Below are 72,089 nucleotides of genomic sequence, written 5' to 3' on the forward strand. Positions count from 1 at the left end.
AGGATATTTAGCAATGCACGTTTGAGGGGGTGTAAAGCATGACTCTCTATGCTCAAATACCTCCTCTGTGAGATAATGTGGCACTCTTGTGCACATGTATCTGCTTCCTCTATTGAGGCACTGGCCAAAAGAGCTGCATTCCTTTGGTACTGGAAGAATTTTAAATTCCAAAATTCACTGCTTCCATCCCCACCATAAAAATTAATTTGTCATCTACCAATGCTTCACTGAGCAATTAATTCCCAAGTGACACTGGCTGAGGGTCACCTAAAGGAAGAACCCTTTGGAAAACTGGGATTTAGGAGGCACCATGGAGGGGCATCTTGAAAAAAGAGAAGCAAAACTCCTGCACTAAGTTCTACCAAGCCCTGGTCTCCCTGGTACCCTTCCACCCCTGCATCAGGCTCCTACTGCTGCCTGCCTGGGCAGCATCAGCCTGACTTCACAAAGACATGACACTTCCCCTCCTCCATTCCTCCTGTCTCTATCCCAACACACTCAATGCCAGGCCCAGTTCAAATCTCCAGACTTCCCAATCCCTACCTCAGAGTCCACCTGCAGCCACAGTTCTGAGCTTCATACATCTTTGCATCCTTATGCAGATAGTCTTTGTTTTCAGTTACAATTGTATCCCTGTTACCTCTGTCCCCAGGGTCATCTCTGCAAGCCCGGCCTCTGTCTCAGCTCCCAAGGCATGCAATGACAACTGCTTAGTCATCCAGCTCATCACTACCCTCCGAGACCCCCCACCCCCTGTGGCTTCACCAACCTGCCTCAGACTTCTTCAGTGCCTCTCCTCTGTTCACCTCCACCATCTGCTCTCCACCCTTTGCCTCCTGGGGACTAGTTTCACCACATGTAACATGCCAGGAAAAGTCCACTTTATATTGTCTTCTATTTTCTGTTATTTATTTATGACTGCCCTTGTTCCAGAAAAGACTGCTGACTGTTACCATACTTTGATCTAATTATGTTTTCTTAGATGGGGTTCTTAATCCATGTCACTTCTTGATCTGCCATAAGAAACACAATGGGATTCAAAGACAGTGTTTCTCTGTGACTTCCATTTCCTACCCCATTTAAGACAGGGCAACAGTAGTGACAGATACCACTCTCCTACCAAAAGGAAAACAAAGGCAACACACAGGTCTTGAACGACAAGTCAGAGGGCAAGTAACATACTAAGGCAGCAAAGGCATTAGTTAAGTGTCAGGAGCTTAGACCTTCTCACCAGACACATGATATTCTCCCACTCCCCCTGCTGGACACCAAGGTCCCACTCAGACTCTTGCAAAGTCCATAGGCCCACCTGACCCCCACATGTGCCTCAAAATGCATAGCCTACACATTGAAGAGAAGCCATATTTGCTAACCAAATTCCAGTATCTTCAATACAATAATACAGAAAGGGAGTGCCCCTAGCAGAAAAAGGCATGAGCCACACATTGGATGCGTGTCTTAATATTAGGAAATTTATTGAGTGTCACCAGGTGCTATGGTTTAGATATTGTTTGTCCCCCAAAGGCTCTGATGTAGGGAGACTGGTCCCTGGTATGGTGATATGGGAGTTGTAGAGACCTTTAAGAGGTAGGACCTAGTGGGAGGTCCTTGTCAGTGAGGGCTCTGCCCTTGAAAGGGATTAAGGTATTTCTCATGGAACCCTGGTTAGTTCTTAAAAGATAGTTGTTTTAAAAGCCTGAACCTGGCCCCACCCAGTCTCTTTAGCTTCCAGTTTTGCCATGTGGTCTTTCCTCATGCATGTATTCACCATTATGTGAAGCAGTGAAGAAGACTCTCAGCAGAGCTGAGCCAATGCCAGCATCATGCCCTTAAGAAAGGGGGTTTATTGGGCTGGGGAGATAGCTCAGCTGGTAGACTGCTTGCCTTGCAAGCACAAGGCCCTGGGTTTGATCCCCAGCACCGCAAAAAAAAGGGGGGGTGTTATTTAGCTCACAGTTTTGGAGGTTTAACTATGAGCTAAATAAACCTCTTCTCTTTAGAAAATTAGCCTGTATCGGGTATTTTGTTATAGTAATACAAAATCGAATAACAAGCTAGGTCTGTTTCCCCAACTATAAAATGCAGATGATAATCCCTACCCCAGAGGGTTGTTGTGAGAATTTTTTTCTCTTTTAATTTTTTTGTAGTTGTAGATGGACAGAGTACCTCTATTTTATTTGTCTATTTTTATGTGGTGCTGAGAATTGAACCCAGTGCCTCACACATGTCACGCAAGCACTCTACCACTGAGCTATAGCCCCACTCCATAAGGACTGTTCCTTGCAGTGGTGCCTGGCCAGTGCAGGAATCCAATTATTATATCTCTTCTGTCTCCACCAACTGGCACCTAACCTCTTAGGACTCCAGTGATTTCACCCTGCTTGTGAGAATTGACTGGGTCAAATGAGACAACCAATAAAGCACTTTGTAAGCCATAAATACCATGCTAATTAAATTCATCAATGACAATAACACCTGCCTGGCACCTTGGAAAAACAATGATGATACAATAGTAGTTTTGATCCTTGTAAAGATTTATAGATTTGTAAATGAAATATGCATGAGACTAAGAGACATTACAGAAAAAGAGCAAGGAACATAGAGAAAAGAAAAAATCATTAGTCTGAGGCAGACAGTTGTACAGGAATCACAGATGGCTTCATGATCAGGTCCTAGAGACAAGATTTAAGTCAGTAAGAAGAGGAGAGGGCATTCCAGATCCGGAAGAAATGATAGAAAAGATGCTCAGTGGATGATTCTGGAGGAACCAAGAACTCCCCTTTGCCTGCAGCCTGGAATGAGGTGCCACAGGGGAGAATGGAGTTAGAAAGGCAGGCTGGGACACTGCAGTGTTCTGTGAGACTCAACTTTACAGCCAGACAATAAAGAGCATCTGAGGTCTGTGAGCAGCATGCCTGACAAAATTTACCAGAGACAATGTGAAGGACAGCCTAAGATGGAGCATTAGGACAAATACAGGAAGGAAATGTGATTGCTTGAAGTGATTCAAGGCACAGGAAGAAAGAAAGGACTAAAAGGAAGGAATAAATAAAAATGTAAGGTATTACAAACACAGAAGACAAAGAGTAATCACCTATTATCACTCAGTTCCACATGTACCAAAGAAAAGTATCAGAAGAATATCATGAGCTCAAATTAATCTACTTTATTAGTAATATACAAAAAGACAGAAGTTGTGAGATGAAGTTATACAAAGTGCCTCTCCTGAGTACTTGTAGAATTAATAGGGCACAAGTAGGTGTGTAGAATTACTTAGTATCTGAATAGGTAAGTTTCAGGGAAGAAAAAAATCCTCAGCAGTTTGCATTCAGTCAAAATATACTTAGCTATCTGCTTATGACTAAAAGTTCAGTATCTTACAAATCATTTTATGTTAAAAACAAGTATACCTGAGAGCAGCCACATATTAAGTTCTGCTTGTGACTCACAATCATCCTCACATCATTTGCTGGTATCTCTAGGTAGATAAGAAAATAGCCAATGCAAAATACAACTTCTTGCTTTATGTTACTGACTCCACTAACTTGAGAAAACAAAGACATACAATGTGGACTTGTCAGTTTATAACAAGGATGAGGCTCTTATTCTTCAGCACATTACTGAACAAGTTAGCAATAATTAACAGATATTAAAATAAGCCACCTCATTTTGCATGTGTCCCTCCATTAACATATCTGGTTGCTTATTTCATGGTAATTCACAGGAAAGCATATTTTTCGATATTTTGCAAATTTTTAAAAGTCATACATGCTCAATGGATTATTAAAAATGTCAATAGATTGGGGCTGGGGATATAGCTCAGTTGGTAGAGTGCTTGCCTTGCAAGCACAAGGCCCTGGGTTTGATCCCCAGCACTGCAAAAAAAAAAAAAAAAAAGTCAATAGATACCTCCCAAAATCAAGTTAAAGAATCAAATGGAACAGAATGTCTGAGGACTGTGGAATATTACAAAAGGCATAATGTGGAGGGGTCTGAAGTCGGTCACATGAATACTCAATAAAAGCCATGGATACCACCCCTTGGATGAGCTTTACTTGCAGGCAACCCTTCACACACACTGCCGCACAACTTTGCTGGGAGAATCAAGCATGTGTGGTACCCTTGGGAGAGGACAACTAAAATCTTGCCAGGTGCCTTTTTCCCTTGCTGATTTTAAACTGTACCCTTTTATAGTAATAAACCATAAGCAAGAGTATAATAGCTTTTTGAATTCTGTGATTCCTTTCAATAAGTTACAGAACATGAGGGTGATCTTGGGAACCCCCAAAGCACTTTCCCATCACATTTCCTTCAACACTTTAAATATTTCACTCCACTCTCTTCTTGCATGTTTATTTAAGTATACTGTAATTCTTACCCTTCTCTATAGTAAGGTGCTTTTCTTTCTGGTTTCTTTCTCTTTGATTTCTACAGTTTGAATATGATATGCCTAGGTATAGATTTTGTTTGTTTGTTTGGGGACATTTTTTGGTATTAATCCTATTGGTATTATTCTCTAGAGAGTTTCCCAGGTCTGAGATTTGATGAGTTATTTTGAAAGAAAAAAAAAAAAAAACTTAAGTTTTTCTTAATCCAAATATTCTTGTGCCCATTCTCTCTTTCTTTTGACACAGAATGATCCAGGTTCCAAGGTGGAATAAAAAATAAAACAGGTGTTCTTTTAGAATCACATTAGTATAACTATCTGGCATGGCTCAAGACCCAGGTATACAAATACACTCTTATCAAGTAGAATATTCCAAGGGCATAGAGGTTATCTCCCAACAGATGGTCAGGGACCAGTCCTAAAACATTTGCAGAATGGGGGATTTAGACACCTGGGCCTGCTATATTAGGCCTTTACTACACAAGAAGCCATCAGGGAAGGCATTTTCTAAATAGGATGAGACTTGCCAGATGGTATTCAAATTGGGTACCCCAGAGCTCCTTGATGCTGTGTGCCCCTTTCTCATATAGTTGACATGCTTCCATAGAATATATACTAGAAGGTGGTCATTCAAGCAGGAAGGGCCCCATGCTTCTATCAACCTGTCTGAAGAGTCCATCAGTGAGAAGAGGACCTCACAGTAGCTTCAAGCCCAGGTGAAGAGTTAGGTGGAATCTAAGTTTACTGCCCTCAAAAGGCAGAGCTGTAGAAAAAAATTGCTGGCTCTGAATAAGGGCACCTGTTCCTAACCTCCGTTTTGTCTAACTAGCTGTAGGGTCCTGGTGAAATATTTTCCTACTTAAGGTTGGAAGGCAATATTGCACAGCAAGTCAGAGTGGCAGTCAGGGCAAGCTTGATGGGCAAGCAACAAATGCAGTCACACAGAGCACTGAACTAAAAATACCCTAACTTCGGTCTATATCCTGTCACCATCTTGAAACTCTTAACAGACTTTAAATAAGGAGTCCATATTTTTGTTTTTCATGGACCCCACAAATTATGCAGCCTGTTTTGATGCCAGAGTTGAAGTTGGCCTGTGGGTTCAGATCCCTGCCCATCACTCTAGATGTATGACCTAGGGCATATTGTCCAACTTCTTTTAAGCCTATTTCCTTTTTTGTATACTCAGAATTTTTAAAAAGGATTATTATGCATTGAAGGAATTAATATACGAAAAATACCACTGTACTACACATAGTTATAAATGGTAACTATTATTTGTTCTTAACAATAATAAAATGAGGGTGTGTTAGTTATCTACTGCCACGTAAAAAATTATCACAAAACTCCATGGCTTAAAACAACACTTATTTTCTCACAGTTCCTGTGGGTTGCAAATACAGGTATAGCTTAGCTGGATCCTCTGGTTCAGAATCTCTTGCCAGACTACAATCAGGATATCTGCAACCAAAGCTCAAATGGGGAAGAATCTGATTTCAAGCTCATTCATGTGACTGTTGGCAGAATTCAGTTCCTAGTGGGATGTTAGACTGAGGACCTCAGTTTCTTGCTGGTTGCTGCCTGAAAGGCACTCTGTTCTTCCCATGTGGGCCTCTCTCCAGAGCAATTCACGACATTACAGTCTGCCTGCCTCAGAATGGGAAAGAGTCAGAGAGAGGGATATTGAACAAGACAGAAGTCAGTCTTTTGTATGCTGATACCAAAAGTTGTATACTAGAATTTTTACATCTGATTTATTAGAAGCAATGTACTAGGTCTATTCCACATTTAAGAAATTACAAAAGAACACTATTATGGAGCAAATTGAGTCACCCTAAATTTCATGTTGAAGTCCTAGTCCCAGGACCTTAGAATGTAACTATATTTGGAGATAAACCCTTTAAAAAGATAATAAGGTTAAACGAGGTCATATGGGTAGGTCTTTCTCAAATATGAGTAGTGTCCTCATAAGAAGAGAAAGAAATGCCAGGGATGTGTGTGCACAGAGGAAAGATCATGTGAGGACACAGTGAGAAGACAGTTATCTATAAGCTGAGAGAAGCCTCAGGAGGAATCAAAACCGTCAACTCTTTGATCTTGAACTTCTAGCCATCACAACTGTGAAAAAATACATTAATGTGGTTTAAGATAGCTGGTCTGTGATTTTTTTTATGGTGGTCCTAGCAAACTATTAATACAGGCACAAATATCAGGAGACAGAGATCAATGGAAACCATCTCAGATGCTACCACAGAGGGTTGGACTAGTCTATTATCAGATTATTTTATACAAAATCTCCTATGAGGTTCTCATGCTTTTGCAAAAAGGGACACATCTGGCACTCTCCAATATGCCATAATAGCCTGAGGACCATTAAACTATCTTTAAAGAACCTATATTCAGGAAATCGGAAGCTCTATGACTTCACAGTCACCTCAGTTGGTGAAATAAACAAACTGAAGAATTCTAACTTACATAGTCTTATAGCAGAGCACTGAAAAGATGTTTAGATTCATTAGCATGTGTCCTACTTTGTTGTATTTCAAAACATTATATTACTTAAGGTTAGATCTATTTTATTTGCCATCATATTTACATCTATGCATACCCTAGGCATTCTCTGACTTAAGCAGATAGCAAAAGCACTGCAATGCACTCTTTCCCCTGAAGTATAAAAAAGAAAACTAAAAGGATTGACATATGCTGTTTCCTACAGCTGCAGTCTTTCAGAGAGGGAGTCTTGCAAAAGAAAGAAAGAAAGAAAGAGAGAGAGAGAGAGAGAGAGAGAGAGAGAGAGAGAGAGAAAGAGAAAGAAAGAAAGAAAGAGAAAGAAAGAAAGAAAGAAAGAAAGAAAGAAGAAAGAAAGAAAGAAAGAAAGAAAGAAAGAAAGAAAGAAAGAAATTAAACTAATTGTTCTATGGAGAACTTTTCATTGTAAAATAACTCATGGGAGTTCTCTTCAAAGAAAGCATTTGGAAATTTTAATAATCTAGCTACCCACCCACATCAACACTGTTAATTAGAGCCTCATTTTCACTTAAAAAGAAGTAAAATGTGAAAAAAATCAAAAGAAAAATAAGATTAAGCCAAGCCAACTCTATCTCTCATTGATAACCATGTCAATTTAAAAAATGAAGTTGTCTTGAACTTCCAATTCCAGCCATGATACAATAGTTGGTATTAGACTCAGCCTTCTGCCATAAATTGGACAAAATAGATTAAACAACAATTTTCAGGGATTAGACAGTAATCAAAACAGTCAGGATCATTCAGTGGGGTAGAGTGGCAAACACCTCTAATCCCAACAACTCAGGAGGCTGAGGCAGGAAGAATGCAAGTTTGAGACCAGCCTCAGTAACTTAGCAAGACCCTGCCTCAAAACAAAATTTCAAAAGGGCTGGGGATGTAGATCATTGGTTAAGTGCCCCTGGGTTAAATCCCTAGTACCACAAAAACAAAAAGCTAGGATCCTTGAAAGAAAAGAAGCAAATAAAGTGAGCTTCATCCTCACCCTGCGTGAGAAGTCGAATCTGAACAGAGTTGCGTTCTCTCATAGGGCAGAGGAAATAGGCTAGAGCTTGAGACTACCACCATGGCTTCAATTCTTATGTCAGTTTTTGAAGAGGGAACTGCACAGAAAAGAACTGCAAAGAATGAACCCCTGCCATTTTACTTAACCCTAGGCCATGTTACCCTTTATAGGATGAGACCCCCCAAAGATCCAACAGAGAATAGCTGCTCACAGACTAGAGAGCTGAGCAAAAATTTCAGAGGCTTCACAGTGTGAGTAAAGGGTTGTTGGTGAGGTCCTAGACCTTCAGGTAAATTTTACACACACATACACACACACACACAGAGAGAGAGAGAGAGAGAGAGAGAGAGAGAGAGAGAAAGTGTGTGTGCATGTCATGTCCTAGGACTATAAATTACTGTCTAGTAGAAAGGGCTACATCCTAGTAGTAAGGTCAAGACTGAAATAAATCTACCATAATAAAATCTAAATCCAATTTTCACCAGAATCATGGTGACTTGCCAATAATTTAACTGCTAGTATGAACAAAATTCAAAACTCTTTGGGGAAAGATACCATAAACCAGAGCTTCTACAGAGTATTATCCCCAATATTTATGAAAACTGTGTGAGAACTTGGTTAATATGATTTATTGTCAGGTGATAGAAGCAGATAGACAACCCAAATGTTGAAGTTTTAGCAGAGAAGACATCAAAATAACCACAATGTTAAGAAAAATAGAGGTAAAGATTTAAAAAAAATGAGGTTGAGGAAATGAAGTACAGTAGAGAATTAGAATCTTTTTCTTAAATAATCGAACATTCAATAATTGTAAAATACAATATCAGAAAGTAATAACTTATCAGATGGGCTCAAGTACAAAAGAAAACAAGATTAATGGATTTGAAGACAGGTCAATGGAATATATCCAAACTGAAGCACAGAGAGAAAAAATAACAGTCATCTTAAATCCATTATTAGGGAGGTACTCCCCTATTTATCTTTGTTTCTTCCAAGCAAATAATTTTCTAACAAGAGAAAAATAAACTGGGTGGAAGTGGAATTTAAAACATTTACCTGAAAAACTTCTGTACAATATTTAAGGATTAACCTTAGGCACAATTATTAAACAGAAAGAATTTCTAGACAATTCTAATCTCACCCTTTCCAAGTCCTCATTCTTGCCATATTCAGTCCATAGTGAAATCCGTGGGGTTCCACCTTAGTTATCTTTGTCTAACTATAGCTTCCCACATATACTTCTTACATCAGAGCAGTGCCTGCTTCTTGCATATAACCCTCATTCTTTTAAAAAATGCACCAGCTGGACATAATAATGGCACACACCTAGAATCCAAGCAGCTCTAGAGGCCGAGGTAGGAGGATAAACTTAGTGAGCCCTGTTGCAAAATAAAAAAATAAAAGAACTGGGGATAGAGTTAAGTGGTAAAGTGTCTGTGGGCTCAATCACAAGTACAAATATATATATATATATATATATATATATATATATATATATATATATATATCTCCAATGATAAATCTTTGTAGAAATTCTTCTCAAATCCTTTGCCCTAGCTGTAGAAGAGTGCAGGTTTTCTGGAGGTCTAGCAGAGAGTTTCTGGGAGACTAGGGAGCAGAGTAGAAATTTCACAAACCTTACAAAAATGGGGTTTTGGTAGAAAACATTCTATGCCATGTCCTCTTTGCCTACCAAATACAGGGCCCCAACTACATACCAGGTACCATTCTAGGTGTTAGGAATATAGCAATGAACAAAGTAACTAGGTTATAACCCCTATGGTGAAAAAGATAGGTAAATGGAAAGGTTTGGAGGAGGGAACTAGGATAGTAAGGAAGAAGGAATGGGTGCCAGAATCCTATAATTCATTCACTCCTTATTAAAAACCTATCATGGCAGAATGTGGGCTTTGCTTTAAAAACATGGCAGCAAACACTGTAATCAATCTATGAAGCTTACATCCTAGAAACACACACACACAATCACACAAATATGTACACACAAAAAACAAGTTAAAATATAATTTGTGTTTATGTATATACACAATCAAGTTGGCAGAAGCACTTTGAAGAAGAGCTTAAGGGAGAGAATGATGGGTAGGCAAAATAGGTATAAAGTTTCTAATTTCACATAAGGATCAGGGAAGTCCTAACAAGATGACATTTGTACAGATTAGAGAAAGGAAGCCAATCATATAGATATTTAGGGGAAGAGAATTCTAATAGAGAATACATAGTGCAGACTACAATGTGAGAACACAACTGGCCATCTTGTGGGACAGAAAGAGACCAAAACAGCAAGAGTTGTAGTCAACAAACAGATACAGGCATATAAGGCCTGATTACATAGGGTCTCTTAGGTCACAGAAAGTGATATTCACACTGGATGTTATGGGGAAGCAAAAGGGTGCTGTAAATTTAGGCAGTTCTTAAGCCAGAGTTAAATCAGAAACATCTGGATTTGGTTTAAGATACAGATCGATCACACAAAAACCTGTACCTTTTTAAGAATTAAAAATTGGGAACCCATGTAAATCTATAACATTCCCATTCTTATCTGTACCAAGACCTGCTACTCAAATTAACTTTTGATACACACAACCCAGAGGAATGTAAAGAACTAGGCTAAGTGGAAAAGGCCAATGCCAAAAGGTTACTTAGTGATTCAATTGATACAAATTTACTTGAAATGACAAAATTACAAACAGACAACAAATTACTGGCTGTCTGGGATTAGGGAGAGGAGTCCGGTAGATCAGTTGGCTATAAAAGGACATGAGGAATCCTGTCTTCACTATATCAGTGTCAATAACCTGGTATTGTACTGTAGTTTTGCAAGATGTAACCAGTGTGGCAAACTGGGTAAAGGGTACAGAGATCTTCTGTATCATCTTATACTACATATAACTCTACAACTTTCTCAAAATAGTTTAATTTTTTAAATAATGACTGAAAAAGTAAAACACACTTCACCCAAGGTCTCACCACCTATTTCTGATGCAGGTCTGGGATGGGACCTGAATATGTGCATTTCTAATGTATCTGTGGTTAATGTTAATTTGGGACCAGCTATGAAAACCACCTGTTTAGACAGTAACTTGGGGGCAACGGTTACTGCTTTTGTTTTGGAAGAAGCCTAAAGATCATGTGAACTTCTTCACCAAGGGTTCTATGTACTAAATGGCAGCACCAGGACTCAAATCAAGTCCTATCAGGTTGGCCGTTTTCCCTGAGTAAATTAAGGTAAGGAATAATCTTAAGTACTTTTTAGTACCTAGCACAAAACACAGACTACAAATGTTTGTCAAACTGGATTGCACTGCCCTAAAACCTGATACAATAGAATGTAGGAGCTTAGTTTCAAACATTTCATACACTTTAATATACATACACTTTAGAGTATATGCTATCTCAACTCACATCCTGTGCCTTTTGAACAAGGCTTAAACTTTTTTCCTTAGCTTCCTCACCTAGGAGATTCTGAATTCCTCACTTTAAAATCTTCTGTAGACGGTTAAGAGGTAACTACTAAAACACCACAATACCAGTTATATTTACTATCCATATTACTGTTTTATCAAAATAGATACTTGCTGCAGTCTTGTTTTTTTTTGTTGTTTTTGTTTGTGTGCTGGGGATTGAACCCAGGGCCTTGTGCTTGCAAGGCAAGCACTCTACCGACTGAGCTATCTCCCCAGCCCTGCAGTCTTGTTTTAATTTCTAGAAACCCTAGGTGACAAAGGGAAGAAAACCAAACACCAAAAGACTAACCAAACAAGAATTCACTGACAACATGCTTAGCAGAAAAGAATGGGTGGGGAAACAAACTTAAGCAATTATATGGGATTTAACAACTGTGTTCATTTTTAGCAAAATCATACGTGCCTGGATTCATAAAGATGATGAAGCAATTACTGAAGGGCTTACCAAAAATGGTTTCCTGCAGTTCTCAAGAATTCCTTTTAAAACAAAACCCCCTTATGCAATAAGCCTCCAGTCTTCTCCATCTCCATGGCAAAGTAACAAAACTTGAGGAAATAGGATTAAATAATAGAAGCTTTTACATTAGAATTAAGGGGGGAAAAAATTCTGTAATGACAGATCCAGACACCTGAAAGAGATTACATTCACAAATGATCATTCTATACTTAAACACTGGATGTTTAAAACATTCTAACACTGGGCCCCTCCCATACTGTCTTATCTTGTTTCAGGTTCTACTTTCCTTTATTCATTATGTATCTCTAACTAAGTAAATAGCTATTTTGTTAGAACAGAAAAAAATTAAAGTAGGGTTAAAATACAGGTAAAGATCCCAACAAACCAGCATCTCTAGAACTAAAAACTAGTTCCCATTAACTGCTTTTCTTCTACCAGAAGAGGAAGTGCCACCATACTGTGTAATCCACAGGGTCAATTGACTGACCACTCTAGTTAGCTACCACAAGGAAAATCTTCGACTCACTACAAATAAGTCAAAATTCTCCAATGCCATTCCTATCCCTAGCAACAGAGATGCCAAAACTCCTATTTGCTGTAGTCAGAATTTAATTTCAGTGCAATGGAAAAGCCCAGTTTGTCACAAGCTGAAACTTGTCTCCACTCTTACTACCTGAGAACATCACTGAGGGAGTTAATTTACTGCAAAGGAAAACCAGAAATCATTTCTTAAATGATGGGCCAGGAATTATCTTAAAATTTTTTTATTTTTTAAAATGGCATCTTAGCAAATAAATTCCATTTTGAAAAAGCAACAAAAGGCTTAATTTTTAGCTGATAGTCCTAGTATGCTCAATTTAAAAAAGACTCAATATAGAACATTGTTAAAAATATTTATTTGTATACAGTCCATCATAAATAAGTCAGTAGAGGTTCCATTCTGCCACAGATGCATCTGAGAAGTAAGAGCCCTGTGCCATCCAACTGGTGACTGTCTGAACGATGTCCCACTGCTTATCCCAGCCAGAGCATACACCTTCCATGTTGTCCCTGTTCGATGACTGCTTCCAAATCCAGATGACCAAACAGTTCATCCCCAAAGTAGGCTAAAATGTTTGTGAAGAGGAGAAATAAATTAAATCCCTAAACAAAACTTTCTACACACAGTTTAAGAACTAGATTTTAGACTTTTTGTTTGCTCATTTCTCGAATTCAGAGTTAACAGAAGGAGCAACCTCGTGAAGCAAAAAAATAAAAAACTAAACATACAGAACCATAATGAAATACAATGTTACATTTGAATGTGGTTACTTATTATAAACAAAAATGAAAATGTAAGTTAATACGTCAAGTCAGTCAAAAGATAAATGAAATCTTAGAGTTGTTTTAATTTGCATTTCTCTAATTACTAGAGCTGTCGAACACTTTTTTCATATATTTATTAATCACCTGTATGTTTTCTTCTGTAAAGTGTCTGTCCAGTTCCTTGGCCCATTTATTGATTGGGTTCTTTGTATTTTTGGTGTAAAGTTTTGTAAGTTCTTTATAAATTTTGGAGATAAGTGCTCTATCTGAGGTACACGTGGACAAGATTTTCTCCCACTCTGTGGGCTCTCTCTTCACATTACTGATTGTATCCTTTGCTGAGAAAAAGCTTTTTAGTTTGAGTTCATCCCATTTATTGATTCTCACTTTGAAATGAGACAGACATCATTACCCTATGTACATGTATTATTACCCGAATGGTATGAATCTACATCGTGCACAACCATAGAAATGAAATGATATACCCCATTTGTGTACAATGAATCAAAATGCAGTCTGTAAAAAATAAAAAAAAAAAATTTTTAAAGATAAAAGATTAATGCTTTGCATTAACTAGAAAAACTGATGAACCCAAATAATAAAGTAGTGTCATTATTAGATGTAATAACAATGATACTGAAATCACATTTTTACTGAATGCTTTCTGTGAGTCCCATTTACAATCCCTATTTTAAAGATGAGGCTTGAGATAGTTACATGTCCTAAGTAGAAGGGTGAGATGTGACCTAGGTGCTCTTAACTTAGCCTACCCCTCATCCCTAGGTAATTTGCCTCCATTTCCACTTCAACTTATTCTGACCCCAAACATTTCATCCACTAAGCAGCTCAAACTCACAAATAATTTGCTAACTTGAAGCAACAGAAACCATAAAGGAGAAAAGAGGTTTTTCAAGCTTAAATCCTGCAGTCCTGATTGGAAGTGTGATTTCTAATGACTCTAGATATCCAGCAGAGCGCTCTCCAGTACAAAGGTTTGATTCTAGTATTATAAAAACAAAGTGAGGTTTTTATTTTAAAAAATTTCTCTATGCCTAGAAAAATCCATCATGCATCTACTTTATCAAATGTGTACTAAAATCTGATTTAACCCAAGTATTTTTGTTTACAGTTAAAATATGAAAATAAATTCTTCATCTATTAAGGTCTCTTCCTCAATGTATTACACACCCAAAATAAAAAGAAATATTGGCTCACACAGGTAATGGGAATAATGACTGTTGGTCAATTTATTTGTCTTAATGTTTTACCAAGATATTACCCCTTATTCATTAAAATACTGCATTCTGAATAAATGTCCCTATCAACTAACAATTGCTGACCATGTACAATGTACCAATCTGGGTGAAAAAGGAGTACATTAAGATATATGTGATTCTCATTCTCAAAAATCCAACAACTGGACAAAGGAAACAAATCAGTAAAGCATTAATTATAATATTTACATAAGTATTATACAAATAATAAATTTATATATAAAACACTTTATATTAATTTTAAACATATACAATTCTGTTTCTTCAGTGTACAAAGTAGGCAACCCAGAAAGACTTCTTATAGTGTTCCCAGAACGGTCAGTACAAAATATGAAATTCCATAAATGGACAACATTTTGCAGGTAATTGATTTTTTCCTAAAACACAATTACATCTGAAAAGGAAACCAGAAGATGTTCCTAATGACAGAAAAGATTGAGAAAGCACAAGAAAGGAAAGGAGCACTAAAAAAACGATAAGGTGAAAAAAATGAAAAATTAGGTGGGGCTTGCTTCATCTAGCCTGGAACTTTGAAGGATCAAAACTTGCTGGGCTCAATTCACAATAGCTAAGCTATGGAACCAACCTAGATGCCCTTCAATAAATGAATGGATAAAGAAACTGTGGTATGTATACACAAGGGAATATTACTCAGCCTTAAAGGAGAATAAAACTATAGCATTTGCAGGTAAATGGATGAAGTTGGTGAAATAAGCCAACCCCAAAAAACCAAAGGCGAAGTGTTTTCTCTGATATGAGAATGCTGATCCATAATGGGGGGAGCCAAGGGAAGAATGGAGTAACTCTCAACTGCAGAGGACTGAGGGAAGGGGGCATGGGAATGGGAAAGAAGGCAGAATGACATTATTACCCTAGGTATTTGTATGATCGCATGAATGGTGTGACTCAACATTATGTACAACCAGAGAAATAAAAAGTTGTGCTCCATTCATGTACAATGAATCGAAATGCATTCTCCTGTCATGTGTAACTAATTAGAACAAATTTTAAAAAAAAGAAAGAAAAAAAAAAAAAAAACTTGCTGGGATAACTGAAGCCAAAATAGGAGGATACATTCCAGCCCTACCTCTGTATCCTACATCACCTAAGGTACAAGGACCATTTAATTAATTCCACACTTGTTGAGCAGTTACTTTATATTCTCACAGGATAAAACATGTAATATAAATAAGCAACAAACATAATACAAGGCAGGGAATGCCAGTCACCAAAGAATACTATGGGAACACAAAAATCTAATCAATTTCAGTCAGGAGAAAAGTTTGGGCAGAGGCAACATTTAAGACTGAGGTACTCTAGAAGCAAATTTTCATCATGTCAAAACTTAGGGGAAAAAGCATTCTAGACTGAGGGATCACAAGCAAATAGACAATCGCATGAAAATATAGTTTATTCCAAGATTAGCATGCAGTATCATGTGGCTAGAGCATTGTTATCATAGGAGGTAAAAATAAAGAAAACCACCAAAGATTTAAAATTACTATTAATAGTTTATTGATCACATTACTTAACAAGTACTATTAACAATTTACAAGCAGTATTCTTATTCAATCCTCATGGCAATTTTGTGAAATAGGTATTACTATGCCCAATGTAGGAAAGAGGAACTGAGAAAGATTAGTGGCCTCAGGGAAAGGCATTTAATAATTTGAAACACATTCATCAGTACTTGGAAAATATTCATACAGTAGTCCCATCTATGATCATGGTGACCTAGAGTAGTTTCCCTAGGGAAATAATTGGTCTATGGTCACTGGGTTACTCAGGAGCAGAATGATCTCAATGTCCATTTTACAGAAAAGGAAATTAATAATTCAAAGAACAAGAGCTAAGAAAAAAGGAACTTAGTGGGGTTCTGAAAGCAGTTTTAAGCAGCCATGTCACAAAGGGTTAAAGGGAGAAAGGGAAGTGAAGAATAGAAGCAGTGAGTGAAGACCATTTGTTGAAGAAGGTTATTGGGGAAAACAGTGACCATGGAAGTGGACAAGTTGAGGAAGACATTATAAGGTAGAATTTTTTGGAAAGAAAAATTACCTCTGAGGTACCAGTAAGGCAGAGGAGGTGGAGGAAATTCCTATCAGATGGCACTGTGCTGAGTACCAGGTAAGATCACCTGTAGGAGTCCCAGTATCCCAGTGGAAAGCCTTTCGAGATAGACACTCCACCACCTACCAACTGTGTGACCTGTTATAAAGGACTACAATGACAACTACAGATACTGTTTTTATAAAGCACCTAAAACAAGAGCTGACAGAGTACAGGTGACCATGATTAATATTACTACAGGGTAAACATCCCTAATTCAAAAATCTGAACTCTAGAACACTCTGGTCTCAAATTTTTTTTAAAATACTCAATCTGTATTATTATTTTCTGTCACTCTGGAAAGTGACTTAAGAGGAGGATTTGGAATAAACTGAGGACATCAAATATACAATGAAGTCTATTATGGCAAACTACAAGAGATGTCTGTGAAACAATTTCAAACTGAAATCCCATAGCACCAGTATGCAGTGGTCTGGTCATCATAGTGCCAAAAGTATCAGTTATTTCTCCAGAACAGACCTACCTATTTGCTACATATAAAGTAGCTTCAGTTTAGATTTTTAATGTCCTTCAAAAGCCCATGTGTTAAAGGCTTGGATACATATATAAAATATGTATGCATGTGTGTGTGTGTGTGTTGTGTAGTTTTCACAAGTGTTTATACAACATTAGCAAGGTTGTTTCTGAGAAAGGAATACACATGCATTTTGAGTCCCATAAATGTTCATATATTTGGATTAACTAAACCCATAAGAATGTATCATAGGAAAATTAATTAAAAAATCTGTAATTTGTAAGCATAAAAAGGTTAAGTAAAGTGTTATGTATAATACTAAAAAACCTAAGTAATCCACAATTGGAAAATACACTGGACATCAACTTTAATTTTAGGTGAAAAAAACAAAAACCTATGTATCTTCGTCAGAAAGACATAAAAGGTTATATTCATGGGAAAACAGCTAAGATGGGAATATAGAAAAATAGTTCACTATTTAATGGGGTAGGATGGTAAGTTAGTTCTTTTCCTTTAAAATATGCTTCATTATGATTATAGCATGGTATAGTAAATAAAAATTCAGAAGGGGACAAAGGGACCAAAAGACTGGTTTATAAACTGTTACAGTTTGTAATGACTGGTAAAGGTTCACATCAGCATCTATCAGTTACTCTTCTGCTTCTCAATATTTCAATACTAACATACAAGCATTTGCCCTGGAATGTTTATTTGTAAGAACAGTACCTCAAAACTGTTGGTTCAGGCATTCCAGGATCTGCACCCCTTTTAAATCCTGAAAGGAATGGGGAGGGTGGAGAAGAAAAAAAAGACTAATTAAAACCCCAGCAGACAAAAAAATCTACAATCAAGACTTTTTTTATAATCCAACCTAGGCCAGTTAGAATGATATCCAGATCTATCAACTCTATCTAGATATATCAATGCTACAGAATAGTTTCCAACCTTCACTAGAATATGAAATTATGTACAGGATTAATCACCAGGAATAACAAGCTTCTAGCATATACATAATTAGCACAGTAGCTCTTAGCATGCTCTACTTTTCATTATTAGTAATGGCCCGGAAATAAGTTATCGCAATTCCCAAATCATACTGAATGAAAGACTAAAAAGAGCACAAGATAAAAAGAAACTGCTAATCTTTTTCAAAAACACAAATGAGGATTATCGTATTTTATTCCCCACAAACCTCTCTTTTTATAAAGCGAAGACCAGTGATAGAAAAGAAGGGGGAAAAAAAAAAAAAAAGAAGGGAGGCAGGGTGCAGAGGCACTTGCCTATAATCCCAATGGCTTGGGAGGCTGAGGAAGGACTGCAAATTCAAAGCCAGCCTCAGCAACTCAGCAAAGCCCTGTCTCAGAAACAAAAAATAAAAAAGATAGGGATTTGGCTCTGTGGTTAAGTGTCCCTGGGTTCAATCCCTGGTACCCACCCCCCCATAAAATAATTCATTTGATGATATATGCTAATTTGCTTAAATAACTGATTAAAATTAGAATATGAAGAACTGTGGAGAGTGAAATTTTACCCTATTTTCAAGACAACAAACTAGCCTTCCTGTTTCACAATGGTTGAAGACACAGGTTCCAAGTCAGTCACAGAGTTTATTATTCCCAGCAATAACTGTAGTCGGAGTATCATATTATCTTCAATAACGTAAGACCTGATGCAAAGTCCTAGGTAGAGGGCCAGCTGACAACTGGAGATATTAATCCTAAATTTAGAGAACCATAAACTTTTGTAATGAACTGAAAGTATGTCTCCCCTTGGTTCTGGAGTGAGGGATTATTCCAAGGCTGGTTGTTCTATAAACACCCTCAAAAGATAACATGGAACCAAGGATCATCAGAGCCTCTGCACACACGATTGTGCAGATTCCACAGAGAATTTCAACTGGTGGCTCATTAAAACCTTTTTGTTACTAAATGTCCAGACAGATTGTTTATCACCATGTCACTTTCTGACACATCTTATAGCACTATACGCAATGAAGCCTTAAAAAGTATTTTTGAACTTGAATTACTACATTAATCTGCAGTTGCAAGTTTTAGTGAGCATTAAAATTAGAAATGGTTTAAACGTAAAATTAAATTTTATATATTGTGTAAAGAAAAAGACAACAATATATGAGGAATAAGTACTAGAAAGATAACTTTAGTATAAATCTCAACCTGAGTTGGATGCTAGGGAGAAAAATTAACATAATGGTAGTTCTAGGAAAGGGAATCATATTGTGCATAAAAGGAAAATAAACTCTAGTATGCTAAAGGAAAGCACTATCCACTCTTCAGATGAAAGTCATTGATATATGGATTGTGGCAACCAGTTATAGCTTTCTAGCAGTAGAAAAGGAATCCCAAAAAGAGGGAAAGATAAGGAAGACTCACAGAGAAGCAAAGAAACCACAGGAGCAAAGAAAACAAGAACACTAAACTAGAACTATACATTTTCAACAAAAAATGTGACACAAAGAGGAACAATCAAGCCCCCAAGCCCCTAAACCTTTCTTAGCTAAAAACACTGGGTCCTTTGATCATTAAGAGAAAAATGGAAGGGGACTATAAGAAATACAGGATACAACATAGCTTGTAAAAGGACACTGTCATAATTACTTGCTCTAATCTTTGAGATCTATACAAAGTCACTAAAATCTAAGAAAGCAATGCTTTTTTTTTTTTCCCCCCTCTTTGGTACTGGGGATTGAACCCAGGGGCATCAACCACGGAGCCACATCCCCAGCCCTTTTCTGTATTTTATTTAGAGACAGGGTCTCATTGCTTAGGGCCTGCTAAGTTGCTGAGGCTGGCTTTGAACTCACAATTCTCCTGAATCAGTCTCCTGAGCCGCTGGGATTACAGGCATGTTCTACCACACCCAGATAAAGTAATGCTTTTTTAAAAATTGTGCATTCAAGTTGGGCATGGTGGCATACACCTGAAATCCCAGTGACTCTGGAGGCTAAAGCAGGAGGATCGCAAAGTTCAAGGCCAGTCTTGCAAGCTGGCAAGCCTTAGCCATACCCCGTCTCAAGTTTTTTTAAAAAGACTGGGAATAGTCAAAATACACTCTACTGTCATGTATACCTAAAGAACAAATTAAAAAAAAAAAAAAAAACTTTTTAAAGAGGCTCCAGAGAGCTACCTTGCCCTTTTACCATGGGAGGACACATCAACAAAGCATAATCTGAGGAATGGGCTCTCACCAGACACTGAATATGCTGGTGCCCTCATCTAGGGCTTCTCAGCCTTCAGACTGCAAGAAATAAATTAAGTTAAAAAAAAAAAAAAAAAAAAGATAGGGGATGTAGCTCAGTGGTAAAGTGACCCTGGGTTCAATCCCCAGCAACAAAACATAAAATTAAATTAAATTAAATTAAATTAAATAAGATAAATAAAAATTCAAAATAAGGGAGGAAAAAGGTCTTTTAGTTCTATATACCAGAGCATCCCCAGGTTACAACAGTTAGCTTGACACTCATGGGAAAATTGGAACCACAGCTGCCTGGAGAATATCCAGGCTAATCGAAGACTATGTATGTCAAAAGTAAAAGTGAATGTACTTTCTCTTATACAATGCATGCCATCTAAAACGAAGAGGAAGCAGCATCTTGTGAGAGTCCTATTTTAAAATGCAAAACTGAGTTTTAGAAACATTAAACTACATGCTCACTTTTAGGTGGAGCTAAAAATCTCCCTCTCACCACCTTGCCAGAATTGGGCAGTAAGATTAAAAAGAAAAACTACCCAGAGATAGATACTGATAAGTATGCAGCCCCAGAAGAAAATACGTGACTAGGCACTTATAAATCTTTGCAGTACAGCTAATGGTCAAGAGAATGGGCCCTGATGACCCAATGCCTGAGCCCACAGACCCCTCACTTAGCACAGATGTGTGACCTTCTACTGCTCAGTTTCCTCCTCTGGGTGAAATGGAACCAATAATAAAAGCCTTCATCCAAGCCCTTCTTTGTAGAGATAAGGAAGCAGAGGCATCCAACTATAGTCATAATCATACTTCAAAGCTGCGACATACCTACAAGGTGTCTACAGATTTCCAATCCTGGCTTCTTTCCACTTAGACCCACCTGAAGATAGGGATAAACTCCCTGAAAACCCACTTAGTGCCAAATAGCTTATCAGTCGCTTTCACAGACAGCAGATCATCTAGCTAACCCTCACAACAATCCTGAAAGGAAGGTCTTGCCTCCGTTTTACAGAATGGGGGAAATTACGCGACTTGTTAAACACCACACAACTAGTAGGAGGGAATTCGAATTAAATCGACCCCACTTGGCCGGACAGCCTCAGAGGGCTTGCACAGTGGAGACCGGTTTCCTTTTCCCGCCCGCGAAGGCCAAAGATGGAGTCGCAGACTCCATCAACCCCTTCCCTCCGGTCTCCTCCCAGGCTCTTCTCCCACTGACCCAGGTAAATCACGAGAGGAATAAAGCCCCAGCGGATGGCAAATTGGCCGCCCTTGAAGAGCTGCTGCAGCCTCTGTTTAGCCTCTTTGCTCAGCTTCACCATGGCGACTGACGGGGCGGTGCAGCGCGGATCCCCACCACAGTGACCGCGTCGGTAATCCAAAAGAGGGGAGAGCCGCGCACGCGCTATACACAGGCTTTACGGCAGGAGTCGTGAGCGTGGCCAGCAGAGGTCGTAATTCATCGCTCTTAACCGGCCGGGCTTCTCTGCGGCGCAGCCAGTATGAGGCGCATGCGCGATTGGTTCACCTTGCTGCTTGGGAGTCTTGGTGTTTGGGTTACTTCTCAGTTTAGTCATCATCTGGGGTTGCGGTCTTTGGTGGGATGCTGGGAGGCACAGCTCTCCAGGTTCCTTGAACCTGAAACGACCTTTCTGCAGTCTTAACCATTTTTAAAGCGCATCTCCAAAGCATTCCTTGCTTCACAGAAAAGGAACATTAAATTTGAAAGAACTGGGTTTTAGTCGCGACTCATTCTGATTTGTTGTATAATCTTGAATGAATTAACTCCTTCGAACACGTTTCTTTAAGCCGGAGGTTGAACTGCAAGGAAGGGTGATAACTGAAGCTTTATCCGTGTTTCTTTACCGACCGACCCCACCCTCAGCCCTGGTGTTTTTCAGACAACGTACGTGTGTGTCTGCGCGCGCGCGCGCGCAGGGCACTGAAACTAGGGGCACTCTGCCACTGAGCTACATCCCCAGTCTTTTTCACTTTTTTGAGACAGGGTCTTGCTACCTTGCTGAGACCGGGCTCGAACTAGCAATCCTTCTGCCTCAACCTCCCAAATCGCTGGGATTACAGGTGAGCGCCAGCATACGTGGTTTAAACACTTTAAAATACTTTTGCGTTTTGGAATTCGGGAAATTTCTCATGAAATTTTGGACCTTTTCAAAGAAGCTGGCAAATTTCATTGCAACTATCAGTGACGGTTAATAAATTGTGCTCCTGTTTGCTCGTCTTGCCCCTCCATGGTTTAGAATTACAGTGGTTCTGACTCTAGCTGCACATTAGAATTACTCAAAGAGATTTAAAGCCATACTCACACTGCCAAGAATTCATGCTATTCCTAGAAATTCTGATTCTTTTGTGGAGGAATTTGGCCATTGGTTTGCCTTTGAAGTTCCCCCGCTGATTCTAATGTGTAGTCAGCTCCCCCAAATTCTGAGAGACTACCTGATCACTGTCATATTTGAGCTTTTAACTCCAGATACAGGACTTCTTGATTTCTAAGCCTCTAAGAGATAGATATCCAAGGCTTTGACTTGAAGATTTTCATTATTCATTTCCAAGATATATAGTCACGTTTTCTGTGAAACTATTAAGATGCCCAATATCTCCGAAAAATTTACCCTTGCATTATGGTTATTTCTGTGCGTGGCCTCTCTTCATAATAACAACAACCTGTGTCTACTACAACTGTCACCACCTTAAGTGCTTTAAGTAAAATAGTTCATTTTAGTCTGCAGAAGAATTTGTAAGATTGAATTGTCTTATACTTTTTAACTAATTCTTGTAACTTTTAAACTATACATGTTATAGATCTCTTTTTACAAATATGAAAGTGCGATTCAGATACTAAATAATTGATTCAACATAGTACAGTTGGTTTGTGCTCTTAATCATATTGTCCCTTGCTGTCACCTGACTTCTTCCATAAGAGACCGTTTCTTTCTAATCTTCTCATTCAAATGCCTATACATTGTAAGAAAGTGAATGTGCTATTGTTCCATCAGTTAGGCTAAACAATATTGAGGTCAGAGAGATGTATGTTTTTTTTTTAAATTATGTATGTATGTATGTATGTGCTGGGAATTGAACCCTGGGGCTTTACACTAGCTCAGCATACACTTTCACACTGAACTACAAACACAGTTCAAGATTTTCTTTTTTATTTTCTTTTTTTTTAATTTTTCTAGTTTATTTGGTAAAACACAGGCACCTTCAAAAGAGACTGTGGGCTATCTCAAGAATGAGAAACTTTGTATATTCCTTCCTAAAGCAAGGAATATACATGCAGTCAAGAATGTGGTCATCGCCAGAGGGAGAAACAGCAAGCCAGTGATGTGTGGTGTTAATATTTATAGAGAGACAGTTGCTAGGAGCTGGACTAGAGACGAAGCCAGGGCAGAGTTACACAATTTCACATATTTTCCTTGCACTTGGAGCATTGCCCTCATGTTGCTTTTTTCAGGCAAGGGCATGGGTCAAGAGCATGGGCCAAGGGCTCCAGCCCAAGATTTTTTAAAAAGGCATTACTCTTAAGAATTTCATTGTTGAGTGAATGAGAAAGGAGTTAACAGCTGATTCCAATGTGATGTGAATATATTCTTGGTCCTACAATGAAATTATGCAGCAGATATGATAGGCAAATGGAAGACATCTAACATTGCTAGGGAAGTCAAGGAACTTTCGAAGAAGCCTATGATAAATTGGAGAGAGGGAATAAGTTTGAGCATCATTAAGAAGGTAAAATCAGGTCTGGAGTTGTGTCAGTGGTGTGAGGCACTAGGTTCAATTCTCAGCACCACATATAAATAGATGAATAAAATAAAGGTCCATCCATAACTAAAAACACTTAAAAAAATAAAAGAAGGTAAAATTAGCAGGACTTGTGGGTCAAATGAATGTGGAGAGCAAAGCTGAAAGAGGTAGTCAGAGATGACTACCCAGTTTTGAGTATGTGCAACTTAACTGATCTAATAGTGTCACTCTTTGATTTCTAAAGTCTAAATTATGTAGCTTCACCTGCACAATGATTCCTACTTGTAGGGTTCGGAATGGAGGCAACATTATATTGGCTGGAGGATGTTATGCTTCCTGAAAACATTTCTTGTTAAAGGATAAAAGTTTACACTCTCGATGTGCCCTCCTGGTTCAGGTTCATATAGCCGAGACTATGATAGCAGTCAAGAGATAAGTGGTCTACTGCCTGTGGCCTCCATCCCCACTATCTAACCTACACACTGTGGTCTACACTAATCTCTATCACAGTTCTGCTCATGTCACTCCCCTTTTCAAAAACCTCCAGTGAGTTGCCAAAGGCTACCATCCTAAATCTCAGTTTTCTCTTCTGAAAATAAGTGTAATACCCAAGATATAATTGTAAGAAATAAAAGCAGTTAATATTTATGAAGGGTCTTTGCAAATCTTAGAGTGTTAAACAAATAGTTAATATCACAGTCGATGATAAAGGTAGTACCCAGAAAATGCTAAATTACTACAAACAACACAGAAAATAAACCAAGTCAGGAAACAAGAGCTAGGCTTGTGAGCTGAATCAGAAAAACTTCACAGAGGGCATGGTACTTAGCTGTCACTAACACTGCATTTATAACCATGTTTTTATTATTTATTTATTCATTATGGAAGATTGAGTACTGAGTATTTCTGTACTGTCACATTTCTGTACTGATCATTTTGAGGCATGGTCCCCACTTAAAGATTCTCCCTTATTTGGAGATGAAGACAAGTATTATTAAGTTACTTGTCCATGTGACTAAACTTTGGGAAAGCAATAACATAAAGTTAAGATTAAGCACTAAGACCCAGTGGGGTACAAAAGATTTGCGTTTGAATCCTGGTTCTCTCACTTAGCTGTGTAATCATGGTCAAGTTATTTAACCTCTATGAGTCTCTTCTCATCTGCAAAGGAGGATAAAAACAGTGCCACCTCCCTCACTTAATGTAAACACAAAATTAATCTGCCTCAAACATAGTGCCTAGGTAAGTAAAGATTTAATCATATGTAAGCTGTCAACCAAGTCATTTACACATTTGCATAGTTTCAGTTTCAAAGATCAAAATTTTTCAGAAGTTTTTTTTCTTTTATTCTATAATTGTCTATGACTATCTGCACCTAATATATACACAGCCAAGAAGTAGGGACAGGAAGGAAATATGCAATATAGGAATAGTGGAAAATAGTCCTGAAGGACTTAGAAATCATGCGGATCTAAGATCAGATCTGCCAAGATTTGAATCCAAGGTTGACATTCACTCAAATGAGGACCTTGAGGACTAGTTGATAACACATCACAAAGACTAATTAACTCACCATGGTTACCAGGAAAATAGGGCCTAGTTTCTAAAGTGCAGCCAACTAAATGAGCCAAATGAAAAAGAAGGAAATTTTTATTATGCATCTTGTTTCTCAGAAATGTTATATTTAAAAATATATTAGTTTTCAAACACTATGTGTTTTCTTGGGTTTTAACTCTTACTTTGTCCTGTTTTTTCCTGCTAGGGTGTTTTTGAGCTGATAAGCAATTTCTTATTGCCATGATACAACTTGGAAGTCTTTTTAAAAAATTTTTTTTAGTTTAAGATGGACACAATACCTTTATTTTGTTTATTTTTATGTAGTGCTGAGGATTGAACTCAGTGCCTCACACATACTAAGCAAGACGTTTACCACTTAGCTACAACCCCAGCCCCAGAATTCTTAAGCATATCAGGCAAACATATGCATGAAATAAAATTTTCACAAAGAAGATCTTAGTCAAAAACCATAATGGGAACATCAACCAAGTGTAAGGGTTGGCCAGGGAAAGGGAGTTTCAGGAGATGGTCACACTCAGCCACCACAAGGATATAGGTAATCTTATTTGGGGATAGAGTGCATATAGCACAAGAGAGCCTGGGCTAAGAACCCCAAAATGTGGGGCAGATTATACATTGTTATAGGAATTTAGAATAGAAAGAAGTCACAGAATGCTGGGGAGTTCAGGGGAAATCTCACAGAAGTAAGCCCCAAGCTGACTTTTTTTTTTCCTTCAGAACTGGGGGATCAAAGTCAAAGCCTCCCCCTGGCTACATCAGCACTCTACCTCTGAGCTACATCCCCTGAGCTGATACTTGATGGTTGGGGAAGCAGAAGAGAAGAAATAAATGCCAGAATGTGCACCGTTATAAGGAAAGAGAGAGAGCCAAACACTTTAGGTAGAACAGAAAGCTCCAGGCAGGAAATAATGAGACCAAGTTATAAGAAAAAAACCTGAATGTCAAGAAATTTGAATTTCAGCCAGAGAGTAGCTGCAAAGCTGCTGAATATTTTAGAAGAAAAAAATATTACAAGGTAAAATCATTTTTAGAATTTAATTTTTCAATTTTTTTTATTTTGTTGAAAGGGAATTAAAATCACATAATCTAAATTCAAAAGGGTATATAGTGAAAGTTCTGCCTCTGACTTCAGTCCCCCAACTGCCTATTTTTCTCTTTAGAGACAAACCATTGTCACCAGTTTCTTATATTTTCTTCAACATTAGATATGCATATGGAAGCAAAAACACATATAAATTCCATTCCCTCCCCCTTTTTTTGTAAATGGTGTTCATGCACACTTATTTATCTTTCAATTTTCACTCAAAATATTAATTTAGAGATTCTTTTGTATGAATACATAAAAAGAGCCCTATTTACTTTTTAAAATAGATTGGAATAAAAAATACATTGTTAAAATTCTCTCTACCTCTTCTGTATCTTGCTGCCCAGTACACCCTAGAGGCCACTTAGAATGTTTAGTTTCTTAAATATACTTCCAAAGATATACTAGTCATATGGTAATAAACTCACAGTCCTTCCCTTCACTGTTAAAATAAATAAGGCACATGGTATACACTATCTCACCTTTCTTTTTACTTAAAAATATTTTTAGAAATCCACATAAAGTCAATGTTCATTTGCATTAATAATATTGCACCAATATCAATTTCTTGATTCTAACAATGTATTATGGTTTTATGTAATGTTATCATTATGGAAAACTGAGTGAAAAACACACAGAAACTCTGTACTATTTTTGGAATTTCTATGAGTCTTGAAGTACATGAAAATAAAAAGTACTATAAATATTTCTCAGTGATTATTCCATATCAGTGCAGAGTTTCATTTTTATAGATGTAGCAGTACATCTGATAATTAATTTAACCTGTCCTCTATGAAAGCAAGTTTTTCAGATTTTCTTAGCACTGAAAACTGGAAATAGTATCCATCAGTATATGTCTAGTGTTGACTTCATAATTGAGAGTTTAGAATATACCCAATGACATAACCACAATAAAGATTCCAAGCCAGGCACAGCGGCTCAGGAGGCTGAGGCAGGAGGGTTACAGGTTTGAAGCCAACCTCAGTAATTTAGCAAGGCTGTAAACAGCCTAATGAAACCCTGTCTCAAAATTTTAAAAAATAAAATAAAAATGAAAGGCTGGGATGTGACCCAAAGGTAGAACAACCCTGGGTTCAATCCCTGGTACCAAAAAAAAAAAAAGTTCTAGCAGGAGAGCAGGGGCCAGAGAATCAGGAGCTTCCCGTTCTCACCCTTGTCCTGCTGCTCACTAGCTGCTCCACACTGAACACATCACAGCTCTTTAGTCTTGACTCCCTCTTCTACAACACTGGTATCTTCTGCTCTGGTTACCACCCAATTATTTTAAGAGTTCAATATGATGATAATTCTAAAAGAAGTTTTTATTCAAGTGGCATCCACTGGGCAAATAAAAAGTTTGGTAGGTAAAAGTCTCACATAGACCCTGTCTCATAGTCCTCTGTCTACAATCAGTACAATCAGAAGCAGTAGAATTTATCTTGTGGCAGTTTCAATCTCAGGTTTAAGAGTGTCAAAGGGGACTTTTCCCTGTTTCATATTATTTTTCATTTGAAATAAATGAAATTTATTTGGGCTCTTCTGTGTGTGTGTGTGTGTGTGAGTGTGTGTGTGTGTGTGTTAAATTCAGTCACTGTCTAGTGTTCCACATAGTAATAATGCTAAATAAAATATTTGCATTTGATTACCATTCTGCACTACCAAACTGGAAAGATTAATAACCCCATTCAGCAACATGGATGGAGTTTAATATTAGTACAAAGGCAAATCATCCTATTAAACATATTAAGAATCAATTTTAGTTAAAAACCAAAGATTCCAAAAGGATCTTATTCAAACCAATATTCAAAATATTGGTTTCCATCAATACAGACTGTAAAGTCAAAATGCAGGTTTTATATACTTTTTCCCCCCCAAAGAGAATTTCATATTGACTTTCTCCAAGAGCAAGACAACTATGTTACCAACAATTCTCTTTAAATTTTTTCAAGCTAAACATTTTCTCTTCAATGTTCTATGGCACAGGACTTGGAGAGACTCAAATCCTTTTTTCTAAAGAACTATGGAGTTCTTCTGCAGTTACTCCTTGTACATAGCTTGTCCAGATTTGACAGCCACTCTCCCAGTGGTAACACCAACTTGTTATTTCAAATCTTTGTGGTGTGCCACTCCCTGTGCCTAATGTCGACATTAGATAGGCTTCTTGCAATTTACCTTAAGGAAAGTACAGACATCTTGAGTAGGCTGTCAGCTCGCCATGATCATCTTCACTGACCTCCTCACTCACAGGGATGGGCCCTAGGACCTTTGCCCAGTGTGACCCAAGTTGATTGACAAAACATAGATTGCCCTCCAAACAAAGCCAACCTGAGTTTTTCTCCTGAATGTGGATTGGGACAAAGAGACTCTACTTGCCAAAAATGAACTCTTGAAAGAAAGTGATATAATATATAGAAATGGAAGGGAGTCATCCTCTTCCACCAGGGGGCCCAAGCAACTGAGAAAGCAGGTTGGCAAGAAAAATGAACCTATCCGCCCCAGAATCATGGAGAAGTTCATCTGACTAGTAATCCAGACTTTATCAAGGCCCATTGCCTTCCCTCCTTTTCTGTAATACCCTGTCATCACTGAAAATTCTCCAGCTGCCTGATGGTAATTTGAGTTAGTTTCTTATATCTAAAGATTATAACTAGAGCCTGTAATCCCAGCAGCTCAGGAGGCTGAGGCAGGAGGATTGCAAGTTCAAAGCCAGCCTCAGCAACTTACCCTAAACAACTCAGTGAGACCCTGTCTCTAAATAAATATTAAAAAGGGCTGGGGATAAGTACCTCTGGATTCAATCCCTGTACCAAAAAAAAGAAAAAAAAAAGATTATAGCTAGAGAATATCTAACAAGATACTCATTTGCAACTTCAAAGCAATGTTAATGTTCAGCAGCAGAATCATTATCAGTGCTGGCAGTGTGCACACGCTTAAAACACACCTGCCACAGGCCATGTAGGTACAGAGTTAAAGGTTTGTTAACTGATAATGAGGCACAGTGCAAAATTTCTTAAAAGCACCAAGATTACAACTATATAAAAATATACTAAAGACTTGGAGAGAAAACAGATAAAAAGACAGAAGTGGAAACATGAGGTGGTAAATACCTGAACTTGAGCATGGCAATGGGAGGAAATAAAAGTAGGGTTATGGATGATCAATTGAACAAAGCATTGATGAGGAGGCAGAGAGTCAAATATGACTGAGTTTTATGTTTGGGTGATTGTGTTTTGATGCTATTAATACAGAAAAGGAGGGAAGGTCGGGGGAAAGATAGGAAAACGAAATGATAAAAAAGGAAAGTACTATTCTTAGAGCAAGTGTTCTGCTATTATGGGAGAATTAACACTGTTTTGTCAGACATGGAGTCATGTCCAAACACAAACCTACAGATCATCTGTGTTCACTCTACATGTGGGAAACATGAAGTTCCCAGAGGTGAAAGGCCCCCCACCAAGTCATATAACTAAGACTTGGCAGGCCCAGGACCTTAAAATCAAGTTCAGTGTACTTTATATACATTGTATTGGTGTAGAATAAAGAACACTGTTCATTTTTCCATAAGAAAAAACAAAAAATATTAAGGTGAAGATATGATTTGAAAAATGTTTTCCACTGACATAAATTGATAAATTGAGTTCTCATTTCATGGTCAAATTCTTCTCTGGGAAGCATTGTTATTAAAGGAGATTAAAAATAATCTATATATTATATTAATAATAATAACTAAAGGATTTGATAGGTGATTATGAAGGTTTACAAGTTGTTCAGGTAACTGACCAAATGGCATTTTGAAATGGTTTCCTTTCTAAGATAGACAGATCAAGAGCTGGAGATGAAGGCAAGACATAACATAAAAGTTCCTTCTAGCAAGAGGCATCAGAGTGTAGTGGAGACAGACCATCCAGGTGCAAACTTTGCGTTTGCAGTTCACCAACTGTGTAGTCTTGGGTGGCATATAGTAGGTGCTCCATAAATGTAAGTATTTATTATTGGTCAACCAAAGTGCAGGACTACCAGTTTCAGGACAAGGCATTAGGGGTGACTTGGGGACATTTGGGACAAGGAGTCTACTTGGGTACACTAAACTGTAACAGGCCCTCAAGTGTTGGGTGGGTGAGTAGGCAGAACACCTGAAATTTGAATAACAGGTCACACTGGTTTCCAATAGAGTTTCGGGGTTCCATTTAGGGGATAGGACTCCAGCCCAGGAAATAATTGGAAAATACTCAGCTTGAACCTAGAGAAGGACCGATACAGGCCGAAGGTGGTGCTGATTGGTGGGGAGAGGAAGAAATGGGTTGCCATGAAAAAAGTAATGTTCACATGCCACTTAGGGCCAAAAGGCAACCTGGTTGCCTAGCAATACAAATGGACTGTTTAACTTAGAGACCTAGAAGTGACACTTGCTAAGAATGGTGCAGAGTCTCAAATTTTACACTTCTTATAAGTTTACAACTTTTAAAGTAAATGAAAATGGAAATTGACCTGAAGAATCCCTAAGAAGAAAAAAAAACAGTTAAGCCTCATAAATAACTTAATCTTGATTGATTTGTAAACAGGGGTTAAACTTAATTTGAGCTTATTTCTTATAAATACTAATATCAAAGAAAAACAGAATTTAAGTTCGATCATTCAGAAGCAGCCAACAAACTTATAATTCTCTAACTAGAGACTTTCCAGTGGCATAGACCAAATGAGGCAACTGTATCACTCTAACCCATCGAGAGTTTTCTTGGTTTTACTTCTCTGTTCCTCCTATAAAAGCTTCCCCCTGGCATTTCCCTGGTGGAGCTTCAAACTACTTCCAGTTGGGGTGCTGTTCAATACATGAACTGCTATTTGCTCAACTAAACCCTTTAAACATTTTATTGTGTCTTAGGTTACCATGGTTGTGCGTGTATGTGTGTGTGTGTGAACCCAGGGCCTTGCACATGTTAGGCAAGCACTCTACCACTGAGCTACATTTTCAGTTGTTTTAATTTACCTTTTTAAACACAAGTTATTCTTTCAAAAGACAAGAGACTCGTGGACCAGAGACCAAGAGCTTTATTATATCTGGTGAAATATCCAGAATTTTGTGTTGATTTGCCTTGCCTTCCCATGTTTACCAAATTCCATGATGGTAAAACAAGGAGCCATCCAGGATGACTGTTCATGCAGGGCACTGTGCTAGGAGAGAGGAACCCTGAGATGGGGGAGCCACTGCTGTTACAGTGAACAGAAGCAAATCTGCTCTTCAGCTAAGAGGAGACATCACCTCCCAGGGTTGTTAGCTATAAACTTAACCCCAAATAATGACCTGGCAAAGAACAATCAGGGACTCACATTCCCGGCGTGCTTAGGAAGAACATGTGGGAACACTCAGTGCCCAGGGCAGATTGTTTCTCCCATGCACTCTTAAATCAGGATGGGAAATCTAGTCAGGGTTGATTTTAAAAAGAGGCTGAAAAGGAAGGAGACTCCAGATGCCCAAAAGTGAGGAACTAGAAGGGCAGGCAAGTCAGGGTGACTCTGAAGGCAAGAACAGACTGAAGACAGGGATGGGGGCATATGCAGGACAGAAGCCATAAGAAAGGACAAGACCTAAAAAAAAAAAAAAAAAAAAAAAGGTGGGGTGGGATCTCATGAAATTCCAAGGGAGATCAGTAGAGGTGGGGTGGTGGGGCAGGGGGATGCTGGGGAGTGATTTACATATGGGGTCGAATTACTTTGCTATGTGCATGTACAAATATTTAACAACAAATCCCATTGTTATGTACAACTATAATGCATCAATAAAAAAAAAAAAGTGGGAGAAAGAAAAGGACAAGACCTTCAAGGGAGAGAAGACAGAGGAGAGACTTGCCAGAGGAAACATATGAAATGTCCAATCAAGAGGGCAGGACAAGAAAACTGAGCAATGAAGGTGAGCAGAAGGTACAGGCAGGGTAGACTCAGGCTGTATAAAATTAGTCTAAGCCTGCTCAGAGGTTAAGGGAAAGCTTCCCTGACCCATCACCAGCCAGGTGAGGTGCCCTCCTATGCACTCCTTCAGCACCCTCTGCCTGCTCAGCTCCTACGGGATTGTGGTTCCTCCCAGAAAAGGATGTGTGTGTGTGTGTGTGTGTGTGTGTGTGTGCATTTAATCTCGATACCCAGAATTTGCATCAGTACCTCTCATGGTTGGCCATCATTATTTGCACTTTGAATTAATGAGTAGTTAGTGGTGTAAGGCAGGTAGTTTCTGGAAGCATTATGTGGTCCATAATACCTGATTCTGCAGGTAAGTCCTTTAAGATTAGGACTAGGAAACAAAGTCATTGCTTTTAGAAACTGAAAAGTCATAGGTCACAATTCCAGAAGACAATGTTGTGGAATTGAAGGTGTACAAACCAGAGCTCCAGAGCCTGGGGAAGGGGTGGTGGTAAACAGGCAAGGCAGTAAGCTCAGGTTCTTTCTGTACCCCCCATGCCTTATCTGTGATGGCAGCAAGGCATCTGCTTTGCCTCAAAGAAAAGCAGAATTTTTATAACTGAAATGGAAAGAGTCAGTTTCAGCTTTTTCTAAAAAAAACAAAAAAAAATTATGGGTGGTTTTGTGAATTAAAATATCAGGCCTGGGGAGGAGGAGGAGAACAGAGTACAGAGCTAACACCAAAGCAATTAAGTCTTGGAGAGAAAATCAGAGGAAGAAGTTTGCAGGCCCCTGACCCCAGGATACTTGGGGATGTTAAGGGGTTGGGGAAAGGTCAGAGATGGAGACCGGAAGCCCTGATCTGGACATAACAGGGCCTGTTTAGGGCATCAACCTGGGGGACTGTATCAAGAGACCACCACATTGGTACCTCCCTGGCGATCCCCAAATGTGACGATAGCATTCCTCCTCAGAGTCTGCATTTATGTTCCCTCTGCCTGGAATGTTCTCCCCATGGCTCAGTCCCTCATTTCCTTCTGCTCTCTTCATAAATATCAGAGAGGCATCCCCTGATCACCCTGTCTAACTTAGGAGCCCCTCCCCCATCACTTTTGAATTTCCCTATTCTACTCACCTTCCTACACATACAATACAGGTCACAGGACACATTGCCACCAGAGTTCCTGTCTGATTTCCTCTCTCTAACAAAAAATCTAAAGAGTAAGGAAGAAACATACAAGGTTCTGCAATACCACTTATATATAGCTCTCTGTTCTAAACAAAGCTGTGTGCTGGCTACAGAGAAACACTTCTATGGAAGGTAGAAATTCTCTTTTCAGGACCTCAAAGGAGAAAAGAAAATTTAACTTGGAGATATATTATCACAGACAGTAATTTTGGGTTTAAAAGAAGTCAGGTCCTTTCATCCTTTGGGAAGCAATGGTCAGGTCCAATGCAGAGAGTTTCACTCTGAGGGGCACTCTGTTCACCCCGCTAAGACTGGGCAGATTGACAGCAGGGATTTCCCCACTCAGATTTCTGAAACAAAAATGACCTCTAGCAAAGGGCTAAGAAACCATGGTGGTTAATGTTTTATTAAAGACCAACACTCTGTCTTCTAATAGGAATACCACATGGTAGTAAGCATGCATTCCTCCTCAGAAGAAAAAAGAGAAAAATGTTTTTTAAATTGCAGACATTTCTATATACCTTTCCCCTAGAGAGAATATCTCTCTCTCTCTCTCTCTCTCTCTCTCTCTCTCTCTCTCTCTCTCTCTCTCTCTCTCTGTCTTATAAAAAGAACCAATTAATTAATAATGTAAAGGCCCTTCAGGGGGATGAGGGACTCTCCCCATCTCTGGCTAAAGCCCACGTTTGCAGCACAGCCTAAGCCATTAGGAACATGTGGGTGGAGAAGCTGCTTTTGCTTCTTGGCTGTGAGCTCAGGGTCTTCTATCAAGAAGGGCTTGCGTGCGTGATGCCTATGGCTTTTCTAGCAGAAGAAAACTCATCTGTGATCCAAGGCTTTGAGTTCTTCTAAATTATCATAGGTGAACCCATCTTAGGCTATCAAGCCACCCCCCTGACCAGACTCAGGACCTTAATGCCCCAAGGGATGGAGTCCTAATTCCTTACTTGGGTGGGACTAGACAGTACTCAAATGTTCTGCTGCTACCAATGGCGCTTGCCTCTTTGCCCCATGGCTTATTACAACCCCCTAGATTAAAATTAAATAACTGAGTCATCTGGAGTCCTATCCTGCAAGGGGCAAGCTATACCGAGGCAGAGGAGAAAGACTGAAATGTGCCAGGTGTGACTGCGCACACCTGTTATCCCAGCAACTCACCAGGCTGAAGCAGGAGAATGACAGATTCAAGATCAGTCTCAGCAACTTCAAAATAAATGAATAAATAAAAAGGACTGGGGACATAGTTCAATGGTAGAGGGCTCCTGGGTTTGATCCCTAGTGCTGAAAAACAAAAACAAAAAGTCAGACTAAAGGGGAAGTCAGGTGGGAAAAATGGCTGCCTGCAGGCAGTGAGACCTGCTCACAGTCACATACACCTGCACACGCACATATGAAACTTGACTGCTCCTGGTCCCCTCCTCCCTAACTGAAGATGTCCCCATTGTTTTAGTCAGCTTTTTTCATTGCTGTGACTAAAAGGACCCAACCAGAACAACAGTACGGGGAGGAAAAGTTTATTTAGGAACTCACGTTTTCAGCGGTCTCAGTCCATAAAGGGCTGACTCCATTCCTCAGGGTTCCAGGTGAGGCAGAATATCATGGTGGAAGAATGTGGCAGAGGGAATCAGCTCACATGACAATCAGGAGGCACAGAGTGAGACTCCACTTGCCAGATACAAATATATATCCCCAAACCATGCTCCTACTTCCACCTCCTCCAGCCACACCCTAATACTTCAGTTACCACTCAGTTAATCCCATCAGGTGATTAATTCACTGATTGGGTTAAGACTCTCACAACCCAATCATTTCTCCTCTGCACCTTCTTGCATTGTCTCACACATTGAGCTTTTGGGGGACACCTCACATCCAAACTGTAACACCCACCCACCACCCACATACCAGGTTCTCAGAGTTGGAAACTCTAGCGTTATCCTCTGTGTTGGGAAGTATCCAAGATTCTGTGAGAAAAAAGCAGGAACTCCTGAGAGGTAAGAGCCAAGACTTTCCCATGACCAGGTCACCCAACAGGCTTGGGGACCCAGAGGTATGGTAGACAGGATTAGAAAAACCGATTGAAGTAAGACCTGGTTCTACTTCCCTAGAGGTTGGGACAGCCCCAAACAGGAGCAAGTCACCCTTGAGAAGAACATAGACCTTTACCAAGGGCAGTATAAAAGGTGAGAATTTTTTTTTTTTAAAGGGTATATTTAGAATTAGACAGCTGGACTCTGTTTAGATGATCCCAATTTTGTTGGCAACATCCAAAGCATCATAATCAGGAGCCAGTCGAACGTACGCCTTCTTCTCTCCATCAGGCCTAATCAGGGTGTTAACCTTGGCCACATCAATGTCATAGAGCTTCTTTACAGCTTGTTTGATCTGGTGTTTGTTGGCCTTGACATCCACAATGAACACAAGTGTGTTGTTGTCTTCAATCTTCTTCATGGCTGACTCAGTGGTCAGGGGGAACTTAATGATGGCATAGTGGTCAAGCTTGTTTCTCCTGGGGGCGCTCTTCCGAGGATATTTGGGCTGCCTCCGGAGCCGCAACGTCTTGGGTCGCCGGAAGGTAGGTGATGTGCGGATCTTCTTCTTTTTATGGCTGTGGACACCCTTCAGCACTGCCTTCTTGGCCTTCAAAGCTTTTGCTTTTGCTTCAGCTTTGGGAGGGGCAGGAGCTTCCTTCTTAGCTTTCGGCGCCATCTTGGTGAAAAGGGCGAGAATTTTTTTGAAGTGTATCAGATTCTTCCCTCTTTTTTTCTCAATACATTCATTTATTCATACATACAACAAATAGTTATTTAAGTCCTACTCTGTGTCAGGCATTGTTTAAGCACCAGGAGATGCAGCATAATGTGGATTTTATCTTCCCATAGGGAAAGTAGACAATAATAACAATGGCAGCAAATATTCACATAGGATTTTCCACGTGCTGGGTCCTCTTCTCAACACTTTCTATGTATTCATTCACTTTATCATAACTTATCCAGTAGGTACTATTATTATTCTCATTTTACAAACAAGGGAACTGAGGCACAGGCAGGCTAACTAACTTGCTCTCAAGTATGCACAGCTAATGTGGCAGAGCAGAGCTTTGAAGGAAGTTTAAATTTGGAGTCTATGCATTTAACTGATGTAGCTAAGTATAGGTGCAGGTTATGGGGATGGGTGTGTGGGTGTCGGTGCTGAGGTGAAGATAGAGATTAGAGATACCTAAGGATATAGCTATCCACCGCCCTAGAAGATAAGAGACTGAAGTGAATAATGTCACAGGGGACTTGAAGTTTTATTGGAGGAAGCCAGTTGAGAGATAGATAGAAAGAGAGAGAGATAAGTGCAATAAAGAAGCAGGGTAAAGAAGAGAAAGCAAAGGAGGAAAGGAGATTTTCAAGATAGAGTGGCCAGGACAGGTGACACTGGAGTCATCCAGGGCAGATAAGCAAAGTCTGCTCAAGCCAAGAGCACATGTGATCATGAGTGATCAGGTTCCAGGATTCAGCAGCTAACTCCAGAGAAGGCCTAGGCTGGGAACAGTGGCTTCTCAGCAGTCATTATCCTAAGGGCAGCTCAAATGGCAGCAGAGGCTACTGTGCATGCAGAGGACTTCTAGACCACTGCCCCCCAGCTCCGTGAGCCCCTCCCCCACCCCCGCCACACACACATGCAGCAGATGCATCTGGAAAGGACAAGGGAAGCAGGAGCAGAAACCCAAAGGACTGAGCCTTTGACGAAAATAGACTCAACATTTACCTCCAAATCCCGTTTAAATCACTGAGTCTGAAGAAATTTATTCGACTGGACTAAAACATAAGGCCTCCCCAGGCATCCAGTGACCCTCTCTGACAGCATGCTGCCTCATAAAGGAGAACGGGTGGACAACGGGCAAATGACTCTGCTCTCCACACTACATTCATGATCTGCCGCCCCAACTGTCAAACTACACGTGGCCAGGAAAGGACACAGGATGTAGCAAAAGGGATCCAGGTAGGCCTTGTGCTTTTCTCTAAGGTGGGAAGTCACGCTGGCACAGGGGCTTAAGCACGTCAGGGGGTAGAAACTAAATATACCTGATGTGCTTCTCAGGGAAGAACAAAAGCATTATTCATTTTTTCATTATGATTTTTCTAAAGCTAAAAGCATGATTTAGGAGAAGCCATTTGTGACATTGCTGCATTCAATTACCCAGTACAAATTTGGATAGGCCTGGCAGTTATTTCCAGGCTTCCTAATGTGGGTCATACATATGCATTAATCAGAAAGGACAATGCAATCAAGTGGCTTCACATCATCTGTCATTCCTGTGAAGGGCATTTATTAGCAACTGCCTGTTCTGGCAGATTGGGTTTTTATATACGGAAATTAAGCAGACACAATCCCTACCCTCTTGAAATGTAAACTTGACAATGTTGTTTGAACAGTCACACATGTACAGGACAGAACAAAGCTTCCTCTGTCATTGGTCTCTATCCCTCACACCCACTCTGGGATCCAGCCCCAGGTGAGCTCTTTCTCATGGACACTGAACATGGAATTCTGTACATACTATGCTCCTTACCTGGACAGATTAAAGTACAAGCATGGAACATGGTATGGGGTTCCATTCTTTCAAGAACTGAAAAGTTGGAAGTTGTTTTTCTTACACAACAGGGAGAGGCCCACAATGTTGGATGCATAGCCAATTCCCATTTCTCCATCACTTCTTTTCTACAAAAACACCTCTGTATTAATCAGGGGTTTCCACTGCTGTGACCAAAATACTTGACAACAAACAACTTGGAAGAGCTGGGCAAGGTGGTGCATGCCTGTAATCCCAGCAGCTCAAGAGGCTGAGGCAGGAGGATCATGAGTTCAAAACCAGCCTCAGCAACTTAATGAGGCCCTAAGCAAATCAGTGAGACCCTGTGTCTAAATAAAATAGAAAAAGGGCTGGGGATGCAGCTCAGTGGTTAAGCACCCCAGGGTTCAATCCCTGGCACCAAAAAAGAAAAGAAAAAAAGGAAAAATTTGGAAGAGGAAAGGTTTATTTTGGCTCATGGTTTCAGAAGTCTCAGTCCACCATGGTCAGCTGGCTACATTGCTTTGGGTCTGAGGTAAGTCAGAAAACCATGGCAGAAGGGTATAGCAGAGGAAAGCTGCTCAGTTCATTGCAATCAGAAAACAGAGAGAGACAGAAAACAAGGAGCTAGGGACAAGATATAGTCCCCAAGGGCACACCCCCATAACCTACTTCCTGCAACCATGCCCCATTTGCCAATAATTTCTACTACCTCTCAGTAGTCCATTTAAATTATTAATCCATTAAATGGATTAATTGACCAGTGAGGTTAAACTCCTTGTAATTCAATCATTACCTAAAAGCCTCACTTCTAAACATTGCTGCATTGGGGACAAAGCCTTCAATGCATGAGATTTTGGAGGACTTTCTAGAATTCAAAACATTAAAAAAAAAAACCATTTATGGTTTTGTAATGTACTCAGCATTTTTTAAAAGGCATTTCTCAGTATTACCTGCAGGTAGAGGAGGGATATAACACAATTCTGACCAATGAGATGTAAGTGAAATCACCAAACGAGTCTTCTGAGAAAGCAGATTTTAAAAGGGCTACCTCAGTTGTTGTTTAACTTTGCCATTTGGATTTTCTGGTTTGGAATGTAGATGAGATGCTGGATGTGCAGCAGCCATATTGTGACCATGAGTAGTCAATTAGAAAAACTGAAGCTATATTTTAGGAATGACTGACCAGAAAGATAGAAAGACAGTAGGTTCATTTGCACCAGTTCTGAAATATTAAGTGAGGAAAACAAACTGCTATTTGGAAGGAAAAAGAAAGAAAAGGAGGTTAAAGTGATGATGCAAAGAAAAAAGCAGATTAAGATAAGGAAGGGTGGTGCATGCCTGTAATCCCAGTGGCTCAGGAGACTTAGGCAGGAGTTCAAAGCCAGCCTCAGCAATGATGAGGCACTAAGCAACTCAGTAAGACCCTATCTGTAAAAATAAAATACAAAATAGGGTTGGGATGTGGCTTAGTGGTAGAGTGCCCCTGAGTTCAATCCTTGGTAACCACCACCCTCCCACACCAAAACAAAGCAGATTAAGGTGGCTAGACATGCAGGAGAGATGAGAGGCGCTGGCCGATCACACGAAGTGTTCACAAAAGACCTCACTTCTACTGTGCATTAGTCCACTTGGGCTACTAAAACACAATGCCACAGATTGGATGCCTTAAAAACAGAAATTTATTTTCCACAGTTCCAGAGGCTCGAAGTCGAAGATCAAGGCACCAGTCAGTTTCTGGTGAGGTCTGCTTTCCTAACTTGTAGCTGCCTCCTTCTTACTGGACCTCACCTGAGCTTCCCTCTGTTCCATCTGCATTCCAAGCCAGAAAACCGAAATGGCAAAGGTAAACAACTGGGGAGAGAGAAGGTCTCTGGAATCACTCATTATTAAAAGGACACTAGTGCTATAGGATTAGGGCCCCATTATCATAGCCTTAACTAACCTCCTAAAGGGCCTATCTCCAAATATCATTACAGTAAGGGTTAGGGCTTCAACATATGAATTTGGGGAAACACAATCAGCCACAAGAGGTGGTTTATGGATGGAAACCTGCAGGAGGAGGCAGTGTGAACCAAAATGAAGCCAGAGGGAAGAGCATTCCGGGCACAGGAACAGCAAGTGCTAAGGTCCTGAGGCAGGAGCATGTTTGACAAGTTTGAGGGACAGCAAAGAGGCCAGTGTAGCAGGAGTAAATGAGCAAGGAAGAGAATGGTAAGAGGCAGGACAGAGAGGAAATGAAGGACAGATCACATACAGTCATATAAGCCACAGAAAGGATTGTGGCTTTTTGTTTTTCCAATGTTGGGAATTGAACCCAGGGCCTAGGCAAGTGCTCTGCCACTGAGCTTTATCCCCTCCCAGGCTTTGGCTTTACATTGGGAAAAAAAAAAAAATGAGAAGTTACTCTAGAGTTTCGAGCAGAGAACATGATCTTATTCCTGTTCTAAACAGCTTCCTCTGGGGCTGGGGGTATAGTTCATGCATGAGGCATTTGTCTAGCATGCACAAGGTCCTGGACTTGATTCCTGGCACTGAAAGAATAGATAGATAGATAGATAGATAGATAGATAGATAGATAGATAGATAGCTGTAGTGTGGAGAATTGGGTGCAAACAAAGAAACAAAGCACCAATTAAAGGCTGTTAAAATAGTCAGGAGAGACTGGAGTGCCTTGGCAAAGCTGGGAAGTGGTCAGATCTGGGTTTTAGAGGCAGAACTGATGGAATCTGCTGTTAATGCAAGAGGAGGAGAAGAGTCTGGGACACCCCCTAGGTCTTGCCATGAGACATTGGAAGAATGAAATTGCATTGGTGGGAAGATCAGTTTTTGAGGGGGAAAATCAAGAGTTTCCTTTTACATAAGGTAAATTTGAGATGCCTTTTTAAAAAAAACTAAGTGCAAATGCTGAGTGAACTGTTGGGTATATGAGTCTGCAAGTCAGGTAACAATCTAGGCTTATAAGAAAATATAAGGACCATCAGGTAAACATGGCATTGGAAACTGTATGACTGGACTCAGTCATTGCTTGCCTAGACATGAGTCTATCAAGGAGAGTTGAGATGTGAGTCCTGACCTCTGGAGAACACCGTACTGTAAAGCTGGACAAAATGCAAAGGCTCCAGTAACAGAGACTGAGAAGCAGCATGAGGCTGGAGAAAAACTGAGAAAGTGGATGAACAAGAGCCCCAAAAGAGAAGTGTTTCAAGGAGAGAGTGATCACAGGCCTGAGAAGGTCAACAAAGGCAAAAGACTGGAACCCTGCTGACCTTGAGCTCCCTCTAGGGAGCAATAAACAGGTGCATTGTTATCTATGGCTGCACATTTAGCAGCTTAAAGCAATGAACACTTATTACCTCAAGGGTCTTGTGGGTCTGGAATCTGGCTGCTGCAACTCAGCTCAGAGTCTCTGGCTCAGGGTCTCACCTAGCTCTATTCAAGGGTCCTCGAGGGCTGGAGTCACCTCAGGGTTTGATGAAGGAGAATCCCCTTCCAAGTTTGTCCAGGTGGCTTCTGATGAGGACTCAGATCACTGTTGGCTGTTGGCCTGAGACGTCTACACGGAACAGGAGAGAGTGCACACAGGACAGATGGTGGCCAAGATAGAAGCTGCCATCTTTTGTAACCTATTCTGGGGCCTAACATCACATCACTTTTTCTTAAGACTTTTTTTGTGGAGCTGTTTTAGATTCACAGCAAAATTGAGCAGAAAATAGGGGCGTTCTCACCTCCCCCCTCCCCCTATACACAATCAATATCCCACACTGGAGCGGTGCATTGGTTATAATTGGTGAGAAATAGAAAGTTGGGTGGTCCGTTTTCAGAGCGTAATATTTAGCCGTAAATGTATAACTGGAATTTAAATCCAATCATATCCATTTTAACTATGGATTTTCCTTTTACCACCCCATTTTTTTCCTTTTCTTTTCCTTTTTTTTTTTTTTTTAACCAGGGATTGAAGCCAGGACTACTTAACCACTGAGCCACACCCCCAGCCCTTTGTTGTATTTTATTTTGAGACAGGGTCTCACTGAGTTGCTTAGGACCTCACTAAATTGCTGAGGCTGGCTTTGAACTCATTATCCTCCTGTCTCAGCCTCCCAAGCTGCTGAGATTACAGGCACGTGCCACAGTGCCCGACTGCGCACCCAAATCTTAAAATTAGCCAATCACGGTAAATTATAACCCCAAGCTCCTCCTATCAGAGCAAGGGGCAGCGCTGTGTAAGGGATAAAAACGGGCAGACTGCCTGCCCACGTGTGCTTGCTTGGCAGACGGTTCAGTAGCATGCCCTTCTGCAGAAGTGCTTTGGCTTGCCCAGTAACTTTTGAGCTTGTGCCTGATTTCTTGTGGCGCCTCGATATTTCTAACACAACACGGACACATCATTACAAACCAGAACCACAGTTTATATCAGGGTTCACTCTGTGTTATATGCTTTATGGGTTTTGACATGTATAACAATATGTGTCCACACTTACAATACATAATTTCTATTTTTTTTTAAAACCACTTTATTCTAATTAACAGCTGGTTTAAGGAAACTACACAACTATTTGCCCAGCCCCAAGTTCTATGTCAACTTGGTGAACTTTTTTTTTTTTTTTTTTTTTTTTGTGGTGCTGGGAATTGAACCCAGGGCCTTATGCCTTTGAGGCAAGCACTGTACCAACTGAGCTATCTCCCCAGCCCTAAATGTCTCGATAGTTAGAAAACTTTGGCATTGCCATTCAGAAACATTGGAGCTATTTTGAGAGGTTTGACTTATGGGTTTACATTTCATACTTTCACTACCAATCACATTTTTATGCTAAAATTACTTGGTCATTAGAGTTGATTTTCTTCTTCGATTTGAACTTCTAGATTAGACTAATCCATTCACAATTTTGCACCATTCCAGTACCTCATTGAAACCCTCACAGAGCTTAACTCCACCCTGGTTCTGGGTACACTCTAAAAATTGTTTTCACTCATAAAAGCAAGGGCCACTGTGCTGGCTGGGTTCTCTGAGGTGCCTGGTAAGTGATGTCAGCATCACTTCCTCCACTGAAGCCCCAGTGATATCACGGCCCAGCATGTGCCCCACAGCGGAGCCCATGGCCACATCAGCTGCAGGGGTTGCCATCTGAGCCATCAGACCTGGCTGCCAGGGTGCAGCAGCAGGTGAGCCAACTACAGATGGTAGAGCTGAGCCACTGGTGTTGGCCTGGGTGCAGCTGCCATCTGAGGGACCCACTAGCCTGGGGGCCATGCAGGACGTGTGACTCTGGCATTTAAGTGCATGGTGGCTCAGCATCTGGAAATGCCTATCATGCATTATTTCTGGTCTCACTAGCCTAAAACGTACCCTGATCCATTTATTCATTCCTCTCCCCAATCCCCAACCCCTGGCAACCACTGACCTTCTCATTCTCTCCAGTGCGCCCTTTTCCAAATGTCATACAGTTGGAATCATACAGGATACAACCTTTTCATACCAGTTTCCTCTACTTAGTAATATATCATTAAGGCTTCTGCAGGTCCTTGTGTGACTCTCCTTAGTGCTGAATAATATCCCATTGGATGTGCCATAGTTTTCCATTCACCTGCTGAAGGAAAACTTGGTTGTTCCTGAGTTTGGGCAATTATGAATAAAGGTTTTAGTGTGAACATAAGTTTTCAACTCCCTTGGTAAATACCAAGGAGCATTACTGCTGGATTTTATGGTAAAATATATTTCGTTTTATAAAAAACTACCGAACTTCCAAGTTGCTTTCCCACAGCCACAGGCAAGAGTTTCTGTTCCTCCACAGCCTCACCAACATTTGGAGTTGTCAGTGTTTGTGAGTTGAGCCATTCCAAGAGGCACATGATGGCATGTTGTTTTAATTTGCATTTCTTTAATGACATATGATGCTTAGCTTCTTTTCAAATGTCATCTCGTCACTTCTGCTACCCAGTTCACATTTTCAAGGGTTATAATTTGGATATGGGGTGTTTCCCAAAAACTCCATGTTAAACAATGCAGGAATATTAGAAATGAAATGATTGTGAGAACCAAAACGATATCAGTGGAGTAATCCATTTGATGGATCAATAATTTGAATGGATTACTTCCTCCAAGTGGAGCATGACTGGGCAAAGCAGTCACATGGAGTGTGCCCTTGGGAATATATATCTTGTCCCTGGCTGCTCATGCTCTCTCTGTTTCCTGGCCGCCATGAGCTGAATGCTTTCCTCTGCCATGTCCTTCCACCATGATGCTCTGCCTTATCTCAGGCCCAGAGCCTCTGAAACCATGAGTCAAAACAAATTTTTCCTCCTCTGAGTTGTTCTTGTCTTGTATTTTGGTCACAAAGACAAAAGGCTGACTAATACACAAGGGGAGGGGATTAAATGAGAACACAAATAGCAGGATGTGGGGACTGTCATGAGCCATCTCAGCGGCTGTCCACCATAGTGGGGTTCAGGAGAGAATGAAGAGAGGAAACGGAGGCAAATATAGACAACTCTTTTGAGGAGTTTGCTATAAAGACAAAGAAAGAAATGAGAAATCGTTTGTTATTTGTAAATAACAAACTTAAGGGGATTTTTTTTTTTTTTTTAAAGCACTATTTAGCACCGCACCCATGTGGGGATCAGAAACAAGAGTATTCATCTTCCAGGGCTTCCAGGGTCCTCACCTATACACCCTCTGACTGCTGAGATGGGCCACACGGGCTTATTTAGGCAGATGAAGCAATGTGCTTCAGTGAGGGCAGACATCCTCTCTTGTCTTGCAAATAAGCCTACAGCTGCTTGGAACATGCAAACTGCCTGGCAGAGACCTGCACATGGCAACTAGCCCAGTGACTCCAATTAAAATGCTAACCCCCAACTGGAGGAATCACTTACACCACAAATAATGTCTCCAGTTGGCTTTATATCCTGACTCTACACTGCAACAACATACTAAAATATGCACCAAACACAGACACAAGAGTAGATGGATGAGTTCATTAATTCATGAAAGCAAATTCCCCAATCTGCATCTGAGATTGTTAGTCCATTGAGAATATGTGAGTCTCAGATCCTGCTGGAGATAAGGGTCAGACAACTGTAAGATTTGAGGAGGGTGAAGAATAACAGGTTTTCTTCCCCTTCCACATTTAGTACTTACTCAGACATATAACACAACGGACACTGAAATGTCAGCTTTATTCCTGTTCAGATTGTGTCTTTAGAGCTGAGCTGATCCCATTCCCCATCCCAGAGTGGACCTTGGAGATCCCCTGCCTCACACTGGCCCTGGGCAGTGAGGGGGGAAAAAAAGGGGGTGGGACAAATCCTCACAGCTTCCAACCTTTGGATAGATTTGCTCTTCTTAGAGAAAGATGAGACAGTGGAGGTCACCTGCCATAAGATGAGTGAGGACCAAAACTTTAAATTGAGTAAAATGCAAGATCATGTTATTGCAAAGTTAACAAGAAACTAGTTTCCATTCAGTTTGGACTATCTAAAAAGCACAAAAATCTAAGGTAGCAACATTTATAATGTGCCCAGTTGGCTGCACACCAAACCAGATAGCTCTTAATGACTTTCGGAGAGGTCATGTACCTCCTATTTCCTTCACCCCGCCGCCATCAGAGTGGAATCTTAGCCAGTTTCCATTAAGAACAGGACTGCCTTCGTTTGCAGGCTGTTGACATTCATATTAGAACAGGATTTTATTGAAATTCCTTCCTCCTCTGGAAAAGGAGGAAAGGATGGGCAAGAGGCCAGGGTCTTATCTGGCAGAAGTTCCTCCACCAACAAACATGAGGCTAGAGGAAAAGAGTTTCCCCTGCACCAGCAGCAAAGCTGGCCAGAGAAGTGCCAAACACCACCCGATAGCTTAGATTATAGATTACACATAGATTATCCCCTGTGTGAAAGGCAGGACAAACCTGCACCAAGTAAGGAAATTCAAGGGATCGGGTAGGGCTCCGTGGTAGAGCACTTGCCTGTCATGTGCAAGGCCCCAGGTTTGATCCCCAGAAGGAAAAAAAAAAAAAAAAAAAAAAAAAAGAACAAAGTTTTACTGACCATTTACTGTGCATCAAGATCCAGGCCAAGTTCTGGGAATGTGGAGATAAATTCATACTCTAGGTGACCCAAGGAAGTCACAGACTGAGATAAGGCCCCATTATGAACCCTAAAAAGTCTTCAAGTATGAATATTTAACTAATTTGGGAGATGAATGTCAAATTTTTATTCCCTGGAGTCATCTCCTCTTATTCAAATATATTCCAGGCACTATGCTATCTTCTTGGGATTCAGTAGAGAAGGAAATAGAATTCTCATGGAGCTCACTTCATACCCTCTTGACAACTCTGCTTTTGGAGAACACTCTAAGGCCAATTCTCCTTCATCAGAGAAAATCCTAGATGAATAAAGTCCTTTCTATTCTACTACCTTAAATTTTTTTTTTTAAACTTTTGGCTGCTTTGATTCTTTGTTCTCCTAAATATGATATACTATCAGCTTTCTGCATGCAATACTAGACTCAGCTTAGGTACCCTCTCTTCCAGGAAACCTCCCCATATCCTTTGCAGGCTGGGCTTGGTGGCTGATGCTATTCCCTTGGCACAGTGATCAAGCTTCTGTCAACATCTCACTTTATATTCCTCACTTTAGGGCAGGGGCAGTTTCTCACCAAACTTCACAGTACCAACACCAATTACAGTACCTGACACACAAGAGGCACTCAAATATTTATTGCCCTGAGCAATCCTTCCAGCCAAAATGATCTCAAGTGCTGCAGTCCTTAGAAAGTCTCAAATCTCAAAATTCCGGGGACAGATTAAGAATATGTAAGTAAGAGTAGTTAGTGATGGGGATGCTGTCCAGTGGTGCCTTGGTGGCATGCAGACTACCCTGAGGAAGGAGATGGACACTTGGTTTCTAGGATTGCTGGTCGCTGACTTCCTGCCTCCCACTCCAAACCTCTCTACCCAGCTTTCCTTCCAGTGAATTTCTGCTTTGGCATAAAAGGTAAGCCCTTTGGGTGATGTGGGCATGAAGCCTTGATCATGCAGATTCATGCCTCTCAGGTTTACAAATGTCTAGAGAAAGAGTCCCTGCCTACAGGGAAAGCATGACTATGTGTTCACCTTTATATTCCCACTGCCTACTACAGAGCAAGGCATGAAGTCAATCATTAATTCAGCAGTTATCTATGGAGAGCTTAAGTGCCAGCAAGTGCCTTCAGCAGTAAACATGGGGAACAAGTTCCTCTCAACAGGGCTTATAGGAGATGTCAATCTTAACTACAGACTCAGCTGGCGCCTTCCTTCCCACTCCTGTCATTGTATTAGTTTCCTAGGATACCTTAACAGTCTATCTGGTGACCTGAAAGCACAGAAATGTATTACCTCAGCTTGGGCGCCTGTAAATCCAAAATCAAGGTGTCAGCCCAACAAGGGTCCCTCTGAAATCTGTTGGGGAGAATCCACCTTGTCTCTTCCCGGTTTCTGGCTTCTGGTGGTGACAGCCAATACTGAATCATTCCTGAGCCTGCCACGACATCTCTCGGATCTTTGCCTCTGTCCTCACATGTTCCCCTGTGTGTTTTTCTTCACATACATTTTTCTCTTGTTATAAGGACCCAGTCCTGTCGCATTAGGAGGCTCCACCCCAAGGACCTCATCCTAACTTGATTGCATTTGCAAAGACTACTTCCAAATAAGACCACACTCACGGGAGCTGGAGGTTAGGACTCCAACATATTTTTTGGAGAGGGGGCACACAGTTCAATCCACGACACCCATATTCTGTTACCTAGGCAGCCAGACAATGGAACTGTTTAATTTTCTGCATTCAAAACACACCGCAGCTCCTCCAATCCAGACAGGTGCTTTGGGAGCCAGATATTAAGACCTTGGTCATCATTATAAGCCATTGGTGGGATTTCTAGGCACTTGGAGTCCCCCACTTGCCTCATCCCATCATGACTGCTCCCCCCACCTCATATCACAGTTCCTTTAACAGACGCCAAACTTCTGTTACATGAAAAGATGAGAATCTTAGGCACAAAGGGGTGTGGCTGAAGACTTTAAAAAGCACGAGTGGAGTAGGCAGAGATACTACTGAGGGTCAGAGCTTCCTCTAACTTTCAACGAGGTAAGCGGGCATCACAGCCAGTGAGGTGTTTGGGGGCAGATGTCCCCGAAACCGCAGACTCCAGAGGCTCAGGGATGCAGGGCAGAGAGACCAGGAGCCCCGGGCCCAGGGAGGCCCGGAAAGGGAGGCCAGGCCGCATCCCCGCCGTCTGGGTCTCCGCGCCCGGGCGGCCGGCAGGGGGCGCGCGAGGGCCTCCGGGCCGGGCTGGCTAGGCGGGGTGCCGGGGCGGGAGGGGCGCTTTGGCAACTTTTTGGTTGGCTGCCGCTCGGGTGCTAACGATCGAGGGCCCTTTTAAACTTGGTCTAGCAGGCGCTCTCTCTTTTAGGTCGCTGCACGCTGCGCGGTGAGTAGGTTCCGACCGGCCAGGCGTGGGAGCCCGCCACGTGGCTGCGGGCCTCGCCGGTGGCCCTTCCCTGAGCCCAGGACGGGGGTTCGGCTTCAGCTCGGCGCCGCAGGCGGGGCCCCCGCGGGTGCAGAAGTCCAAAAGCTGGGACCCGGGACCGAGGAGCTGATCCCGGGACTGCCTCCGGGTTCTTTGCTCCCCCCGGGCTCCCGCCTGCCGGGTGGTTCAGGAGACCGGGTCTTAGCCCATTTAGGAAATGGATGAGATCAGAGGTCTGAGCGCTTTAAGTTTCCGAACAGAGCAGTATAATTCCAGTGCTAGCAACAAGCGGAGGTAATTTCGCCCACACTACCACTTCCCCGCCACAAATGCTTTTCAGTTGCCACTTTGCGCGGCGGTTGGGTTTTTAAAAAAGATTTGGGCGAATCTTCTGGGAGCTGATGACTGCAGTGAGTCAAGCAGAGCGCTGAGAGCCTTGATGGGGGAGCCCGCAGTTTTCTCCCCCGGATCCACCTTTCTTAGAGAAGTTGGTGCATTATACTACATTGGGCCGCTTGCAACATGTGCTGGGGACCAGGCCTGGCTTGCTTGGTCCTGCGGCGGGTGGAGCGGGGTTGTGCTTGCACAAGGTGTTAGACACCTAACTTCTGTCCCCAAGATGTAGAAACATGCGAAACTGCCTTAGACAAAGTCTAATTGGAGGAAGAATTTCCAAGCCTTGGGGCTTGGACCATTCTAAATGTTCGTTATGGGTACAAATTGATGTACAAAAGAGCGTTTTCTGAATTTGGCAGAAACTAGGAAGATCTAAATTTAGACTTGAATGAATGAAGTATTTATTGTGACAGTCATAGGTACCCCTTAGTAATCTTATACTGAAAGCTCAGTGGTGTGTTTGACATGTGTTCCTCAGTTGGTGAGACTCTTATTACCCTTTAACATAAGGAAGCTGAATGGGACATGGATTTTGCTCGTTTGAAAGGGGAAAGAAGGGTAGTGATGTAACCTGTGTTCTAGGCACCTTGTGTTCAGCTACATATCTGGACCCAAAGCACTCAAACAGCTTTTCCTGTGCTACATCTTTAATCTGTCAAATAGCCCAGTAACACAGGAACCTCTAATGGGCGAACTTTTTTTTTTTTTTTAAACTACTGCTTTAGGTGTTGGGATTCCTGTTGAACCAAATGGGCTAACTATTCGGTTTGAAGCAGGCTGAGAACCTGGCATGTCAAGGCAGCAGCCCTGAGCCAGTGTCTATTTAAGGATTATGGAAACTGAACAAGTGCCCAGGACTAGAAACTGTTGTCAACCCTGGGCTCTCAGCCTCAGGGTAAACAAGTTTCATGCTTCCTTTAATTTTAAATCTGTGAAAGGTTTGTTTCAGTTTTTTAGGAAAATACTGTATCCAAGTAATGTTTCTTTTCTAAACTTGATACTATTCCATGCTAATGTAGCAAAGAGATAAAGTTGGAAAGATGACAACTGCTGAAGTAAAATTGATTCCTAAAGTATAAGGAATTTAAGTTCTTTCATTTTCCTCCTAGCTGGAAATTACAAAACATTCCCAAGTGTCTGGAATTTGGAGACCATAGCTTTTTTTTTTTTTTTTTTTTTTTTTTAAATCTATTCATCAAAGGCAGCTAGTAGATAGTCACAATAAAAGCCATTCTTTTAAAAAAACAAAGCTGTGTCCTGATAGTCTTAACATTAACTTTGTTGTCACTTCTTTTTGCCAGGCTCAGTGGTGCTCAAGATCCAGAGGAACATAAGGTATGAACCAAATGGAAACAATCTGGCTTGAGTTGTAGTGGAATAGAATTCTTGGCCAAGGATGAGAACTCTAACCTGATTGGATATGCTTCTGCTCTGATGGGTTAAAGGATTTACCTGAGGCCAACTTGGTATGCAGGAATTTGTGGTCATACCACCCCTTTAAAAATTCTGCCATACACAGAAGAGAGGGAAGCCTCTAATAGATGGATTAATGCTAAGTCAAGAGGATAGGATTTTGAGTTTTAAAAATTTTATGGTTTGTGTGTGTGTGTGTGTGTGTGTGTGTTAAAATGTTTGAGCCAACAATAGGTACATTAGGAATTCTGTTTCTTATTTCTAAATTTTTGTAAACATAGTCTAGACACCACTGTATTATTTTATTGTTTAGTAATTGCTGACCCAATAACCTACTGTATTTCTTTTACAGGTCTGATACGGTAAAGGATCAGTAAAGCTGTTCAAGTAATAAGGTGTATGTGTTAATATGGAATAGAGGTTTTGATGTCTTTTGTCTCTTTCTTGGTGGTTGCAAGGGTAAATTTTGAGACAGTCCCAATTACATATAGGAACATATCTGGGAATTGTGTACCTGTGCCCTGTAGCTGAGTTGGACCCTTAGAGAATTTCTGTAGAACTCAATTCCATATTTAGGTTTTCTGTCAACTAGGCCAGTCTGAAACTTGACATAGAATTAACACTGAAGATCGTCCTTAATCTTGGTTCATATACTCTACTACAAGACTAGATCAGTTAGAGCCAGACAGACGAGGTGATGCACACCTGTAATCCCAGCAGCTCAGGAGGATCACAAATTCAAAGCCAGCCTCAGCAAAAGGGCTAGGGATGTGGCTCAGTGGTTGAGTGTCCCTAGGTTCAATCCACAGTACCAAAAAGAAAAAAAGATCAGTAAGAACAATTCTACCCCCCCACCCCCCTCCATTGAACCCAGGGCCTTGTGCTTGCAAAGCAAGCACTTTACCAACTGAGTTATCTCCCCAGCACCCCCGCCGCATTTTTTTTTTTTTTTTTTTTTTAAGTTGTTGGGCTTTGTTTCTATGTGGTGCTGAGACTCAAACCCAGTGCCTCACATGTCTAGGCAAACACTCTTACACTGAGCTACAATCCTAGCCCGAACAATTCTAACTTGAATTGTTAGAATTGTAAAATATGTAACTATGTAAAATAACATAGTTATTTTACAACTATGTTAAGAAATTTGTTGACTGCTTTAATTTACAAAAGTCATTATAAAATTATACTTGCATTCCAGATATCATGTCCTTTCGTGGTATACTCAATTAGTAGAGGCATAAATATGGCAGTGCTGGACTTAAATTCTAAGATTTACCTCTTAACTGAGTAAAATATCTGTGCCTCAGTAAAATTTGAAACTGTCCCCATTGTTGGTTTACTAAAGAAAACTTTAAAACACTTTCAAATCCTAGGCTTTGCGTGTTTTGTATACTTCCATCTTTTTTCACAGTAGATCATTTCAGTGATTAGATCTGACCCTTTTGACAGAAAACAGATCGATTGATTCCAAGAACAGAAAGGGGTTGATTGCAAATGGATAGGAGGGAATTTTCTAAGTGTCTTTTACATCTTGATTATGGTGGTGATTGCATGATTATGCATTTGTCAAATGTCACACTGTTTTAACAGGGTGAATTTTACTGAATATAAATTTGTACTACAATAAACATGACTTTAAACATCCTTTCTGGTATCCTAATGTTTCCAAAGAAATCTTTGGAAAAGTGGTTTGGGATCACCATTTAAAATTATTTCATTGAGATGTTAAGAGCAACAAAAATGCATGAAGATCATTTTTAGGGTATAGGTGACTCATGTACATGATATACCTGAGGAAAGTAGAAGTAAAAAGATTTAACACCCCTATCCAAGATATGAATTTACTTTTATGGATGATTGAGGCAATAGCACATACTCTTCTACCGACTCAACAGCTGCACTTTGAATCTCAACTATGCTATGGCACTTCCACGAGTTTGAAAATCCGCTGTAGTCACAAGGTAGCAGAAAATGGGGTGTGAAGATTGTTACGGACCCCAAAACTCTTAATTCTACTTTGGGTTCCTTGAACCGTGATTCCCATATTGACTGGTTTCCATTCCAAGAGTGTTTTCTCAAAACTGAAGGTGTGTGATCTGCTTGGTGGGCTCCTCCAAAAGACTGACTTAAGCCAGGTATAGTGGTGCACACCTGTAATCCCAGCGACTTGGGAGGCTGAAACAGGAGGATCACAAGTTCAAAGCCAGCCTGGGCAATTTAGTAAGACCCTGTTTCAAAAAAATGTGGCTTAAGGGTGGAGTACCCGGGGTTCCCATTCCCTGTACTACAAAAGGGGGGGGGGTGTTATTTGAAAAAAAAATTTGAGCTTTTTTCCCCCTTAGGGTGATTTTGAAAAGGAAATTGGGCTCAAGCATTGGTTGAGTCATTGTTCTTTCCTATCGGTCACAGTTTTAATCCCTGAACCTGTTGAGTCCTGTCCTGGTGACCAAAGCCCAATTGTGTCATCCTGTATGAGCAAACAGTTCCTTAGGGTTCCAGGTTTGATGCATTCTTTGCTGTGTCCCCCACCCCCACCAAATCCATGTCCCTGTATCTTAACATGGTTAAGAGAATTAGTATTGAAACTGGTCTTGAAAGTTAGGGTCGAGGCCTTGTTCCCCTGGTATTGAAGATCGAACACCAGAAAAACAGGCAAGAACAAAAGGTTTTATTAAATGGTAGAACCGAGAGACTTCTCTGGAAAGGAGAGTGACCAGAGTTGGTGCCCCAGGAAGTGGGGGTGTCTTGCCCCTTTTATAGATAATAGGTTTCCTTTCTTAACATCTGCTCCTCCTCTTTTCCCTACATGACAGAAAGGACAGGAAGAGGGCTGTCCAGTGGGTGATTGCTTGTGTTGGAAAACGTGATTCTTCCCTCCCCTGGACGTTGTTAGCCACCAGATGACAGGGAGTGCTATCTACCCCTTTCCTTTTCCTTGATAATCGGTTATCTGTCCTTTTCCCCGGTCTCAGTATCACCAAAGAGGATGCACTAAGGAGCTGCAGTTGTGCTTCAGTTCTGTAGGATCAACTTTCCCTCCTTGGCACAGCACATGCCCTGTAGCTTTAACAGCTAAAGCAGAAACAAAGAAATGCCAACATGACTATTAAACCACCAGTCCTTTGTGCCCAACGGCCCTAACAAGAAGAAGCAAATCTGAAGTTGAATGTTTTCACAGGATTTATTCATTCCAAGTGAGAGACTTAGGCTTGAAGAGAATCTTTAAGTATGATAAAATTGAGATTGGAATACAATTTTTATGCTAATGGTTATGATTTCACTGAAAATAGAAAATCTTTAAGAACTCCAATCACTAACTTATCCACATTAAGTGACACAACTCACCCAGTATGCCACTTAATGCCATTGATGTGTCATTCAGATAGATTGAGACACATTATTTTGATTTCGGGAACAGACATAACCCATTTTGTCTAAGATAAAAGCACTTGAGTCCAAGTAGATTCTGTTTCTTAAAAGTAAGCAAGCCTTATTATAGTTCAAGTGAATATTCCAGACTAAAATATGTGTGTTTTTGAGGATCTTCAAATATTAAATAATTATATGCTTGGTAAATATTTGCTGGCCTCCTGTGTTCAGTCCTGTGGTAGCGATGACTCCCATCTTTCTGGAGTTTGCACAGTGACATCCATTGCATGATTTAAGATGGAGCTGGCTGGCATTGACTTCTAAAAGAGGTAATTTCACCTTGTAGCTGGGTCAATATCTGAAAGAGTCCATTGGTAGTACAGTGAAGAAACTATTATATCTTATTAGAGCCCCCCCACATACTACATTCCCAAAATGATTCAGGATCATCTATAAGCATCTCAAACAATACAATAATCAGAAGAGCAAATAAAAGCCCAGCAAGAAAGAGCAGGAATACAAAAGCAAGCCGTTGGTTTTTATGCTTTCTGCTCCAGCCAGTTTGGCTCCGTGAGCTTCCTAAAAGCAGAGAAAAGAGACAACTGGCAAATTAACCATTGAACATCACTTTGAAATGGATGAGGGGAGTGGTCCTTTGCATTTGAGGCTTCCTGAACCCAAGTGAGAACATGTTCTTTTTACCTCATGATCTCAAGTGCGGGGAAGAAACTAGAACAGGAAGGGCATCTGGATAAATAAACGAGGATCTAGAAAAAGTGGAGACAGATGCATTTGGCTCTAGAGCAGGAAAGTGAGTTGATTAGCTGTCCCCTGTGAAGTCTGGGCCCACTCAGCTGATTGACCAGCCAGAGTCAGGTACAATGAGAAGAAAGCCACGTCCAGGTTGTATGATAGGATAAATAGAGCTGTGTTTGAAAGCCTTATTTTTATTTTGAACTCACAAAGATTGCCTTTCCAAAATTTACCTTGTATTTATAAACTTAAAAATTCTGCTTCCAAGATTCCGTTTTAGAATTGTAATTTATCACAATCCGGAATTGGGCAACTGTGACTAGAAGGCCCCCTAGTGGAGTTTATTTATACTACAAAGGGACAATTGTCTTGAACCCTCCACCCTTGCCATGTGAACCTCCATACCAGTCTGTTTCAGAGATGAGATAAACTGTGGAATCAGTTTGATGTATGTCACCTTGATTTGTTTCTGGGCCCAGAATGTTGTAGTTGATGGAATGAAGCCTAATGCCATTAACATTGGACAAGTGCTCTGGCCTGTTTACCATATTCTCTCAGGTAGCATATAACCCATGTGTCACTTATAGGTCTCTCCTAGCAGACAACATGTGGACTTAGGCAATCAAAATCCAGCTGCTCTCCAATACAGCAGCCACCAGTTGTATGTGGCTATCAAGTGCTTCACATGTGACTAGTCCAGACTGACGTGCTGTATGTAGGTGTGAAATGATCAGATGTGAAGAATATATACAAACTTCAATGTTATAATGATTACAGGTTCCACAGTAATTGATTGGGTCAAATTAAATACACTTTAAATGATATAAATATGATTAACATTATATTTCTGTTGGACAGCATGGGTGCAAAACATGAATCAAAATAATCACGGAAACATGCAAACAGTGGCCCACAATGTTATAGACAATGTTGCTGTATGCTACAGAACCCTGAGGAAAAAGCAAGAGTAAAATTAGCACTCACAATGCAGAATTTACAGGGAAGCAACTTTTTTTCTTTTCTTTTTTTTTCTTTCCCCAAGGACAGAAGTTCCAGGGGTAGGGAGCTCATGATACTCAGAAGACTTGACATGAAGTCTACTCTCATGCTGGAGATTTTAAACAAAGACTTCAGAATGTATCTATTAAACACTCTTTATACTCTACACATGCTCCACACAAACATTTGTGTGTTCATTGGCGTAATCAAGGGCCAGAGGGTTTGGTAAGCTACATCTCATCAAATACAACTTCCTAGTGAAGAATCCAGATGAGGAAAGACCTGGTATCCTGACCCATTCTTCAGTTGGTGTGTGTGCATAGTAATGTAGTCCTTCCAGCTTTTTTATGGAAGGGGAGAGGTTGGGGGAGATGGCACCATAAATATCACCAGGCCTTGTATAAAGTACTCTTTTTTGAAACTACCTTATGTTAGGCAAAATGTTCCACAGAATTCTCTTCTTCCCCTGTTTCACTTAACTGTTTGCTCTAAAAAAGCAGATCTGTGTAAAATTCTCTTTTTCAGTTTTCTTGCTACTAATAATGACATTTTATCCTACAAAATTTGTCATTTTGTAGACACCAGAGATGCTACAAAATATCCTACAATGCACAGGTCTGCCCTAGCAACAAAGTATGTTGGCCCAAAGTGTCCATAGTGCAAAGTTGAGAATTGCTGTCTTAAAAAATATCATTTCTGGGACTGGGCTTGTAGCTCAGTGGTAGAGCACTTGCCTAGCACATGTCAGTCCTCAGCATTACATAAAAATAAGTAAAACAAAAGTATTGTGTCCATCTACAACTTAAAAAAAAAAAAAACATTTCTTCAAGGACTACTTGCTAAGGTATTCCTGAGTATGCTATTGGCTGGTTCCAAAATATGACTTTCCCACACAGAAAATTTCTCTAGACCATGAATCCTAAGGGGACTTTATTGCTAGCACCATTGTTTTTTCACTTCCAGGTGAAATTTACATCTCACAGCACTTATAAAATAATAATTGATTATTAGTCTAAGCCAACATATAAAACTAGTTTTAGTGTTAAGTGTTTAAAGTGACCAGCAACTCCCCATTTGCTCATCACAAACAAGTGTGTCTTAGCTTGTCCACACTCGCCACACTCGCCACTGCATCGCTGCTCTGGCCTCAGAGTCCATAAGCCACACCAAGGTTGTTCTCATGATCTGTTTCTCCAACAAATAGTTTCAGTCCTCACTAGGAGTACTTAGCTCAACCAAAGAACAGTCAGTCACCCACTAGCAGAAGAACAAAAAAACTCACACTGAAGAATTGAACCAGACATCACTGACCATTCCCCACCTCTCTAATTTTAACATCGACCAGAACATTCTCATTCATTTTGGATCCTGAAGAACAATAAAACACTGAGTTATTATAGTGCAAAATTAAAACAAGCCTCTTCAAGTTGCCTGGGGGAAATTCTCTCTGATTTTGAGTTACCCCCCTTTCCTGCTCTGATGCTACCACCAGGGCCAAGACACACTTCAGCAGTTGGTGCTTGTTGGCAAGAGATGATGACACAGTTGCCCTGGGGTGTAGCAATGGCACAGGTGGACACAGTAGCCATGAGGGAAGTCAGTGGAAACACTCAGTGCAGATGGGGCCAGAGATGCTCTGGGAAGTACTGCCTACCTCTCAGCTTAAAGGTGTCCAAGTGCCCTTCTTCGTTGTCTTATTCACCTGGGCATTTTTAATCTTACACTTTCTTGCATAAAAAAAATACAACACGTGCCCCGTGGTTACAAACAGCATGGAGATGAAGACTAGCATGCCAAACTGCTGCGGCCGCGGGGCCAGCATGACGAGGATGAAGTGGATGAGGTCCATGAGATAGTTCAGGGAGCACTGCACACCATTGACAGCCCCTCGCTCTGCTTCTGGAATGTTCTCCTGGAGGAGCTGGGTCACAGTGAGGTCAAAGGACCAGAGGCCTGCAGAACAGCAGTGTAGGGGGAGAATAAACATGAATAGATGTCAGAGGACCTCTGTGAGATTCTGGCTTTGGCTGACGAGCATTGTTGCATTGGGAAAAACAACTTTCTCTTGCTCAGTTTCCTCATCTGTGAAATGGGAGTATTTAAGGTACTAAAGGCTCATTGGAGAATTCCATGGACTTGTACTACAAAACGTGAAGCACTGTGGCTGAACACCTATGCCTGGTAGTTACTGTCATAATACGTGGTGTTATAATTCTTTTTTTGAATCACCGTCACTACCATCATCATCAGATGCACTAGAACTTCATTTTGCATGTATTTATTTGTGCTCCCTCCTCACTGCAAAACATGTTTAGGACAGAGAGCAAAATCTTGAGCTTCAAATCTACTTCCAGTTCCAGACTTTCCTTCACTCCTGGTTTAGCAGAGAAATAATTGGGCTCCACTCTCCACCCTGCCCCCCCCACTCTCAAACACTTAGAGGACACATTTGAATTTGTTTCAGAAGCAGCCTCAGGATCTGCTCTGTAGCCATCAGTGAGAGCAGAAGCCAGTGGCACTGATGACAGTGCTGTCCTTCATTGGCAATACTTCCCCTAGGGGTTCTGGTGCCTGTCCCAGTAGGCCCTGCACCCAACTTCTGTCTGTTCAGTTAGTTTTCCTGTCAATCTCCCCCAGGATTCAGCCCTGGTTCTGCAGAGACCTTCTGATTGTCTCTGACCCAATCCCTGAACTTAGCTCTGAACTCAAGACTTATTTGGAAATAATGTGCTATGTCCTCCAGCGTCTGCCTTTGCAGAGCACTGGTTGGACGCTCTGTCCTCCTGGGTTGCCCTAGCCACCCTGTTGTGGCCACCACTCAAAGGTCCCGACAGGTCCCCAATCCTCCTGGGCTATCCTGAATGCCTCAACTTCTCTCCAGACTTTCCTGCCAAGAGCCCCACCCTGCGCTGGACTCTGACCCAGAGCTCACCTGCGGTATCTCTGCACCTGGCCCTTCGCCAGCAGCACTTACAAAGTTAGAAACTATCTGTAAAATGCTGCAGTGGTACTATGTGAAATGAGGGCTAATTATGCACTGAGAATTATTTCTAAATTGAGGGCATAAAGAGTTACAGTTGTTAGATTTTAAAAAGCAAAGTGACTTTTAAGCAATGTGCCAAATCTTATTGTAGGCCTTGTTCTGCAAGTTACTTTCCATCAGAGTTGAAACATGTATCTACTGAGCACATATCTAGGATGAAGTTTGGTGATAACACGTTGGATACTGTGTCAGGCCACAGGCCACTGCTCCCAGTAAGAGGACCAGTCCCCATAGGCCCAGGTCCAACTGCATTAACAAAAGCACATTATATCCTTTTGGGGCACTGGTGCTTTTAATGTCTGAAGTTTCAATACCATACCACTAACCCAAGGTGAGGTGTGATCCTAATAGAAATGAATGTAAAGGGTACTAGCTGGCATTGGGTGTGCAGGAGTCAGGAAGCATCCACATCACCCAATACCACAATTCCCTGTGTCTCACTGCCCACCCACACCTCAGCCTCACACAGCAACACTCGGGAAGGCACCAGGATTACAGCTACATACCAAGATGATGACAACCTAAGATGACAGTTAATGTTCATTTCCAGCAGGTAGCTCCCACGGTTGTGAAAGTTTTGTGCTAACCACATTGCCTACAGGAATTCTTCAGCACTTGCTCAAGACCTCCCTCATGGGAAGATACCATTAGTATTACTATCCCATCTTGAGATCAGGAAACAGTGACATTGGGAACTTAGTTGTTTTGCCAACATTGTCAGGCAACCTGGCTCCATGTCCTGAGTTGTATTCCTCATGAGTGCCAAGAGGGTTCTGCATCTGCAATCCTCATCCAGGATACAGCAAATAGAATTGCTGTTGGCATAAGGGAAAAGGCCAAGGTTCTCTCACACAGAATGTGTGTCCAGATGGCAGACTCCTGTGAAGCAGTTTCATGTTTTCCAAATGTGATCATTTCCTTTGTGTCAGAAAAGCCCAGTGATCCTGGTAGACAGGATCCTTTTGAAGTAAACAATCATAATATAATATGAATGACGCAAATCTTAAGTGGCCAATCTACTCTCAGTTGTTTGTGCAATGAAAGGGTAGATGTGCAATTCAGACACGCTCATAGAAGACAATCCACCCATCGGGTACCTTGCTTAAAATATTTTAGAGGTCAGGCAATCTCTAGATAAAAGAATGGGCTTCTAAATCAGTTATTTGGAATTAGGAACATAACGTCTTTCTCCTATAAATACATTATATCAGAAATGAGATTCTAAGTCTAGTTTATGGTCTCACAGTCTCATGAATTGGGCCTTCAGAATTCTCATTTCTGCTCTCCCACACTTTTATAACCAAGAAGTGCTGCTGAACATGGTAGTGTAAGCAGGTAATCCCAGCAATTCAGGAGGCTGAGGCAGGAGGATCACCAAGTTCTAGGCCAGCTTTAGCAACTTAGCAAGGCCCTAAGCAACTTAGTGAGACCCTATCTCAAAAGAAAAAATAAAAAGGTCTGGGGATGTTGCTCAGTGGTTAAGCATCCCTGGGTTAATCACCAGTACAAAAATAAAACAAAACAAAGAATCAAGAGGTTCTCAGTCTCCATGATATATCCTCCCAATCACATGATCCCATCCACTGTCCTCAGAGGTGAGCAGGTGATGCTCTGAGGCCCAACAGGGCAGAGACCTTACTTTGGCACAGTACCTGCAGTGGTGAGTGTGGCATGGGAAGGTGGTTGAATGAATGGGGGAAACAGGTTTGGTTTTTGACCCACACTGTCCATCACCTGCCACCACACTTTCCCCTGGGTCTGAGCTGTGCATCCAGGGAGGGGCCTTGAAGATGATAATTTGAATTTGGAGTAAAGTGAGCTTGTGCAAGAAGTGGTGCTTTCCAGGTGGAAAATCAATTACGGGGAATTCCAAGTTGAAGAACAAGGCCCAGATCCATCCCAGCTGGGAATCTGCAGGTCTGACTGATCACAAGAGCCAGTGTGCTATTAAGCAGTTTCTATTGCCATCACCAATGATGGCAATGACATGCTAGAATTGTTAGGCATCAAATGACAAATTTTTTAAAAAATTGTTTTAATAAACACTCTAGCCAAGGCAGATATGTTCTCACTGCTAGCTATGAATGGCATATGGTATGAATCACATATGGCAGCAACAGAGCTCAGAGATTAAGTACTTGTGGCAGACAAACCTGTAGGCACTCAAGCTTAGGCACCCCATCTTTGGGAAAGGATCACACTGCCCTCCCCAGACAGCTAAGGAAAGCTCTTGTCCCAAGAAGTTGCCATCTTTCCTCTTTCTTCATTACCTCTGCAGAGAAAGGATCCAGGTCCAAACACTAGATTCATGCGGACACCATCTATGGCATTTACATGCTCAACACCCAGGGAATAATTACAATATTTTCACTTCCCCAAATCTCCATCTCCAAGTTTTCACCTCTCAGTTTTGTCTCAGTATCACCGTCCTCCTTCCTGGAGTAGGCAGCCCTCTCTGGACATGGCTTAGCTTGCCCTTCTGAGATCTTCAGTTGTGCCCCAGCCCTCAAGATCAGTTTTGGTGTCCCTCCTGTTGCTCTCAATCTGTCTGTCCTTCCCTAACAGCTCCTCTCCTCTGTCTCATTGACTATCAGTGACTACCTACTGTTCCCTCATCCAGGCTGTAAGTACCATGAGACTAAAACATTGCCCGATTAAATCACTCTTGTTTTTCCGCACTCTGGCACAGTCCTGGTGACAAGAACTCATGAATGATGAAGACTTATAGCAGCATAGTGGTGGGACCATCAAACACTTCATTATCTAGCAACATCACAGTCTGCAGAAACCCACACCATGCATGACCCCACTACTCACCGATTCTTGCCAGGATCACGCCAGAGAAGAGCAAGACAATGGAGACATAAGACTCCGGCTGCTCAGGGTCCTGCTGCCCATCAAACAGAACTGTGCTGTTGGTCCAGTGGATGGAAGAACGGTCTGGGAGGATGGGTTGGTTCAGGTTTCTTTCAAAGGGGTAAACATGTACCTGTTTGCCTTTTAGCAACTCATGATTTGAAGAAGAGTTCTTGCTTAATGGAAATGAGAGAATGGCCATATCAAAGGGACTTCCAGGAGCAAAGACAGAAAACACGCAGAGTGTTAGACAACCTATGTGGAGCCAGCTGGATATGACTCCCGTGGTGACCAAGCCATAATGCCTCCGGAGCCAGGTGAAGAGAATCGTGCCCATCAGGCCAGATAAAGCCGAAAGGGCAGTGAGGATGCTGAGCAGGGACCCTCCAATCCCTTGGGTGTAGGCGTAGCCGGTAGTGATGCAGTCGAAGCCCAGCACAGTCATGTAGAGGAAGGCCAAGCCCAGGCCGGGCAGGAAGATGGTCTGCCGGCAGTAGGTCTCCCAGCCCTCCCGGCACGTGTGCAGCAGCCTCCGCGTGTTTCGAAGGCAAAGAAGAAACCTTTCGGTTGTGACCTGTTGTCCTTCAAGGTGAGACCTGCTGTCCTTTGGTTCTTTTGAAGTTCTGGGTTTGTTAATAAATTCATCAGTGGTTTCCCAAGAGTCCATTTCACCTAAAATAAAATCCAGATAAGCTTAAAGTCAATACCCAAGTCCCCTCAGCCCATCCCAACCTCATCTTCTTTTCACTGGACAGTCCCTATGCACTCTGATAGTCTCCTGTCCCCAACCATCTGTGTATCTGCATGAAGACCTCTCTCCAGCACTGGAACAGGAGTGGCAGGCTGTGCGGGTCCTGGGGCCAGCTCTCAACCTGTGAGTGACACCCCAACTCCCTTGCCTTGCTGGGATAACTTGGAGGAACATATCACACACCTCTCAGGTCCCCAGGTGGACTGAACCCAAGTCCCTCAATATCCACCCCCCCCCCACCGACAGTAATCTCCTGGAGCCCTCTTTCTCCTTCCTGTCTACTTTCCCATCCCCTCAGCACACTTCCTGAGAGATGACTTTCCACCCCAAATCTTTGTCTCAAGAGGCACTCGAGAGAAGCCCATAAGACACACTATCAAGTTAGGAAGGCAAGCATTGACAGGGAAGGCGGGTACAGGGGAGGGTGGGAAAGCAAATTTCACTTGCTTGAAACTTGGTAATGAGCTCCAGAAAAAGTGATAGACACTTCCTTGGGTTACTTTTCTGAAGAAACAGTTACTTATGGGGGAAGAAAGATTGAAATACCTTTCAGTCCTCCAGGATATATCAGACAATGATTATAAGCAAATTAAAAGATATTCAACCATTGTATACCTGAATACAAAGCTATTCAGACTGACCAGTCCTGCAAAGGGTTGGAGGAGTCCAGTAGGGCTCTGAGGGAAGGAGAGAGGGATGGGTGGCCCAAGTCCATTCTAGACCAAAACCTGAGGGAAATTGAGGCTTTCCTCACAGAAAAGAATTTAATGCCTGCGCAGTTAAAAAAAAAAAAATGACCAAATAATAAGAACAGTGAAAAAATAGCTAACTTTGACTTAAGTTCTCCTATATGCCAGGGAGTATAATGATGTTTTGCATATACTTGCACAACATCCTATCAAATCAGTTTTATTGTCGTCCTTACTTTACAGATAGCAAGACTAACAATATGAAGAAATGAACCTTGCAAAGTCACACAGGTAACACAGACAGGTAAAAAGGATATAGTTCTATTTATTTACCTATCTATCTATCTATTTACATATCTATCCATTCACCATTTAAATATGTACATCTGTTTATTTCTTCAAATTCATACATTTTACTCATGTAATGGGATCTGATGAATCTTAGGTACAAAACAACTTGAGAGAAAAGAGAATTGGTGGTAAGTCCAGAAAGAGGAACTGAGGTCAGAAGCAATTCCTGCACTGCTTTGTACCAGGCAGGTAGACGAAACTGCCAACAGGCAGGAATGGCTCTCACTTTGGAAAGATGAGGCCATATCTATTGGCAGGTCCTCCTTCCTTTCATTTTCACCATACTGTTGGGGAATTTCTAATAAAAAAAAATTAAAAACTGTTGGGAGCAGGACTGGCCAGTTCATCATACTATCCTAACCAAAGATTAACTCATACTTCTTGATATACTTACCTCTCATATTTAGCATCTTTAGGGAAAATGTGCATGAGTGAGATGGGAAGTAGTAATTTGTCCCCCAGGACCTTGGGGTAGGTTGTACAGTTTGTGTGCTGCATGGTCCCATGGGAGTGCTACTTACATTGGAGTCTCTCTGAATGGAACCCTGGAGTTATGCAGTACACATCATGTTAAACTGTATAAAGCAGCCCTGCCTATCCCAACCAATAAGATCAGCCAAGTGAACTGTACAACCAATGGCACAGCTGGAGACTCCTCATTTATCCCTGTTTCTAGACCTATTTGCTAAGTAAATGTCAAAATTATGATCAGACACAAGTTCTGGAAAGAAGAAATGAAACACTAACATAAAAGAGAGGGGGGAAAAGAAAGAACAAGAGCTCTCTCTGAGTTTGCATTACCTTGAATGTTCACAGCTTCCTGTTGCCTTTCTAGGAAGTGCCCCCATGTTTGTTGATGGGGTTTTACAGCCAATTGGGGAACTAGTTGATAAACCCTAGACAGAAATAGAAACTCTACAAGAAGTGAAACCAAGTTCCATCCAAGAATGAAACCACAACCGATCACATGAGATGCCCATGTCATCACCTGGCCCACAGACAGGGGGGCAAATATATTGATGATCTGGTCCAGCCGCCGGACTGCTGCATTCATCCCTGTAAGTGAGAGGAAGGAAATATGTCAGGTGAGTGGATGACTCCTTCTTTCCGGTCCATTGACCCCACACACTTGCTGGAGTTGCCAGCCCTGACCTGGGTGGACAATATTAACAGCAGGAAAAGATCCCTTTGGCTGAACTATAATTAGTAATAGGATTCTTAACCTGAAAAATATGTTAAGATCAGTTCTACTGGAACTTGAGCAAGTAACAGATTAATAGAATCAGGACTAGAGAACCTAGGTTACTCGGAGCTAGTTATTCTCATTCCCACCTCAGCACACTTTCCCATCATACCCCACTATCTTAACAACAGTAATATTCATGGCCACTGTCACAGCTAATAAGGTGACAGGGAGTAGAGGTCATCAAAGGAGGACAGAGGGAAGAATGAGTTGAATATACTCTGTGCCATGAAAATAGTTCCACACCTTCCACCTGTATTCATCTCATTGCATCATCACCCCAACTCTAAGAGCTAACAGTATTTCTCTTCTGCAAATTAGGAAACCAAGACACACAGAGGTGAATATATTTGCTCAAGGACACAGAGGAAGAAAATGAAGGAGCTGAGACTCAAACCCAGGGGAGTCCGAAGCAAAGCTTATTCTCGTCACTATACTGTCATCACTGAAGAATATATTGACAAGTTCGTTTTCATAATTGCAATGAACTTGAACCAGAATCTGTGCTTTTCTTAGATTTCCTTACAATTAGTTAACAGAGAACAGGAAGATGTTCTCTACCCGGAGACAGAGGACACTTCAACACCATGTCACCCAGTTCGACTCGCCTGGCTGTTTTATTTTGGGTGTTGTTATTTAAGCCACAGTACATCCAAAGAAGTGCAGTTTAAAAGAAAACATGATTATAAGGAGCCTCTACTCTTTGTGAGGCCTGTGTTTGAATCGGCTCCTCCCTGATAGCTCCCTTTATCTTGGCCATCAGTACTCATGCACATTTTCTAGCAGGGAGTTTCAAATGCACAAATACAGGGTAGGCTGAGGTCTTCAGCTTGAAGTCAGCAATTAGAATATATTGCAACGTGAAGGAGCCAAGTTTTGGAAATGGGGGAAAAACAAAGAAGGCATCCGATGATCCTATTGAATCCCTTCACTGGAAAAGCGTTTCCTACCAATACCATCGGTGATAACCAACGATCACACTGGTGGATACTGTTTGTCTTGTTGTCTGTTTATCACAAGATGGAATTAAGAAATCTTTTCATTCACTTATTTTCCAGGTCTAAAATTGTCAAAGAACTTGGCAATGAATTTGCAAATGGAAGACTTCTCTCCTGAAGGCAGTCTATTTCTTTCTTTCTTTTTTTTTATAATTTATTTATTTTTTTATTTTTACAACTGCATTTTAATTCATTGTACACAAATGGGGTACAATTTTTCATTTCTGTGGTTGTACACAATGTAGAGCCATACCATTCATGTAGCCATACATGTACAGAGGGTAATGATGTCTGTCTCATTCCACCATCTTTCCTACCCCCACCCCCTTCTCCCTCTTATTTTCCTTCATGTAATCTAAAATTCCTCCATTCTTCTCTTACCCGCCAGCCCAATATATATCATCCTCCACTTATCAGGGAAAACATTTGGCCTTTCGTTTTTTGGGTTTGGCTTATTTTACTTAGCATGGTATTCTCCAATTCCATCCATTTTTCTGCAAATGCCATAATATTTTTCTTCTTTATGGCTGAATAATATTCCATTGTGTATATATACCACGGTTTCTTTATCCATTCATCTGTTGAAGGGCATCTAGGTTGGTTTCACAATCTAGCTATTGTGATTGAGCTGCTATGAATATTGATGTGGCTGCATTACTGTAGTATGCTAATTTTAAGTCCTTTGGGTATAAACCAAGGAGTGGGATAACTGGGTCAAAGGGTGGGTCCATTCCAAGTTTTCTGAGGAATCTCCATACCACTTTCCAGAGTGACTGCACCAATTTGCAACTCCACCAGCAATGTAAAAGTGTGCCTTTCCCCCCACATCCACGCCAACATCTATTATTGCTTGTGCTCTTGATAATAGCCATTCTAATTGGAGTAAGATGTTCTATTTCTTTCAATAATAACAATATCAACCATTTCTTAGGAGTTTCCTATGTGCAGATATAGGACAAAGTGTTTTTCAAATCCTGTGTCTCCCAGAATCCTCCCTGGGTGTGTGAACTGTGTGTGTGTGTGTGTGTGTGTGTGTGTGTGTGTGCATCTCCCACATCCTACAGATGAGGAAAGTCAGGGGAGGCAGCTGGCAAGAGGCATAACTGGTTTTAGCTGAATTGGAACCCATATCTGTGGGTTGTAATACCATTCTCTTACAGGCTACCACGCTGCCTCTCTCAGAACCCTGAATGGCTTGCCAGCTCTGTTTCTCAGAAGATCAGAAGATGGCAAGGCCTGGGGTGGGACTGCTCACCAGCCAGCTGGCCTCTGTTGCCACCTGTGAGGCTCACAATCCAGTCCCTCTGAATGGTGATGGTCAGTGCTGTGCCAGCCAGGTTCGCCACGGCTGCCAGGGTGATCAGCACTGTGTAGCAGGCCACCTGTCGGGGGAAGGGGACTTCAGAACTCAAGAATACTTTACCAGCCCATAGTCTGACACAAAAGTTACTTATCTGACAGCTTAAGGATCATCTAAATGAGCCCAAACACCCCTGGGAGAAGGAGGCTCAAGGCGAGTTTGGAGTCAAATGCTGTGCTAATGCTAAGCATTTTCTTCCTCTCTCCCCATTAGCAGATCTGATGCTAATTTGTACCTTGCAGACAGACTCTGTTGTTCTATTGCTTCCTGTCTGTGGGATTTGGGCTCGGATTCACAAATTAGGGGCGAGAAGAACACTTGTGGAAAAATGTCCAGATCCCAAGCCAGCGAGCAGGGACATGCAGAGACAACTCTCTGATGGACATCCCTGTCTGTGCCAGTGACATTCACTCTCATGGCTTAGGAGGGAGCGGGGAGACACTCACAGTGAACCAGCCATGCCAGATTTGTTCCATCTCCCTTCGGTAGGAGAACAAGAGCATGAGGAGCACACAGCAGACGGTGACAGAGGTGTTCTGAATGAAGAGCGAGGCATGAGCAACTGGGAAGGGAAATGCCCCAAGGGGGGCCAAGATTTACTCTTGGCTTCAGGAGGCAGGTCACAGTTATGTTACCACATAATGCAGAGCAACTGTATCTGACCAAATCCCTGGGCCAACCAGGCTTGTCATTGCCATTAGCAATTGCGGGCTTGGGTAGCCTGCAAAGAGCAGGCTCTGAGCTCAGGACAAGCAAAGCCTTAGCCGCCAAAAGAGAAAAAAAGTCAGACTTTGCAAGTGAATGAAACATACTTTGAGAAAAAGGTGATATGAAAAACCATATTCCAGATGAATTAAGGAACTTGAATTTTTCTACTACTACATTTGACTCTCTTGGATTTCATTTATGGTTGAAGCTATCAAATGGGTCTAAGGAGAAACACTACAGATTTAAAATAAACCAGGTTTCAATACATTAGTATGGTTTCTGCAAACTCATTTCCAAGTCTCCAAGGAATAATGAAAATAATCATGTTGACTCGTTTCCAAAAGAACAGGACAACTCAGGAGACCCTACATTTTTTTACTGGGCAAAGGTATTATAGCCAAAAGTTAAAAGAAGATCTATGTTTGAAGAAATAAATCTCCATGTTAATTCATAGCTTAGATGGATTATCTGGTATAAGAGATATCTTTTACACATAGAAATTGCCTTTACTAAAAATAGCACAAGCATTATTATGCATAGTTAATACAAGAATATTACAAAGAAAGCATGTTTTTTCAGTAATTTATTATTAAAGATGTGTACTTGCTAAGAATCTAAAAATCACATTAAAGTATTTTAAATGTAGCACCAAAGAATATGAGTTATATAATCCCCTTTTTTTAGAGTTTTCAGGTTATGTTCCACTATTATTCAGCTCAGATCTGTAATTTTGTTTTGCTAAATTAACCCAAAAAATCTAATAAAGCCATGATGTACCACATAATCATATGTGAAATAAATAAGAGCATTACCTTTATTTCTTGGTTTCCTGTCGATCCAGTCACCAATTAAGACCCCAAATATTAGTACAGATCCAGCCACCACTAAGCCAAACACTGCTGTTAGAAGAAGATTATGTCCATATAATTCTATCAGGAACACAGACATGGCAAAGTGCCACATTCGGTCTCCCTGCAAGGCAGTAGGGCAAAGCATACTGTAACCACAGACTAAAAGACAGAATAAAATTAAAATCCAGAAAGGTGCATTTCTCCCAAAGGACATGATATGTGCAAACTTTGAAAACAGAATATTCAAATTGCACTTTTGTGCAGAACTATAGCTATTCAATATACTTATAACGTTAAAAAGCCAGATAGAATATTTTCAAAAATTTCAAAAGCATCAAAGAGCCAATAAGTTAGAGAAAATATCAAACACACACTTGGGAGAAGATAAGAACCCTAAGAGGTGAACCCAGGATACCCTGAGCACATCTGCTGATCAGGAGCAACAACTGTGATGTAGAACTGCGGCTTTGCTGGCCTCAGAAACCAGATGAAAGAAGTCCATTCTAGCAAAGATGGGGACTAGATGAGTCCCCACTTTAAGCCAACAGTCCACATAAACAGCTACATCCTTAGGGTAAGGAGGGCAAACTGGAAGTGAATCACACCTGCCTGGGCTTGTTGTCCAGTTGTATCTCATCTGCATGGTCCAGAAAAATCTCATGCCTTGAACTTGGGTTCAATCCCTGTGCTAACCAGCATTATCATTTTCATCAGCAGTTGCTGGCTTAAGTCAGAGACAAATGACCAATGACCCCTATGTGCCCCAGGGAAGGCAGTTAAAGCCCCCCAAAGGCAGATTATTATCTTAGCCTTCAATCATTAGTTAAAGGCAACCAGCATATGGAAATAGAGCAAAATCTACAATAAATAGCAGTCCGCAAAGCAGACCTAAAGCTTCATGTATTTAAATTATTAGACATAGGCTGTAAATTAATAATGCTCTCTATATCTAAAGAAATCCAAGTTTGACAATGTGGGCATGGAATTGGAAAATACAAAGAGTGACAAAAAAATGACAAGTTTGGAAAAATGCTAAATAAAAATTCTTGCACTACAAAATACAACAATAGAAACCAAAATTAAAAATTCAGGGCTGGGGTTGTGGCTCAGTTGTAGAGCGCTTGCCTAGCATGTATGTGGGGCACTGGGTTTGATTCTCAGCACCGTATATAAATAGAGAAAATAAAGGTCCATCGACAACTAAAATTTTTTTAAAAATTTAATTTCTCAGTTCCATAGTAGATTAGATGTAAAAGAAAAATCAGTTAATTTTAGGTATGTCTGAAGAAACAACTTACAGTAAAACAGAGAAAGACAAAATAAGGGGAAGGATGATAAGAAGATGAAAAAGGAGAAAAAGAAACCTAACAGGTCAAACCAATAGAAAACACAAAATAACATGGTAGATTTAACTTAAACATATCCTGAAGTACAAATGAACTGTTTCAGTTAAAGCATGAAGATTGAAAAATTGGATTTTAAAACATAATTATATGCTGTTTAAAGAAAAATACTGAAACAAATGAATAAGAAAGAGCAGACATAAAAAGATGAATAATGATACATCATGCAAATTCCAATCAAAAGGAATCCACGTCACTAAGTTAATATCAAGGAAAATATTTTATAGCAAAAAACATTACTTGAAATAAAGAGGATCACTTTATAATAATAAAAGTTCAATTTTCCAGAAAGATAGAAAAATTCTGATTTTATGGGCACCAATAACAAGGACTCAAATATATGACACAAAAAAGTGTAGAATTAAAATGAGATGTAGATAATCCTATGGGAGATTTTAAGTCACCACCTTCCTCTTCAAAATTGATGAAAAAGCAAAAATATACGTATATAAATATATTAAATACATGTTCGTTTGCATATGTTTGTGTATGCTTATTCAACCTAAGGGTCACATCAAAACACTGTACCCACCAACTTCAGAATGTGTATTGTTTTAAGCACATGAAATATTTGTAGAAATGAGCCATATAATGGATCATGGAGAAAATCTTAATTTAAGTGTATTGAGAGAGGATATTCTCTGAACTCAGACAAGTAAGCCCAAAAATCAATAAAAACAAAAATCAGAAACTCCTTATTTATTTGTAAGTTAAGGAATATATTTTTAAATAATCCATAGATCATAAGCCAGCAATCACAAAGGACATTATAAAATATATTTAAAGAAGTGTATCAAAACGTGCCACATGAAGATTATGCATTGCTAGAGAAATTTGTAATCTTAAATTCATATATTAGAAATGAAAGGGTGAATTTAATAAGCTAAGTATCTTTATTAAGAAGTTTAAAAAGGAACAGCAAATGAAACCCAAAGAATGTAGGGAAAAGGCAATAATAATAGATCAGAAATTAATGAACTGGAAAAATGAAGACACACCAAAAAGTCTTGTAAAGTTCGGAGCTGGCTCTTTGGAAGGACTAATAAAGTAAGTTGTGGTTTATTGTGTAATGAATACTATACAGAAATGGAAAGTACCAAGCCAGGTCTTATAAAAACAAGGTATTAAAAAAGCATAATCTTGAGCAAAAAAGTAAGACAGGATAGACTATATATGGCAGGATTTACTTTTATGTAAAGTTCAAAGAGTAAGCTAAATATATCATTTGGAGATGTCTACATCAGCGGTAAAACTAAAGAAAAACCAGGAAGTGAATGCCATAAAGTGAGGCTCATGGCTACTTCCTGTTGGTGAGGAAGTGGGTGTGAGGCTCATGGCTACTTCCTGTTGGTGAGGAAGTGGGTGTGACTGGGAAAGACCCATGAGGGATGTCCTGGGTGCTGGCTTTCCTAGATCTTCACTGGGATGGTTTAAATGATATTCATTTTATAATTACTTATTATAACCATCTTTTATAAACATTATTCATTTTCCTCTATTTGTCCTATATTTGGTAATTCAAAACATCTTTAAACAAAAATAGGCTCATGTTTTGCATTCATTATTTTGAGACAGTCTGATGTCCTAAACCTTTCAGTTTTCTTAACCATTCAAAAATATTAATTTCATTTTGATTCATCTTACCCATATTGATAAGGCACAGCTTACATAAATCAAAAATCTTGGGCCCATGAGGTAGATCAAAACTGCTCCTAAAACATACATACACAAATCATAAATGTTAGTAAATAGTAAAATACATCTAGAGATTTATTTAAAGCAAATTTTGATAGTAAAATGCCGTTTAGCATGAATTTGCTTTCAGAAAGTAGTCAGTGATAAATAGAAATGTTGGCAACAGAAAAGCATGTGGTTTGCTCAACAAGCTAGGGAATTCTCAGAGTTGGGTTTGTTTTTCTTTAACTATGAAGCTCTCGTCACTCGTCACCAAGTGACCACTGGGGAAATATTCAACTAGGTCCCTTTTCTCAAGTCTAGAGATAGAGAAGGAAGCAAGCTATTACATGCATTAAAGTGGAAAAACACATGAGTGTCAGCTGTCCCAACCTGGGAATGCAGGATTAGGACTTTCAGTGGAAGTAACCCCTGGGTAAAGT

The 72,089-nt window shown here is 40.7% G+C and overlaps 3 protein-coding genes, 1 long non-coding RNA gene and 1 other non-coding gene across 5 annotated transcripts in view; 2 read left to right on the top strand and 3 right to left on the bottom strand.

Moving 5' to 3' along the window:
• Nucleotides 1–12,734: 12,734 nt before the first annotated feature.
• Tomm7 (translocase of outer mitochondrial membrane 7) lies at nt 12,735–21,614 on the bottom strand. The gene is made up of 3 exons (XM_047561327.1): nt 21,445–21,614; nt 17,745–17,793; nt 12,735–12,964 (listed from the first exon to the last, which is right to left on the bottom strand). The coding sequence occupies exons 1-3, from the start codon at nt 21,545–21,547 to the stop codon at nt 12,949–12,951; spliced, it is 168 nt and encodes a 55-aa protein (XP_047417283.1). The 5' UTR covers nt 21,548–21,614; the 3' UTR covers nt 12,735–12,948.
• A 14,324-nt stretch (nt 21,615–35,938) lies between these two features.
• Nucleotides 35,939–36,447, bottom strand: LOC124991156 (60S ribosomal protein L23a). Its single transcript, XM_047561957.1, has one exon. The coding sequence runs from the start codon at nt 36,437–36,439 to the stop codon at nt 35,969–35,971; it is 471 nt and encodes a 156-aa protein (XP_047417913.1). The 5' UTR covers nt 36,440–36,447; the 3' UTR covers nt 35,939–35,968.
• A 12,270-nt stretch (nt 36,448–48,717) lies between these two features.
• Nucleotides 48,718–51,407, top strand: LOC124991684 (uncharacterized). Its single transcript, XR_007109917.1, has 3 exons — nt 48,718–48,753; nt 50,490–50,523; nt 50,954–51,407. It is a non-coding gene; the product is annotated as an uncharacterized LOC124991684 (long non-coding RNA).
• Nucleotides 50,576–50,649, top strand: LOC124992037 (small nucleolar RNA SNORD93). The gene has a single exon (XR_007110042.1). It is a non-coding gene; the product is annotated as a small nucleolar RNA SNORD93 (small nucleolar RNA).
• A 5,969-nt stretch (nt 51,408–57,376) lies between the features above and the next one.
• LOC124991330 (solute carrier family 40 member 1-like) overlaps nt 57,377–72,089 on the bottom strand; it is a 19,385-nt gene continuing 4,672 nt past the window's right edge. The window contains exons 2-8 of the mRNA XM_047562125.1: nt 71,617–71,684; nt 68,531–68,690; nt 67,457–67,572; nt 66,906–67,032; nt 64,211–64,465; nt 61,580–62,290; nt 57,377–57,672 (exon numbers count right to left, since the gene is read on the bottom strand). Of these exons, the coding sequence (XP_047418081.1) occupies nt 57,377–57,672; nt 61,580–62,290; nt 64,211–64,465; nt 66,906–67,032; nt 67,457–67,572; nt 68,531–68,690; nt 71,617–71,684 (1,733 nt within the window). The remainder of the gene's footprint in view (nt 57,673–61,579; nt 62,291–64,210; nt 64,466–66,905; nt 67,033–67,456; nt 67,573–68,530; nt 68,691–71,616; nt 71,685–72,089) is intronic.

Source organism: Sciurus carolinensis, chromosome 8 (genome assembly GCF_902686445.1).
Source record: "Sciurus carolinensis chromosome 8, mSciCar1.2, whole genome shotgun sequence".
Classification (NCBI taxonomy): Eukaryota; Metazoa; Chordata; class Mammalia; order Rodentia; family Sciuridae; genus Sciurus; species Sciurus carolinensis.

What these genes read in the sequence shown, in the direction of transcription:
- LOC124991156 (XM_047561957.1), bottom strand. Translation starts at nt 36,439, where the DNA reads ATGGCGCCGAAAGCTAAGAAGGAAGCTCCTGCCCCTCCCAAAGCTGAA.
- Tomm7 (XM_047561327.1), bottom strand. Translation starts at nt 21,547, where the DNA reads ATGGTGAAGCTGAGCAAAGAGGCTAAACAGAGGCTGCAGCAGCTCTTC. An exon ending in TCCTCTCGTGATTTACCTGG is followed by an intron (nt 17,794 to 21,444) that starts GTCAGTGGGAGA and finishes CATTCCTTTCAG; the next exon opens with GATTTAAAAGGGGTGCAGAT.